We start from the raw sequence: 71,161 nt of genomic DNA, 5'->3' as shown, positions 1-71,161 counted from the left end.
ATATTTACTAGCTGTAGTACCCGGTGTTGCCCGGGATAGTAACTGAGTGTCTCTCTGTCTCTCTCCAACTCTGGTTGTCTGTCTGACTCTTTCTCTGTCAATCTCTCTCTCTCCCTGTCTGCCTGTCTCTCTCCATCACTATATGTCCCTCTCTATGCGTCTCTGTCTGTCTCTCTCTGTTTGTCTCGGTTTGTCTGTCTCTATCTCTCGCTACCAAAATCATATTACCTCCCACATAACCTGTCTTATGCTAAGAATGTCCTTCGTTGCACCTGTTTGCTCTATAATCTATATATGGTCACTAAACCCTTATAAGTTTATTTCAATTTTTTTATTTTTTTCCTGATTTTTTGGAAAAAACATTTTTCCTGAGTATTTTTTTTTTTTTTTAAATCTATGAAATGACCATGCCCTGCTGCATGTTCTTTGTTTATCCTGACTTTCCCTGCACCTTTCTGTATGTTTTAATAACTTTTCTTTAGCAAAATATGATTATTTTATAAAATTAGTTATTCTTGTTTGGTTATCTCTTTGATTTGGAGACTGAATAAATTGCATGTATTTTTTAGTTTGTTGCAGATTTTTATGCTGCAAAAAAATCATCCAACAAATAAAAATGGGATTTCCTCAAAATCACAAGTTATCACCTACCCTAAAGCGGGCTTTACACGCAACGACATCACTAACGAGATGTCGTTGGGGTCACGGAATTCGTGACGCACATCTGGCCTCGTTAGCGACGTCATTGCATGTGAAACGCAGGAACGACCGTTAACGATCAAAATTACTTACCTAATCATTGATCGTTGACACGTCGTTCTAATCCCGATTATCGTTGCTGCTGCAGGACGCAGGTTGTTCGTCGTTCCTGCGGCAGCACACATCGCTACGTGTGACACCGCAAGAACGAGGAACAGCACCGTACCTGAGGCCGCCGGCAATGAGGAAGGAAGGAGGTGGGCGGGATGTTCCGCCCGCTCGTCTCCGCCCCTCCGCTTCTATTGGGCGGCGGCTTAGTGACGCCACTGTGACGCCGCACGAACCGCCCCCTTAGAAAGGAGGCAGTTCGCCGGCCACAGCAACGTCGCTAGGAAGGTAACTATGTGTGACGGGTGTAAGCGATGTTGTGCGTCACGGGCAGCGATTTGCCCATGACGCACAACCGACGGGGGTGGGTGCTTTCACCAGCGACATCGCTAGTGATGTCGCTGTGTGTAAAGCCCACTTAAGGCTATGTTCACACGCGGCATCTTTTTTGTCAGTGCATCTTGAGTGCATCTTAAAATGCACCAAAAACGCAATGCGTTTTTACCCCATTTTGCCCAATGCGTTTTTTAAAGGAGTTGTCCGACATAAACTCAAATATTTTTGGTAAGCTAATCTGTGCTGTATTGTCATATAAATCACCCCTACATTGTTATTTTTTGCTTTCTAACTTTTGTTCCTCTTGAATTATCCCTTTATTCTCTGCAGCCCTTTGTTTACATTCAGCTTCAGCAAACTGACCTCTTCCTGTGCTAAACCTCACAGTCAGAGCTGGCACCGCCCGCCCTCAGTCTCCAGCCCCGCCCCCTGTCCGCCCTTTGCACACTCATTCCTTGTCAGTATTCTGCCCCAGCACTGACCTGTTATCACTCTAGCATTGGAAATAACAGCCCCAAATCGGGCTCTGACCCCCCCACCACATCGGGCTCTGCACCCCCCACCACATCGGGCTCTGCACCCCACACCACATCGGGCTCTGCACCTCACACCACATCGGGCTCTGCACCTCACACCACATCGGGGTCTGCACCTCACACCACATCGGGCTCTGCACCTCACACCACATCGGGCTCTGCACCCCACACCACATCGGGCTCTGCACTGTGCCACCCCCGTGGAAGCAGCCGAGCTGCTCGGATCCGGGTTCGCTGTGGCTCAAGGGTCTCCAGACCCAGGGGTCGTGCGGCGACTCAAATGAAAGGGGGCATTTGCAGGGGAGTTGATGTATAGTTCGTGACGTCACCCGTGGTGTACGGTAATTTGGGAGTACCGCCGCTGCCATTGGGAGTATCCCGGGTGATGAAGTGGGGCAGCCAGGTGTCGTAGCCCTCCACGGGTAGGGGGAATGCCCCGGGACTCGGTGAGGGGTGCCGTGGGGTGCAGGAGTCTCTCTCGTACTCACTCAGTTCATAAGCAGACTCTGACCACCGGGTAAACTAAATCTCTGGGCACCGCTGCCACTGAGGGGAGTCCCGTCCCCTATAGTGTTGCCTGGTGATCCGTGACCTGCCTTCTGGCACTAACTTTAACTTCAACGTGGTGGTCCCGTTAGTATGGAACTTGCCGGGCCCCGCTCCCCACTGTGGCTAAGTGTGGAAGCTTGCTCTTAGGGCACACGCTTGGGATTTTCTGGACCATTTTGGATTGGAAAGTCCTATCCCCCTTGTTGCGCTAATACCCTGATTCTGGAGCGGGTGGGAATGGCTCATAAAAGCTCCATTCTCCTCAGGTGAATTGTCGGGTTGCCTGAAGCTACTCCCCGACCTAGGGTCCGTGTACCCCATTGTGCCTTCGGTCCCAGACCGGTGACAGTGCTAGGCTGCCGGCTGTCCTCCTCGACAGGTCTAGACACCTTGCCACAACTCCCTGCGATCGGGGATCCGAATCCTCTAGGCCCAGACCACCGTCTGCAACCTAGACAGCTTCTCTAGGAGCCACCGCTCCCGACCTTCTCTGAGCTCCTCACAGCTCGAGGGTTACTTCCTTACTCTCTCACGACCGACTGACTACACTCCTCAGCTTCCCTCCCTGACCCCCCAGGTGGGCGACTCTATTCCACTCAAGCCACCCACTGGTGTGCCTGGTGGGTGTGGTGCAGGGCATATCTAGTATTTGATTTGCTGTTGGAGGCAACACTATTAGTTAGGGACCCAGAACCAAGAGGGAGGTGGAATACTACATGGAAGGGCAGCTTGTGCAGTATCCTGTGACGACCTGATAGTCCAGGGGCGTCACACCCACACCACATCGGGCTCTGCGCCCCCCACCACATCGGGCTCTGCGCCCCCCACCACATTGGGCTCTGCGCCCCATACCACATCGGGCTCTGCGCCCCACACACACATAGGGCTCTGCGCCCCACACACACATAGGGCTCTGCACCCCACACACACATACACACACACACACACACAGCGCTCTGTACCGACCCCCCACCATCGTTCTGCACCGACCCCCACCCCCATAGGGAACACATGCAGGAATACATACTAACCCCTCCTCGGTCCCCGACGCTGCTCCACGTTCGTCCGCTATCTGGTTTGGACATATCAGCACAGTAGTGACGTCACCGCTGTCCTGAACTGTCAGACACAGACAGCAGGACAGTGATGAGAAGCAGCGTAGCGCTGCCTCTCATCAGTGCTTTCAAATGTATTGGCATCTGTGATTTGAATGTGCGATCCTGAGCAGGGGGCCCGGTGCTGGCGGTGACACCCTGGGCAGCCTCCGCCAGGCCCCTTCCCTCAGCTCACGTGTCCCACAGCAGTGTCGGGGGTGGTTGCGGGGAGAGTACGGGGTGCAGGGGAATGTGTGGAAGGGTGCAGGGAAGGGGGGACGGGGACTCCACGCACTGTACAGCCCAGCAGGGTGGCATCATGCTGTTCACAGATTTGCAAGTCAACATGGTCCTGTCCATGTTGACATGAAATGACTGGAAGCAGCAAAATCGCGGCAGGAGCGGTCACATGACCGGGAGAGAGGGGCTGACAGCAGGACAGATAAGTGGTCACTATCTACTTACCTGCCCCATTGTAGCCCACTAGGGAAATAATAAAAAAAGGTCAAAATAAACCGGATAACCGCTTTAAGTCAAATCTTTTGACTGGAAGGGCTCAAAAACGCGGTAAAAACGCAAAAAGAATTGACATGCTGCATCTTGGAAAACACAGCCAAGATGCAGCCAACAAAAGATGCACAGTGTGGACAGCAAAATAGAAATCTCATAGACTTAGCTGGGACAAGGAAATGCATGCATTTAGGGTGCATCTTTGTGACCTCAAAAACACACCAAAAGATGTGCTGTGTGAACTTAGCCTTAGGGTATGTGCCCACGATCAAGACCTGCTGCGCCCTAGACTTGGTGGGTCTCCTCCATAGGATACTGCAGCTGCTCGTGCCCACGATGGGGTTTCGGGGGACTGCGGTCTCTCGCTTGTGCTCTCCCTACGAAGGATGCTTGCGAATCCTCAGCAAAGAATTGACAGCTTTCGCTGCAGGCCTGCAGGCAATAACCGCAAAGTGGGCATGGTATTTCTAGAAATCTCATCCACTATGCTTGTACTGTACAACACAGCGTTTTGAACACAGCTGAAGCATGCTGCATCCAAAACACTGCTAATACTGCGGATAACTTGCTGTTGGGTTAGGGTCTGACCTTTTGGACCCCCAGTGGGGCTCAGCAAAGCCAGGTGAGTTTTACCATATAATCTACATGGTAATAAATGTAAAAAAATAATTGTGGAATTACACTGTGTTCTTTTTGCATTTTTTCTGCACTTGGAATTTTTTTCCCTATAAGGCTGGTTTCCCACATCCGTTTTTGCCATCAGGCACGATTCGGCGAAAAAACAGATTTGTCGCATCAGTTTTTTCCAAGGGCTACTTCCGTCTTTTGACGGATCCGTTGTGATACTGAGCATGCGCAGTTCAAAAAGCGTATCCGGCGGCCTGATCCGTTTTTTGCCGCATTATATCGGATCCGGCGTCCAAAGCCTTTCATTGCAAATCATGCCGCATGGTGCCGAATCCGGCGCAATATGACTCGCCCACCTCAGGGCTATGGGACACCCGGTGCCGGGCCGGACTAGTCCGGGGGTCGCAAGTGGTGGCTGGGCCCGACTCCGTACCCTGGTGGGGTCAATTAATATGGCTGGTGACTTGGGGGTTGGGGGGTGATTAAAGTTTGTATTTGTGACGCCACCTGTGGTTTGCGGCTATTAAGCCGCCGTTGCTGTATGGGACCTCCGGGGCTGATGGAATGGCAGCTTGGATGGTCCTGCTCCCCACAGGTGGAGCGGTGCCCCGGGTACACTGTTGGTGCTTGTGAGTGTCGATGTAGTGCCGGCGGAATAACTGAGGCAACTTCAGAAGGTGCAATTTCAAGGTGTTTACTGACAGTTCCTGGTAGGTGCACACTGGTGCCTCTGGACTGCTGAGACCCACTGTCAGGGACCTCCGCCGATCCTGGGTAGATCTGGGGGTAAAAGCCGATACACCCCTCTGTGTTCCTTTCTTCAGCTGTCTCCTTAAGCCTAGCCCTTGTTGGCTGAACCTGGCTCGGCCTCCACTACAGCCTCCGGGCCAGGGGTTTGCCTGTTGGTAATTTACCCCCTTTCTAGAGGTTCTGCTGTGGGCTGTGGCCCGGGGAGCTTGCAGCTTTCCCTGGACCTCGGTTTTTACTTTTGGAGATGACTTTTCCTCCTCCAGTTTCTAGGGACCGTCCGCTGTGTGCAGCTTGATCCCTCCACCGAATCTTCTTATTGTGGAACAGGCCACGAGCCTGAAAGCTATCTGTGGCCCTGGAATCCCTTCTTTTCTCTACTTGGTGTCACCTGGACCCTCTGAGTCCCAGGGTCTTCACCAGGAAGCGTCACTTTCTTCTCTTGCTCCTGACTGACTAGAGCACTATTCTTCTCTCTCTTCTGCCTCCCGCAGAACTCCTTCCTTCTCCTTCACTTCCACTTCGTCTCTCTCTCTAACTTCAACTCCTTCTCACTACTCCTCCTCCTGACAGACTGACTAAACTTGACCTTCCTTGTCTACTCTACACTCGGCTGGCTCCTCCCACCCACCCAGTTGCTAAGCTACCGCCCTATGGGAGCAGGGATGGGTCTTACGGCCCCTCCCAGCATGCAGCATGGGAGGGTTGCTGCCACTGTCCCTGGTCCCTGTGTGTACCTAACAATGGGTGTAGTGTGAATTTGCCTGTGGACCGGCGTTCACCCCTTTCCTTACCCAGGATGGGACATCACACCTCTGGCTGGGGTGCAATGTCTCTGTGGCGACGGAAGCCTCAGGGGCGCCACAAATACGGTTTTTCGTTGGAGACAAAAACCTCTACAAGAGGCATTCCATCCGGCAACCGGATCAGCTATTTATGGCAGATCTGGCAAAAGCCGGATGGAACGCAAGGCCATGCAGCACAATCCGGTACTAATACAAGTCTATGGGGAACAGAACGGATCCGGCGGCAACACACGCCGGATCCGTTCTTTTTGGTTTTTACTGGATTGTGCCTGACGGCATAAAACGGATGTGTGAAACAAGCCTTACTTGTCTAGCAAAAAAAACAGTCCTGATTATAGTTATATTAACAGAAAATAAAAAAGTTATTGCTCTTGGAAGAAAAACTAAAATGTAAAGTGGCACAAAGGGATTAAAGCACCACTCCAGAAGTGAAATAAAAAAAAAATGCTGGAGTGGTGTTTTTAAAAAAAAAAAAAAACACAAACAAAAACTCCTTAAAACTTTTACAGTCTAAAAACGCCGCACAAACGTGTGCACGTCTAAGGCTGCCTTCACACTTGCGTTGAACGGCATCCGTTGCATTGCGTTGTGTGACGGATGCAACGGATGCTACGGATTGTACAAAATAACGCAATCTGTTAGTTTTTTTTCTTGACTTTACACATCTGGGCATGTGCAGTTTTGTAAAGACAGATGCGTTAACGGAATCCGCCACCATAGGCGTCCATTATACAATCAACAGACGCCGATGGAATCCTGCAGGTTGTGGTTTTTTGACAGTCCGCCAATCAAAGAAAAACGCTAGATGCAGCGTTCCATCCGCCAGGCAGATGCAACACAGCGTCGGCTGACGGATGCAACGCAAGGCCATCCGTTGCTATCCGTAGCTAATAGAAGTCTATGAGGAATAAAACGGTTTCCTACAATGGTTACCGTAATTCCTCAAGGTATCAGATAGCAAAGGATGCCGTTCAACGCAAGTGTGAAAGCAGCCTTAGGGGGTGGAACAGAGAAAGTTGTCAGAACGGAAGCAAACAAAAGAATTCCAGGGTCAGGAGAGCGATCAGGAGAGAGACGTCAGGAGAGCGGCCAGGAGAGAGAGGTCAGGAGAGCGGCCAGGAGAGAGAGGTCAGGAGAGCGGTCAGGAGAGAGAGGTCAGGAGAGTGGCCAGGAGAGAGAGGTCAGGAGAGCGGTCAGGAGAGTGGTCAGGAGAGAGAGGTCAGGAGAGCGGCCAGGAGAGAGAGGTCAGGAGAGCGGCCAGGAGAGAGAGGTCAGGAGAGCGGTCAGGAGAGAGAGGTCAGGAGAGCGGCCAGGAGAGAGGTCAGGAGAGCGGTCAGGAGAGAGAGGTCAGGAGAGAGAGGTCAGGAGAGCGGTCAGGAGAGAGAGGTCAGGAGAGCGGTCAGGAGAGAGCAGTCAGGAGAGAGAGGTCAGGAGAGAGAGGTCAGGAGATCGGTCAGGAGAGAGAGGTCAGGAGAGAGGTCAGGAGAGAGCGGTCAGGAGAGAGAGGTCAGGAGAGAGAGGTCAGGAGAGCGGTCAGGAGAGAGTGGTCAGAAGAGAGCGGTCAGGAGAGAGAGGTCAGGTAAGCGGCCAGGAGAGCGGTCAGGAGAGAGAAGTCAGGAGAGTGGTCAGGAGAGCGGCCAGGAGAGAGAAGTCAGGAGAGCGGTCAGGAGAGCGGTCAGGAGAGAGGTCAGGAGAGCGGTCAAGAGAGCGGTCAGGAGAGAGCGGTCAGGGGAAAGAGGTCAGGAGAGCGGCCAGGAGAGTGGTCAGGAGAGCGGTGACATGAAATATCTGTAGATAATAATAGAATGAACACATATGGCATAAAACCAGGTGTATATTATGTTACCTGAGCATTATAGGTGTGGCATGATCATGAAATATCTGTAGATAATATGAAAATGAACGCATATGGCATATAACCAGGTGTATATAGACCTGTCAGGAGAGAGAGGTCAGGAGAGCGGTCAGGAGAGTGGTCAGGAGAGAGAGGTCAGGAGAGCGGTCAGGAGAGAGCGGTCAGGAGAGAGAGGTCAGGAGAGAAAGGTCAGGAGATCGGTCAGGAGAGAGAGGTCAGGAGAGCGGTCAGGAGAGAGAGGTCAGGAGAGCGGCCAGGAGAGAGAGGTCAGGAGAGCGGTCAGGAGAGAGAGGTCAGGAGAGCGGTCAGGAGAGAGAAGTCAGGAGAGTGGTCAGGAGAGAGAGGTCAGGAGAGAGAGGTCAGGAGAGCGGTCAGGAGAGAGTGGTCAGAAGAGAGCGGTCAGGAGAGAGAGGTCAGGTAAGCGGCCAGGAGAGCGGTCAGGAGAGAGAAGTCAGGAGAGTGGTCAGGAGAGCGGCCAGGAGAGAGAAGTCAGGAGAGCGGTCAGGAGAGCGGTCAGGAGAGAGGTCAGGAGAGCGGTCAAGAGAGCGGTCAGGAGAGAGCGGTCAGGGGAGAGAGGTCAGGAGAGCGGCCAGGAGAGTGGTCAGGAGAGCGGTGACATGAAATATCTTTAGATAATAATAGAATGAACACATATGGCATATAACCAGGTGTATATTATGTTACCTGAGCATTATAGGTGTGGCATGATCATGAAATATCTGTAGATAATATGAAAATGAACGCATATGGCATATAACCAGGTGTATATAGACCTGTCAGGAGAGAGAGGTCAGGAGAGCGGTCAGGAGAGTGGTCAGGAGAGAGAGGTCAGGAGAGCGGTCAGGAGAGAGCGGTCAGGAGAGAGAGGTCAGGAGAGAAAGGTCAGGAGATCGGTCAGGAGAGAGAGGTCAGGAGAGCGGTCAGGAGAGAGAGGTCAGGAGAGCGGCCAGGAGAGAGAGGTCAGGAGAGCGGTCAGGAGAGAGAAGTCAGGAGAGTGGTCAGGAGAGCGGCCAGGAGAGAGAAGTCAGGAGAGCGGTCAGGAGAGCGGTCAGGAGAGAGGTCAGGAGAGCGGTCAAGAGAGCGGTCAAGAGAGAGAGGTCAGGAGAGCGGCCAGGAGAGTGGTCAGGAGAGCGGTGACATGAAATATCTGTAGATAATAATAGAATGAACACATATGGCATATAACCAGGTGTATATTATGTTACCTGAGCATTATAGGTGTGGCATGATCATGAAATATCTGTAGATAATATGAAAATGAACGCATATGGCATATAACCAGGTGTATATAGACCTGTCAGGAGAGAGAGGTCAGGAGAGCGGTCAGGAGAGTGGTCAGGAGAGAGAGGTCAGGAGAGCGGTCAGGAGAGAGCGGTCAGGAGAGAGCGGTCAGGAGAGAGAGGTCAGGAGATCGGTCAGGAGAGAGAGGTCAGGAGAGCGGTCAGGAGAGAGAGGTCAGGAGAGCGGCCAGGAGAGAGAGGTAAGGAGAGCGGTCAGGAGAGAGAGGTCAGGAGAGCGGTCAGGAGAGAGAAGTCAGGAGAGTGGTCAGGAGAGCGGCCAGGAGAGAGAAGTCAGGAGAGCGGTCAGGAGAGCGGTCAGGAGAGAGCGGTCAGGAGAGAGTGGTCAGGAGAGAGAAGTCAGGAGAGAGCGGTCAGGAGAGAGAGGTCAGGAGAGCGCTCAGGAGAGTGATCAGGAGAGCGGTCAGGAGAGAGAGGTCAGGAGAGAGAGGTCAGGAAAGCGGTCAGGAGAGTGGTCAGGAGAGAGAGGTCAGGAGAGCGGCCAGGAGAGAGAGGTCAGGAGAGCGGCCAGGAGAGAGAGGTCAGGAGAGCGGTCAGGAGAAAGAGGTCAGGAGAGCGGCCAGGAGAGAGAGGTCAGGAGAGCGGTCAGGAGAGAGAGGTCAGGAGAGAGAGGTCAGGAGAGCGGTCAGGAGAGAGAGGTCAGGAGAGCGGTCAGGAGAGAGCAGTCAGGAGAGAGAGGTCAGGAGAGAGCGGTCAGGAGATCGGTCAGGAGAGAGAGGTCAGGAGAGCGGCCAGGAGAGAGAGGTCAGGAGATCGGTCAGGAGAGAGAGGTCAGGAGAGCGGCCAGGAGACAGAGGTCAGGAGAGCGGTCAGGAGAGAGAGGTCAGGAGAGAGAGGTCAGGAGAGCGGTCAGGAGAGAGAGGTCAGGAGAGCGGTCAGGAGAGAGCAGTCAGGAGAGAGCGGTCAGGAGAGAGCGGTCAGGAGAGAGAGGTCAGGAGATCGGTCAGGAGAGAGAGGTCAGGAGAGCGGTCAGGAGAGAGAGGTCAGGAGAGCGGCCAGGAGAGAGAGGTCAGGAGAGCGGTCAGGAGAGAGAGGTCAGGAGAGCGGTCAGGAGAGAGAAGTCAGGAGAGTGGTCAGGAGAGCGGCCAGGAGAGAGAAGTCAGGAGAGCGGTCAGGAGAGCGGTCAGGAGAGAGCGGTCAGGAGAGAGTGGTCAGGAGAGAGAAGTCAGGAGAGAGCGGTCAGGAGAGAGAGGTCAGGAGAGCGGTCAGGAGAGTGATCAGGAGAGCGGTCAGGAGAGAGAGGTCAGGAGAGTGGCCAGGAGAGAGAGGTCAGGAGAGCGGTCAGGAGAGTGGTCAGGAGAGAGAGGTCAGGAGAGCGGCCAGGAGAGAGAGGTCAGGAGAGCGGCCAGGAGAGAGAGGTCAGGAGAGCGGTCAGGAGAGAGAGGTCAGGAGAGCGGCCAGGAGAGAGAGGTCAGGAGAGCGGTCAGGAGAGAGAGGTCAGGAGAGAGAGGTCAGGAGAGCGGTCAGGAGAGAGAGGTCAGGAGAGCGGTCAGGAGAGAGCAGTCAGGAGAGAGAGGTCAGGAGAGAGAGGTCAGGAGATCGGTCAGGAGAGAGAGGTCAGGAGAGCGGTCAGGAGAGAGAGGTCAGGAGAGAGGTCAGGAGAGAGCGGTCAGGAGAGAGAGGTCAGGAGAGAGAGGTCAGGAGAGAGAGGTCAGGAGAGCGGTCAGGAGAGAGTGGTCAGAAGAGAGCGGTCAGGAGAGAGAGGTCAGGAGAGCGGCCAGGAGAGTGGTCAGGAGAGCGGTGACATGAAATATCTGTAGATAATAACAGAATGAACACATATGGCATATAACCAGGTGTATATTATGTTACCTGAGCATTATAGGTGTGGCATGATCATGAAATATCTGTAGATAATATGAAAATGAACGCATATGGCATATAACCAGGTGTATATAGACCTGTCAGGAGAGAGAGGTCAGGAGAGCGGTCAGGAGAGTGGTCAGGAGAGAGCGGTCAGGAGAGCGGTCAGGAGAGAGCGGTCAGGAGAGAGCGGTCAGGAGAGAGAGGTCAGGAGATCGGTCAGGAGAGAGAGGTCAGGAGAGCGGTCAGGAGAGAGAGGTCAGGAGAGCGGCCAGGAGAGAGAGGTCAGGAGAGCGGCCAGGAGAGAGAGGTCAGGAGAGCGGTCAGGAGAGAGAGGTCAGGAGAGCGGCCAGGAGAGAGAGGTCAGGAGAGCGGTCAGGAGAGAGAGGTCAGGAGAGAGAGGTCAGGAGAGCGGTCAGGAGAGAGAGGTCAGGAGAGCGGTCAGGAGAGAGCAGTCAGGAGAGAGAGGTCAGGAGAGAGAGGTCAGGAGATCGGTCAGGAGAGAGAGGTCAGGAGAGCGGTCAGGAGAGAGAGGTCAGGAGAGAGGTCAGGAGAGAGCGATCAGGAGAGAGAGGTCAGGAGAGAGAGGTCAGGAGAGCGGTCAGGAGAGAGTGGTCAGAAGAGAGCGGTCAGGAGAGAGAGGTCAGGTAAGCGGCCAGGAGAGCGGTCAGGAGAGAGAAGTCAGGAGAGTGGTCAGGAGAGCGGCCAGGAGAGAGAAGTCAGGAGAGCGGCCAGGAGAGCGGTCAGGAGAGAGGTCAGGAGAGCGGTCAAGAGAGCGGTCAGGAGAGAGCGGTCAGGGGAGAGAGGTCAGGAGAGCGGCCAGGAGAGTGGTCAGGAGAGCGGTGACATGAAATATCTGTAGATAATAATAGAATGAACACATATGGCATATAACCAGGTGTATATTATGTTACCTGAGCATTATAGGTGTGGCATGATCATGAAATATCTGTAGATAATATGAAAATGAACGCATATGGCATATAACCAGGTGTATATAGACCTGTCAGGAGAGAGAGGTCAGGAGAGCGGTCAGGAGAGTGGTCAGGAGAGAGAGGTCAGGAGAGCGGTCAGGAGAGAGCGGTCAGGAGAGAGCGGTCAGGAGAGAGAGGTCAGGAGATCGGTCAGGAGAGAGAGGTCAGGAGAGCGGTCAGGAGAGAGAGGTCAGGAGAGCGGCCAGGAGAGAGAGGTCAGGAGAGCGGTCAGGAGAGAGAGGTCAGGAGAGCGGTCAGGAGAGAGAAGTCAGGAGAGTGGTCAGGAGAGCGGCCAGGAGAGAGAAGTCAGGAGAGCGGTCAGGAGAGCGGTCAGGAGAGAGAAGTCAGGAGAGTGGTCAGGAGAGCGGTCAGGAGAGAGAAGTCAGGAGAGCGGTTAGGAGAGCGGTCAGGAGAGAGGTCAGGAGAGCGGTCAAGAGAGCGGTCAGGAGAGAGAAGTCAGGAGAGCGGTCAGGAGAGTGATCAGGAGAGCGGTCAGGAGAGAGAGGTCAGGAGAGTGGCCAGGAGAGAGAGGTCAGGAGAGCGGTCAGGAGAGTGGTCAGGAGAGAGAGGTCAGGAGAGCGGCCAGGTGAGAGAGGTCAGGAGAGCGGCCAGGAGAGAGAGGTCAGGAGAGCGGTCAGGAGAGAGAGGTCAGGAGAGCGGCCAGGAGAGAGAGGTCAGGAGAGCGGTCAGGAGAGAGGTCAGGAGAGAGAAGTCAGGAGAGCGGTCAGGAGAGAGAGGTCAGGAGAGCGGTCAGGAGAGAGCAGTCAGGAGAGAGAGGTCAGGAGAGAGAGGTCAGGAGATCGGTCAGGAGAGAGAGGTCAGGAGAGCGGTCAGGAGAGAGAGGTCAGGAGAGAGGTCAGGAGAGAGCGGTCAGGAGAGAGAGGTCAGGAGAGAGAGGTCAGGAGAGAGAGGTCAGGAGAGCGGTCAGGAGAGAGTGGTCAGAAGAGAGCGGTCAGGAGAGAGAGGTCAGGAGAGCGGCCAGGAGAGTAGTCAGGAGAGCGGTGACATGAAATATCTGTAGATAATAATAGAATGAACACATATGGCATATAACCAGGTGTATATTATGTTACCTGAGCATTATAGGTGTGGCATGATCATGAAATATCTGTAGATAATATGAAAATGAACGCATATGGCATATAACCAGGTGTATATAGACCTGTCAGGAGAGAGAGGTCAGGAGAGCGGTCAGGAGAGTGGTCAGGAGAGAGAGGTCAGGAGAGCGGTCAGGAGAGAGCGGTCAGGAGAGAGCGGTCAGGAGAGAGAGGTCAGGAGATCGGTCAGGAGAGAGAGGTCAGGAGAGCGGTCAGGAGAGAGAGGTCAGGAGAGCGGCCAGGAGAGAGAGGTCAGGAGAGCGGCCAGGAGAGAGAGGTCAGGAGAGCGGCCAGGAGAGAGAGGTCAGGAGAGCGGTCAGGAGAGAGAGGTCAGGAGAGCGGCCAGGAGAGAGAGGTCAGGAGAGCGGTCAGGAGAGAGAGGTCAGGAGAGAGAGGTCAGGAGAGCGGCCAGGAGAGAGAGGTCAGGAGAGCGGCCAGGAGAGAGAAGTCAGGAGAGCGGTCAGGAGAGAGAGGTCAGGAGAGCGGCCAGAAGAGAGAGGTCAGGAGAGCGGTCAGGAGAGAGAGGTCAGGAGAGAGAGGTCAGGAGAGCGGTCAGGAGAGAGAGGTCAGGAGAGCGGTCAGGAGAGAGCAGTCAGGAGAGAGAGGTCAGGAGAGAGAGGTCAGGAGATCGGTCAGGAGAGAGAGGTCAGGAGAGCGGTCAGGAGAGAGAGGTCAGGAGAGCGGCCAGGAGAGAGAGGTCAGGAGAGCGGTCAGGAGAGAGAGGTCAGGAGAGAGGTCAGGAGAGAGCGGTCAGGAGAGAGAGGTCAGGAGAGAGAGGTCAGGAGAGAGAGGTCAGGAGAGCGGTCAGGAGAGAGTGGTCAGAAGAGAGCGGTCAGGAGAGAGAGGTCAGGAGAGAGAGGTCAGGAGAGAGAGGTCAGGAGAGCGGTCAGGAGAGAGAGGTCAGGAGAGAAAGGTCAGGAGAGCGGTCAGGAGAGAGAGGTCAGGAGAGCGGCCAGGAGAGAGAGGTCAGGAGAGCGGTCAGGAGAGAGGTCAGGAGAGAGAGGTCAGGAGAGCGGTCAGGAGAGAGAGGTCAGGAGAGCGGTCAGGAGAGAGCAGTCAGGAGAGAGAGGTCAGGAGAGAGAGGTCAGGAGATCGGTCAGGAGAGAGAGGTCAGGAGAGCGGTCAGGAGAGAGAGGTCAGGAGAGAGGTCAGGAGAGAGCGGTCAGGAGAGAGAGGTCAGGAGAGAGAGGTCAGGAGAGAGAGGTCAGGAGAGCGGTCAGGAGAGAGTGGTCAGAAGAGAGCGGTCAGGAGAGAGAGGTCAGGAGAGCGGCCAGGAGAGTGGTCAGGAGAGCGGTGACATGAAATATCTGTAGATAATAATAGAATGAACACATATGGCATATAACCAGGTGTATATTATGTTACCTGAGCATTATAGGTGTGGCATGATCATGAAATATCTGTAGATAATATGAAAATGAACGCATATGGCATATAACCAGGTGTATATAGACCTGTCAGGAGAGAGAGGTCAGGAGAGCGGTCAGGAGAGTGGTCAGGAGAGAGAGGTCAGGAGAGCGGTCAGGAGAGAGCGGTCAGGAGAGAGCGGTCAGGAGAGAGAGGTCAGGAGATCGGTCAGGAGAGAGAGGTCAGGAGAGCGGTCAGGAGAGAGAGGTCAGGAGAGCGGCCAGGAGAGAGAGGTCAGGAGAGCGGCCAGGAGAGAGAGGTCAGGAGAGCGGCCAGGAGAGAGATGTCAGGAGAGCGGTCAGGAGAGAGAGGTCAGGAGAGCGGCCAGGAGAGAGAGGTCAGGAGAGCGGTCAGGAGAGAGAGGTCAGGAGAGAGAGGTCAGGAGAGCGGCCAGGAGAGAGAGGTCAGGAGAGCGGTCAGGAGAGAGAGGTCAGGAGAGCGGCCAGGAGAGAGAGGTCAGGAGAGCGGTCAGGAGAGAGAGGTCAGGAGAGAGAGGTCAGGAGAGCGGTCAGGAGAGAGAGGTCAGGAGAGCGGTCAGGAGAGAGAGGTCAGAGAGCGTCAGGAGAGAGCAGGTCAGGAGAGATGAGGTCAGGAGAGAGAGGTCAGGAGATCGGTCAGGAGAGAGAGGTCAGGAGAGCGGTCAGGAGAGAGAGGTCAGGAGAGAGGTCAGGAGAGAGCGGTCAGGAGAGAGAGGTCAGGAGAGAGAGGTCAGGAGAGCGGTCAGGAGAGAGTGGTCAGAAGAGAGCGGTCAGGAGAGAGAGGTCAGGTAAGCGGCCAGGAGAGCGGTCAGGAGAGAGAAGTCAGGAGAGTGGTCAGGAGAGCAGCCAGGAGAGAGAAGTCATGAGAGCGGTCAGGAGAGCGGTCAGGAGAGAGGTCAGGAGAGCGGTCAAGAGAGCGGTCAGGAGAGAGCGGTCAGGGGAGAGAGGTCAGGAGAGCGGCCAGGAGAGTGGTCAGGAGAGCGGTGACATGAAATATCTGTAGATAATAATAGAATGAACACATATGGCATATAACCAGGTGTATATTATGTTACCTGAGCATTATAGGTGTGGCATGATCATGAAATATCTGTAGATAATATGAAAATGAACGCATATGGCATATAACCAGGTGTATATAGACCTGTCAGGAGAGAGAGGTCAGGAGAGCGGTCAGGAGAGTGGTCAGGAGAGAGAGGTCAGGAGAGCGGTCAGGAGAGAGCGGTCAGGAGAGAGAGGTCAGGAGAGAGAGGTCAGGAGAGCGGTCAGGAGAGAGAGGTCAGGAGAGCGGCCAGGAGAGAGAGGTCAGGAGAGCGGTCAGGAGAGAGAGGTCAGGAGAGCGGTCAGGAGAGAGAAGTCAGGAGAGTGGTCAGGAGAGCGGTCAGGAGAGAGAAGTCAGGAGAGTGGTCAGGAGAGCGGCCAGGAGAGAGATGTCAGGAGAGCGGTCAGGAGAGCGGTCAGGAGAGAGGTCAGGAGAGCGGTCAAGAGAGCGGTCAGGAGAGAGAGGTCAGGAGAGAGAGGTCAGGAGAGCGGCCAGGAGAGTGGTCAGGAGAGCGGTGACATGAAATATCTGTAGATAATAATAGAATGAACACATATGGCATATAACCAGGTGTATATTATGTTACCTGAGCATTATAGGTGTGGCATGATCATGAAATATCTGTAGATAATATGAAAATGAACGCATATGGCATATAACCAGGTGTATATAGACCTGTCAGGAGAGAGAGGTCAGGAGAGCGGTCAGGAGAGTGGTCAGGAGAGAGAGGTCAGGAGAGCGGTCAGGAGAGAGCGGTCAGGAGAGAGCGGTCAGGAGAGAGAGGTCAGGAGATCGGTCAGGAGAGAGAGGTCAGGAGAGCGGTCAGGAGAGAGAGGTCAGGAGAGCGGCCAGGAGAGAGAGGTCAGGAGAGCGGTCAGGAGAGAGAGGTCAGGAGAGCGGCCAGGAGAGAGAGGTCAGGAGAGCGGTCAGGAGAGAGAGGTCAGGAGAGCGGTCAGGAGAGAGAAGTCAGGAGAGTGGTCAGGAAAGCGGCCAGGAGAGAGAAGTCAGGAGAGCGGTCAGGAGAGCGGTCAGGAGAGAGCGGTCAGGAGAGAGTGGTCAGGAGAGAGAAGTCAGGAGAGAGCAGTCAGGAGAGAGAGGTCAGGAGAGAGAGGTCAGGAGAGAGAAGTCAGGAGAGAGCAGTCAGGAGAGAGAGGTCAGGAGAGAGAGGTCAGGAGAGCGGCCAGGAGAGAGAGGTCAGGAGAGCGGTCAGGAGAGAGAGGTCAGGAGAGCGGTCAGGAGAGAGAAGTCAGGAGAGTGGTCAGGAGAGCGGCCAGGAGAGAGAAGTCAGGAGAGCGGTCAGGAGAGAGCGGTCAGGAGAGAGTGGTCAGGAGAGAGAAGTCAGGAGAGAGCGGTCAGGAGAGAGAGGTCAGGAGAGCGGTCAGGAGAGTGATCAGGAGAGCGGTCAGGAGAGAGAGGTCAGGAGAGTGATCAGGAAAGAGAAGTCAGGAGAGCGGCCAGGAGAGAGAAGTCAGGAGAGCGGTCAGGAGAGCGGTCAGGAGAGCGGTCAGGAGAGAGCGGTCAGGAGAGAGGTCAGGAGAGCGGTCAGGAGAGAGCGGTCAGGAGAGTGGTCAGGAGAGCGGTCAGGAGAGCGGTCAGGAGAGCGGTCAGGAGAGAGGTCAGGAGAGCGGTCAGGAGAGAGCGGTCAGGAGAGTGGTCAGGAGAGAGCGGTCAGGAGAGAGCGGTCAGGAGAGTGGTCAGGAGAGAGCGGTCAGGAGAGAGCGGTCAGGAGAGTGGTCAGGAGAGCGGTCAGGAGAGTGCAGGCGCCTCCTCAGGACGCAGCTTCCCGCCTAATCACTGACAGGAAACAATGGGACATACTAAAAAGAATGATGAAAACGAATAAATAAAAAGAATGAAGATAACTTAAAGCTAGACATGGAATGAACATGAAATATCTGTAGATAATAATAAAATGAACGCATATGGCATATAACCAGGTGTATATTATGTTACCTGAGCATTATAGGTGTGGCATGATCATAAAATATCTGTAGATAATATGAAAATGAACGCATATGGCATATAACCATATATATATAGACCTGGTTATATGCCATATGCCTTCATTCTATTATTATCTACATATATTTCATGATCATTCCGCACCTATAATGCTCAGGTAACATAATATACACCTGGTTATATGGAATATGCATTCATTCTCCTATTATCTACAGATATTTCCTGATCATTGCACACCTATAATGCTCATATATAATGTTCATTCCATGTCTAACTTGCCCAAGAAAGCTTTTATACATCTACCTAATATACACCTAATAAGTTATTATCTTCATTCTTTTTATTTATTCCTTTTCATCATTCTTTTTAGTATGTCCCGGAAACAATGGCTGCACCGCAGAGCACAGCACTGACTCCGCCTACAGCACGGACAGACACTGACAGGCCACGCCCTGACCCCGCCCCTCATCAAAGCTGTACATTAGCGTCCCGTGCGCGCAGGCCCGGAGTGACGGCGCCTCCCTCCACGTGTATCCGCCAGTGCAGCAGCGAGCAGACATGGCAGAGCTGGGTAAGCTACTCCGAGCCATGTGCGGCCGCTGTGTCCTCCTTTGTGCTCCCTTAGGAAGCTGCTCGTACCCGGACAGAAGCCCCTGACTGCTCCGCTGCCTGAGCTTATACCAGCATTTATACCACACGCTTTTTTTCCCCCCTCGTTCCCTTCCCGCGCTCCCGGATGCTGTGCGGTTTTGTGGCTGCTCCCTGTGTGCACAGTCGCCTCCGCTTTTGTGCTCTCGCTTAGGTTATCAGAGGCGATGTGTGACCCTGCTGTGTGCAGAGACCTCTGCCCTCCACGTGGGGAGTTTCCTCTGACTTCTGGATCCCATTCCTGCAGGTTTGGTGCTGAGTGCTGCACTCACAGGAGCAGAGTGCACAGGAGTCTCCCAGTCCTGATCTCAGTAATCTCCCCTGATACAATGTATTGTAGTATTTTCCTACTAGACTTGTGTGTGCTCCTCTGGCCTCATGATCGCCTTAATTATCCCCATCCCATCCACGCCGATCCTCGTGATCTCCGGCTGTAATCGGTTCTCCTCGCTCCATGTGACTGCAGAGAGGGTCTGGGGGTCATTGTAAGACATGGCTTACAGGGGGCACTTTAGGAAACAAATTGTCTTGTATATCTAATTTACCATCAGAGGATGAGTGGATTCCTCCACCATGTCCTACTGTAGGGGTGTGCTGTCATTTTAAAGTTTGATTTATTTAGTGTTAAACACGTGAACCACTAAGGCTGGTTTCACACTACGTTTATTTAACATCCGTACTTAACGTTATTTTAGCGGAAGTACGGATCCTGCTTTTACAGCAAATAACGTATGCAAACGCATCTGTTATTTTGCAGGATCCTGCACTGGATGTTTAGGGGCGGGCACTGGAGTCATGTGATCGGGAGTGAGGGGAACTAGACTGGGAGGAGGCTTCTGACAGCTGCAGACGCTGGTAACCAAGGTAAACATCGGGCTTGGATACCCGATATTTATCTTGGTTACGAGTGTCTGCAGCTGCTAGGAGCAGGGCTGCCTGCACGCGTAACCAACGTAAACATCGGGTAACTAAGAGAAGTGGTTACGCGATATTTACCTTGGTTACGAGTGTCCGCAGCTCTCAGGTGGGGGAGGGAGGAAGGGGGAAAGATAGAGAGGGAGGAGAGAGAGACAGATCACTCGAGACTGGTTCTGGGCATGCTCAGTACTTTCTGGGCATGCTCAGTACAAAAGCAGGATCCTGTCTATCAGCGCGCCAGCGTTCACCTGCGTTCGCGTGCGTTATAGTGCGGATCCGGTGACTTGCAGTATTTTGACGCAGCTCAAAAACGCTACAAGTAGCGTTTTTGAAACATGTTAAAAAACTGCAAGTCACCGGATCCGCACTATAACGCACGCGAACGCAGGTGAACGCAGGTGGACGCGAGTCCATTGCAAATGCATTGAAATGAAAACGCATTTGCACTGGATCCGTACTTCCGCTAAAATAACGTTTTCAACGGATGTTAAAAAGACGTAGTGTGAAACCAGCCTAAGGCTGTGTTTTTTTTTTTTTATTTTATTAAACAAATGTGAGTCTGTTATATCTATAACTCAGCTTAAAGGGAAACTGTAGGTAGATTTTTACCACCTCTGAGCGTAGTATAATGTAGGCAAAGAAATGCTGAATCCAACAATGCCTCACTTAAATTACCAAGTGCAGCTGTTCTGACAAAATCAAAGGATTTTCCCATATAAAGTACAGGTAGTGCCATACTGGCGCTAGGACGCTGAAGACAATCATCGTCACTTTCCAGATTGGATGTTTCATTGCAGTAAAACATTTGATCAAATGCATAAATCAGTGCAGTAGTGATGGGTGTGTGCAGCAGGACTAAGTGGGTTGGGTTTTTCTTTATTATTCCTGCCTCTATGTAAATATAAATAGAAAATGGAGCAGGTGGAGTTGGCAAATATGCACAAAATTACTGGGGGGTATGGCTTGGACACAAAACGTATAAAATGCTTGTGGTGTAAGGTCCTTCAGTATAGTAAATATGGCCATTTGTGTAAAGCTGCAGGAACCAGTCACCAGCCTGTATGTCCAGATATGAAGTGCTAATCAGTGCATGGAGATTGGGGAAACTGATAAAATAAGGGACTGACAGGAAAAAAAAAAATATTAAAAAGAGGGGGGACATGATAAACCATCCAGCCCTGCTTATGACCCAGGGACACTATGATTTGGTTATAGATATTCCAGCACAGCTGATCCTATTTTCCTGTCAGACAATATTGGACATTATAAAGTTGGTGTATGGTCAGATTTGGGTGCGATAATATTGGCTGGAATTGGTGCATATGAAGAAGGAATGGTTCCAGCATTACTATGCGCAGCTCCTGATCAGTGCATCTCACATGTACAGATGTGAGGACTTTTCTGTCTTAACATTATTGGTATATGTAAGTTGATGTACTTTGTTTTTCCTGCTTCCAGCTCTCTTCAGTGTGTCTGATAAGACTGGTCTCGTGGACTGTGCCCAACGGTTCAGCGCTCTTGGTCTTTCCTTGGTGGCTTCGGGTGGAACTGCAAAGTGTCTGCGTGATGCTGGTCTTGCTGTCAGGTAACTATATAATCAGATTAATGCATAGTTATATAAAAGTGGAGACTGCAATATCCTCTGATATAATAAAGGTGTTTGCTTTCAGATTAGTAAGGTTTCATATACCGGTGTAACAGGCTGACTAACCCCCACCCCCCCCCGCCCAGAATATACCTGGGGTTAAAGTGGCCTAGGCCAGACTATACCTGTCTGTATTATACCCTGGCTGCTGTTGTCCGTATTATACCCCGATCTACAGCAGCTGGGGTATACAAGGCCTATGCCACTTTAAGCCCGGGTATATTCTGGGTGGGGGCTATTCTGGCTTGTTACACCGGTATTGTCACAAGGTAGTTGTGAACTGGTATTGTGGGGCAATCACTGCAAATTATATAGGTGCCCCTAAGTTGCCCATTGCTGACTAGTTTACAGAAGTATTTCTAGTAGGATTGTCTCACAGTATGGTTTTTAGACTATATATATATATATATATATATATATATATATATATATATATATATATATATATATATATATATATATATATATATATATATATATATATATATATATATATATATATATATATATATATATATATATATATATATATATATATTGCCTTATTCTGTCTGTCATGCTCCAAAATTGTGTCCTTACGGTGACACAAAGCTGATTGGCCGCTGGGCTCGCCATGGCCCCGCCCCCCCACACCGATTGGCCGCTCGCCCAGGCTGCGCCCCCACACGGATTGGCCAGCCGCTCGCCCAGGCTCCGCCCCCACGACAGATTGGCCTCTCGCCCCGGCACCCTGCAGGCATTGGCAATTCGGCCCCGCCCCGCCCCCCTCACGCAATGCACGGTAGCTCTGGCCCCGCCCCCTCCCTCCCCCCGCGCATTCCCCGAACTGTCACGGAGGTGAGTACTGTACTCTCACCCCCCCCCCCCCCCCCCCCCCCCGCATTCCCGAACTGACACGGCTGTCACGGAGGTGAGTGCTGTACTCCCTCTCCCCCCTCCCCCCCCCCCCGGCCCCCGCTCGCACGGGAGTGGTGTGGATACGTTGGTAACCATGCAACAGCACAAACACAAACATACACACACATCAGATCACACTCACTCTCACACACACACACCTCACACACACCTCACATCGCATCCACACACTCACAGCATCCGCCGATATCGCTTGCTTCTCGGCCTCGATACTGTGCTGTTGTGATCTTCCAGGACCTGACGGAGGATCACATGGCCAGAGGCATGTGATATCTCCGGATGTTGTGAGTATCAGCGCGTATGTGCGATATCGTCAGTGTCTGTGTGTGTGTGAGTGTATGCGATCGGGTGTGTGTGAGTGGATGCGATCGGGTGTGTGAGTGTCGGCAGAGGAGCACGGCGTGCTGGAGGAGGCTGGGAGCAGAGAGGCTGATCATGGGGAAGGCTGGGAGGAGAGAGGCTGATGCTGGGGGAGGCTGATGCTGGGGGAGGCTGATGCTGGGGGAGGCTGATGCTGGGGGAGGCTGATGCTGGGGGAGGCTGATGCTGGGGGAGGCTGAGAGGGGGAGGCTGATGCTTGGGGAGGCTGATGCTTGGGGAGGCTGATGCTTGGGGAGGCTGATGCTTGGGGAGGCTGATGCTTGGGGAGGCTGATGCTTGGGGAGGCTGATGCTTGGGGAGGCTGGAAGGAGAGAGGCTAATGCTGGTGGAGGCTGGAAGGAGAGAGGCTAATGCTGGTGGAGGCTGATGCTTAGGGAGGCTGATGCTGGGGGAGACTGGGAGGGGAAGGCTGATGCTGAGGGAGGCTGATGCTGAGGGAGGCTGATGCTGAGGGAGGCTGGGAGGAAGGAGGCTGGGAGGAGAGTGGCTGATCTGGGGAAGGCTGGGAACGGGAGGCTGCTGAGGGAGGCTGGAAGGAGAGGCTAATGCTGGTGGAGGCTGATGCTTGGGGAGGCTGATGCTGGGGGAGACTGGGAGCGGAAGGCTGATGCTGAGGGAGGCTGGGAGGGGGAGGCTGGGAGGAAGGAGGCTGGGAGGAGAGAGGCTGATGCTGGGGAAGGCTGGGAGGACGGAGGCTGGGAGGAGAGAGGCTGATGCTGGGGAAGGCTGGGAGGACGGAGGCTGGGAGGAGAGAGGCTGATGCTGGGGAAGGCTGGGAGGACGGAGGCTGGGAGGAGAGAGGCTGATGCTGGGGAAGGCTGGGAGGACGGAGGCTGGGAGGAGAGAGGCTGATGCTGGGGAAGGCTGGGAGGACGGAGGCTGGGAGGAGAGAGGCTGATGCTGGGGAAGGCTGGGAGGACGGAGGCTGGGAGGAGAGAGGCTGATGCTGGGGAAGGCTGGGAGGACGGAGGCTGGGAGGAGAGAGGCTGATGCTGGGGAAGGCTGGGAGGACGGAGGCTGGGAGGAGAGAGGCTGATGCTGGGGAAGGCTGGGAGGACGGAGGCTGGGAGGAGAGAGGCTGATGCTGGGGAAGGCTGGGAGGACGGAGGCTGGGAGGAGAGAGGCTGATGCTGGGGAAGGCTGGGAGGACGGAGGCTGGGAGGAGAGAGGCTGATGCTGGGGAAGGCTGGGAGGACGGAGGCTGGGAGGAGAGAGGCTGATGCTGGGGAAGGCTGGGAGGACGGAGGCTGGGAGGAGAGAGGCTGATGCTGGGGAAGGCTGGGAGGACGGAGGCTGGGAGGAGAGAGGCTGATGCTGGGAGGACGGAGGCTGGGAGGAGAGAGGCTGATGCTGGGGAAGGCTGGGAGGACGGAGGCTGGGAGGAGAGAGGCTGATGCTGGGGAAGGCTGGGAGGAGAGAGGCTGATGCTGGGGAAGGCTGGGAGGACGGAGGCTGGGAGGAGAGAGGCTGATGCTGGGGAAGGCTGGGAGGACGGAGGCTGGGAGGAGAGAGGCTGATGCTGGGGAAGGCTGGGAGGACGGAGGCTGGGAGGAGAGAGGCTGATGCTGGGGAAGGCTGGGAGGACGGAGGCTGGGAGGAGAGAGGCTGATGCTGGGGAAGGCTGGGAGGACGGAGGCTGGGAGGAGAGAGGCTGATCCTGGGGAAGGCTGGGAGAGGGAGGCTGATGCTGGAGGAGGCTGGAAGGAGAGAGGCTGATGCTGGCGGAGGCTGGAAGGAGAGAGGCTGATGCTGGTGGAGGCTGATGCTGGTGGAGGCTGATGCTGGTGGAGGCTGATGCTGGTGGAGGCTGATGCTGGTGGAGGCTGATGCTGGTGGAGGCTGATGCTGGTGGAGGCTGATGCTGGTGGAGGCTGATGCTGAGGGAGGCTGATGCTGAGGGAGGCTGATGCTGAGGGAGGCTGATGCTGAGGGAGGCTGGGAGGAGGGAGGCTGGGAGAGGTAGGCTGAGAGAGAGGCTGATGCACACACGCACGCACTGCACAACACACCACACACACCACACACACACACACCACACACACACACACCACACACACACACACACACACTGGGAACCACAAACAACTGCCCTACACAGACACCCACACACACAGACAACGCTGGACACACACAACACCCAACACACAAACACCGCGGCACACACAAATATACGCACATACCGCACAACACACACATTGCACAAAACATACCTCCCCCCAAAACACACCACACACACAACGCTACAGACACACAGCGCTCCACAAACAACGCAACACACATACAACACCGCTCTCACCCCCCGTCACACCCAGACAACACCCAGAACATGTACAGCGCCTACACAAACACTTGGTAACTACACACAACAATATATATATATATATATATATATATATATATATATATATATATATATATATATATATATATATATATATATATATATATATAATATTCCAGATGGTATACATATTAATTTATAACTTGGGGCACAATTCTCAGTTGTAAGATTCTGTTCCATGTGCCGTATAGCTGCAGTTCAGATGTCTGCTCAAGGTAACGAGTGCTGTAATTCCTGTATCTTCAGTTTTTGGTTGTCTTTCCTTTGTCAGGGATGTATCTGAACTTACTGACTTTCCAGAGATGCTGGGCGGTCGTGTGAAAACCCTTCACCCTGCAGTACATGGAGGTGAGCGTTAAATGCAGAAAACCTGCCCCTTAATACATGTCCTACATAACTTTATTGATGGCACTGAATAAATGGCGCATGGATATTGTCTGTGCATGAAAAATTGCAGCACGCACTAACCTAATATATATAACTTTCTCTCCTTTGCCCTTCATCCTTATGGTTTGTGTCTTATGGATCCATTACAACTCTTAATGTAAAACACTGACTCATTAATTATGGCTTACTGCACTGATCTATAACCAAAGAATAAACTCTCCTATTGAAAGTAGCCGTCCAGTCTATCTTTTGAGATGGCTATACCAATCTGTGCAGATTTAGGGCCTAATCACACAAGCAATATTAAAGTGTGGGTGTTGTGCACATGGAGGTTGGCGAGACCTCTGACTCCTTAACCCCAATGAGCCAGTTTGCCTGTGCACTTGCTGCAAACACTACTGTGGTCTGATTGTCAGACGAATTTCCAGGTTAGTGTTCCTGTAAAATAAGAATCACACAAGGGCATAAAACTGACTGCACTTGGATGTAAAGTTGGGTATTATTCACTGGTTAAAGGAAACCGGTCACCAGATTTGGGCCCTATAAGCTGCGGCCAACACCACTGCTTATATACAGCCTTCTAACATGCTGTATATAAGAGCCCAGGCCGCTGTGTAGAACACAAACTCTTTATAATACCTAGCAGGTCGCTCCAGTGCTCAACAGTCGGATGGGTGTCTCCGTTCTCCGAGACCAGTGCCATCTTTGTCTTCCTTCTTCTGAAGCCTGTGTGCATGACGCATCCAATGTCGTCCACCCTCGTCGGCACTGAGGTCCTGCCCATGCGTACTTTGATCTTCCCCGCTCAGGACAGATCAAAGTATTTTAGTGCACCTGCACAGGACCTCAATACCGGCCTGTGTGTATGACGTGTCATGCACACCAGTTTCAGAAGGGCGAAAATGTCCGAAAGAGGAGGCAACGGAGACACCCATCCGACTGTTGTGCACAGGAGCGACACCCTAGGTGAGGATTATAAAGTGTTTATGTTCTGCACATCAGCCTTGGCTCTTTTATATATAGCATGTTGGAATGCTGTATATAGGAGCCCACTGGTGGTGGCTGCAGTTTATAAGCCCCAAAACTGGTGACAGGTTCCCTTTAAACATAGGCAAGTTTTGCATGGTTTGCCTGAATACAGCCCTAGGCCATATGCCTGCTTGCATACCAGCATTGCATTTAAAGACCCTTCAGGCATTGCCAGCAGGCGTTTTCCCTGGAGTGCCATTTTCTGGATGATTTTTGTTAAATTTCATGTAAAAAGATGGTGACAACTTCCAGCCAAAAGCCACCATAAAAATGGAGCAGTCACTTCACAGCTTTCAAAGTCTAAGGCAGCAAACCAAATGCAAAATAAGCCAAGTATGAAAACTAAAATGAAAAGCTATGGCAGGAGACCTAGGAGGACCCCACTGCTGACATATATATTTATATAATATATTATAATGCAGTTTGCCAAAATCCTTCTGGACAGATGAGACAAAGATAGTTTCTGGTAAAGCACATCATCCTACTGTTTCCCAAAAACAGTGAGGCCAACAAAGAACACAGTACCTAGTCACATATGGTGGAGGTTCAAAAAGGTTTTTTCGTTGTTTTGCATCCTCTGGCACTGGGTGCCTTGACTGCAAGTTACCATGAAATCTGAAGATTACCAAAGGATTTTGGTTTGCAATGTTGTGCCCAGTGTCAAAGTGGGGTTTGCATCCTAGATCGTGGCAGCATGACCCCAAACATACTTCAAGAAACCCCCAGAAATGGATGTAAACAAAGCACTGGAGAGTTCGGAAGCTGCAGCAATGAGTCCAGATCTAAATCCCATTGAACACCAGTGGAGAGATCTTAAATTTGCTGTTGCGAGAAAGCGCCTTCAAATGAGACCTGGAGCAGTTTGCCAAAGACTGGTCCAAAATTCCATTTAAAGGGATCTGTCACCAGGTTTCTGCCACCTATTCTGAGCAGCATAACATGGATGAATAGATCCTATTCCAGCGATATGTCACTTAGTGGGCTGTTTAGTGTAGTTTTGATAAAATCACTGTTTAATAATCAGCAGTAGATTATCATTACAGGACTACTTGGCGTGCTGCATATAGTCTGGCATATTAGAAATCTCTGTATAACTGCTAGATCTGTAGCAGAGAAAACATTGATTTTATCAAAATGACTGCAAACAGCTCAGTGACACATCGCTGGAATCAGGGTCTCTGTCTCTACATTTATGCAGCTCTCAGGGTAGCCAATACCTGGTGACAAGTTCCTTTAAGAGATGAAAGGAGCTTGTTGATGATACTTGACTTATGATGCACTGGGATATATGACCATGTAAATTTGTTAACCCTGCCGTAGCCAGCATGAATGTGCATAAACATCCTTGGGCCCATTGTCATTAGATCGCCCGTATCGGGCCCCACACAACATTTTGGGGGTATCCCTTAGGGAATTATAATATCTTGTGCATCTGGCATGTCTTTGTGCCCTGTTTTTTAGTATTCTCATTTATGAATTTCCCCACTTCAGTATTTATATGCAACTAGCTGCACTACCCAGCTTTGCCTGGGTTAATAACTGCTGTTAACAAAATTGAATGTGGTTTTTTTTTTTTTTTTTTTTGCACCAAATGGCATTTGGAAGCAGGAGTTGTACTTCGTAATGTTGTCCAAGAAATTCTTTGATATTGTACTGGTACCTGTCATCAGTCTCTCTTAAGGGATCTAGTGGTGACAGGAGAGGTGGAAGTTTTTTATCTTGTCATTTGCACAGCATAAACCTGGCGGTTCATCTTTCCATTTCAGGGCACTGCAGTACATGCAGACCACATCCATTTTTCCGATCTGAACTTAAGTATAATCCTGAGTTTGTCTGACTGGTAACAAAAGGCAGCATGTTTCAAATCTCCAACCGTTTCCTGTGCCCTGGTGGAAGAAATAGCAATTCTCTTAGGGGTACTTCTCACATAGCGAGATCGCTGCCGAGTCACGGTTTTTGTGACGCACCAGTGTTGTTCTTGTAGTTTGGCTGCTTATTAATCAGATTTTTATTTTTGAAGGATAATCCCAGACTTGTGTGTTTAGGGCGATTATGTGGTGAGGTTGGTGTATGTGTGGTGAGATGTGTGCTGAGGGTGGTTCTCGCTCCCGCAAAATTGTACATGTAAATGGTGTCACACAATTACATTGGGCATTTATTTATTTATTTATTTATTTTTTTCCCTTTCAGGTATTCTGGCAAGAAGCACTCCTGAAGACCAGGGAGACCTTACCAGATTAGGTTTTAGCTATGTCAGGTTTGTAAATTTCAATAGAGATTTATAAAATAAAAAACCCCTTTGTAGTTTATGGCCATTGACTATTTTAGAACTAGGGCTGCATTTCCAGTGAGTTTTTGGTTTTTAACCTCATAACGACGGCCGTACGACTTAAAGCGGCAGCAAAACAGGGTACTTATACTGTTCCGCCGCTTTAAAGCGGCGGCCCGAAAAAAACCCTGTAGCGCCCCCCCCAGCGACCGAAAATCTCGGGTTTCAGCTACCGGGGGTATATATGTTTGAGTAAATTGACTTATCAATACAGGGGATGATACTTGATGGTTAGAATAAATCACATTATGTTATGAATGAAGATTATAATCATCATAGATGTCTTTTGATAGACCCTTCATTTTACACCTTTTCATTTTTTAATCATGTCCTTTTTGTCTCTTGTGTGTGGGGTTTTTTTTTTTTTTTTTTTTTTTTTTTTAATCATGTTAATAAAGATTGAATTTTCTTTGTCGCTCCATTGGGAGACCCAGACAATTGGGTGTATAGCTTCTGCCTCTGGAGGCCACACAAAGTATTACACTTTAAAAAAGTGTAACCCCTCCCCTCTGCCTATACACCCTCCCGTGGACCACGGGCTCCTCAGTTTTATGCTTTTGTGTGGAAGGAGGCACACATCCACTCAAGCATTCTCATACATAGTTATGTCGGATGGAAGAAAAGAGGACCCCGATGGGGCCCCCGGCATGTTCCCTTCTCACCCCACGATGTCGGTGGTGCTGTTAAGGTTGAGGTACCCATTGCGGGTACGGAGGCTGGAGCCACATGCCGTCTCCTTCACCATCCCTTATGCAGCTCTGAGAGAAGTGGGATCCTGAGCGGTCATCCATTTGCTGGGACCGTGCTCCATCCGCAGCCCCTAATGGAACCTGCCGGACCGGAGCCTCTTCACCCCCAGGGACCGGGTCCTGCAACTTGAAGGTACTCTGTGTCCCCATGGGGGGACTGTACAGGGAGGGTCGCACATTCTCCCCGGAAGCCGCGGTAGTTCAGTCCGGTGTCTTTTCGGCGGACTTCCGCGCCGGCCGTGCCTGCTTGTCGGGCTCGGCCTCAAATTTAGTCCCCGGCTTCGCCGCGGCCTAGTCGCGAAAAATGCCGAGCCTGCCTGTCAGGGGTAAGGGCGGGATTACCGACATGACGTCGGCTGTGAGGGCTGGAGCATCTTGCATGCCTTCCTCCCCCCTCATTGACCACGGTGGGGACTCCAGATTTCCGCTTTTTGCTGGCACCGCCCTCGGCCCCACTCCTCCCCTGAGAGCTCCGGCGGCCATTTTTGGCATTCTGCCGGTGGATGCTTCTCAGTGACAAAGCTCTGCAGCTCCAGGGGATCCACGACAGGGAATCTGGAGGACACACTCCGGTCGGTAAGCCACACCGGTCACCCGGTGCTGGTCCCCCTAGGGTTCCGGAATGTGTGTGTGTGTGTGTGTGTGTGTGTGTGTATAATAGATATATATATCTGTTCGGACAGGCTGTATACCCTTTTCCCATATAAGAAAAGCAAACCTGCCAAACGGCAAAGTGATATAGCCTAAATCCTGAATATAATATTGGTAAAGCAAGGATTTAAAATATAACTTTTAATAAATATAATATAAAATCATAGTAGATCAATGTGCAATGTGAAATATAAAAAGGAAGGATCTCACCCAGTTCTTCTCCTGAGAGATCCACACCACTGTACAATCCAAGGCGGGCGGGCACCAGACAAATGACGTAATGTGGGGGGTGATGAGAGATACAATTACATTACCCCTGTCGTGCCCATGCAATAGCTTCCGCCCTTACAAGGGCAGCACCCAAGTCAGGATAACTACCCCACAATATACACAATACCCCTCCCAACGCGTTTCCCTCTCCGTGTAACCGGAGAGTTCTTCAGGGGAGAAATGAAAAGTAGAGCCTGCAGTGGCAGGTCAATACAACACACTGCTTGCTTTCTGTCAGTGTATTCACATACTACTTAGTTTTCAGAATATGTGCTAATGGCCAGTGGGACCACTGGCCATTAGCACATATTCTGAAAACTAAGTAGTATGTGAATACACTGACAGAAAGCAAGCAGTGTGTTGTATTGACCTGCCACTGCAGGCTCTACTTTTCATTTCTCCCCTGAAGAACTCTCCGGTTACACGGAGAGGGAAACGCGTTGGGAGGGGTATTGTGTATATTGTGGGGTAGTTATCCTGACTTGGGTGCTGCCCTTGTAAGGGCGGAAGCTATTGCATGGGCACGACAGGGGTAATGTAATTGTATCTCTCATCACCCCCCACATTACGTCATTTGTCTGGTGCCCGCCCGCCTTGGATTGTACAGTGGTGTGGATCTCTCAGGAGAAGAACTGGGTGAGATCCTTCCTTTTTATATTTCACATTGCACATTGCACATTGCACATTGATCTACTATGATTTTATATTATATTTATTAAAAGTTATATTTTAAATCCTTGCTTTACCAATACCAACCTTTTCCCATATACCCTCAGTGGTCACTCTCCTAAGACAACAGCATGTCGTCCACAAGGAGCAAAGCTACTAAGGCACAGATTTTTTTTTTTTTTTTTTTTTTCGCGGCCTGTACCTCTTGTGGGGCTATGTTGCCTGCGGGATCCACCTACCCTCACTGTGATCAATGCTCGACTCCTGCCACGCTTGCTCAGCCGGAGCCTAGGGCACTTGTGGGCCCCTCGGCTCATGTAGATCCCCCTGAGCAGGCTGCAGGGACAGAGTCACCGGCGTTGGCCTCTTTCGCTGAGACACTCTCCCAGTCACTTTCTCAATCCATTGCAGTCTATGGACAAATGGTCATCTAAGCTCCTTGAGGCATTGCAGTCCAGACCGGGCCCTTCACAGGCCCCTTTTAGTTTGTCTCCTCCAGGCCCTTCTCTGTCCGCGCCGCAGCGCGCTCCCAGGATAGCCCCTAGGTCCCAGGTGGAGGACTCCTGCCCGGACCGCAGTCCCAGACCGACTAAGCGGCCTCGCTGGGACTCTTCCCCGACCTCCTCACGCTGCTCTGGATCCCAGCTTGAGGACTCTCAGGAAGACGAGGCGGACGTGGGAGCTCAGGGCTCTGACCCTGACTTCGCCCTTAACCTTGATACCCCTGAGGGGGACGCCTTAGTAAATGATCTTATCTCATCCATCAACCAGGTGTTGGATCTCTCACCCCCGCCTCCTCCTGTAGAGGAGTCGGCTTCTCAGCAGGAGAAACACCAATTTCGTTTCCCCAAACGTACGCGCAATACGTTTTTTGATCACTCTAACTTCAGGGACGCTGTCCAGAAGCCCAGAGCGGTCCCGGACAAGCGCTTTGCTAAACGGCTCACTGACACGCGTTATCCCTTTCCACCTGAAGTCGTTAAGGGCTGGGCACACTCTCCCAAGGTGGATCCTCCAGTCTCTAGATTGGCTGCTAGGTCCGTTGTGTCGCCGATGGCTCATCCCTGAAGGATGCCACTGACAGACAGAGCTCTTGGTGAAGTCTATTTATGAGGCTACGGGCGCGTCTTTTGCCCCGGCCTTTGCGGCTGTGTGGGCTCTCCAAGCAATCTCGGCTTGTCTGACTGAGATTAATGCTGTCACACGGAATTCTGCTCCGCATGTTTCTTCCTTGACCTCTCAGGCATCAGCTTTTTCGTCCTACGCCATGAACGCCGTCCTGGACTCCACTAGCCGTACGGCTGTAGCATCCGCTAACTCCGTGGCAGTCCGCAGGGCCATGTGGCTGCGCGAATGGAAAGCAGCAAACTGCTTCCAAAAGGTTCTTAACTGGTTTGCCTTTTTTTCTGGCGACCGTTTGTTTGGCGAACGGTTGGATGAGATTATTAAGGAATCCTCGGGAAAGGACTCCTCCTTACCCCAGTCCAAACCTAAGAGACCTCGGCAGAGAAAAATCCAATTGAGGTTTCGGTCCTTTCGTCCCTCCGCCAAGCCCCAATCATCTTCGTCCAACCAGCCGGAGAAAGGCCAGAGGAACTCCTATGCGTGGCGGTCCAAGTCACGCCCCCAAAAGGCCGCAGGAGGCACTGCCTCCAAGACGGCCTCCTCATAACTCTCGGCCTCATCTAACCACATCCTCGGTCGGTGGCAGGCTCTCCCGCTTTGGCGACGCCTGGTGGCCACACGTTCAAGACCGATGGGTGAGAGACATTCTGTCTCATGTTTCAGGATAGAGTTCAGCTCTCGACCTACGGCTCGTTTCTTCAGAACCTCCCCACCCCCCGCACAGGCCGACGCACTTTTTCAGGCAGTGGACGCTCTAAAGATAGTTGGAGTTGTGATTCCCGTTCCCCTTCAGGAACGTGGTCGCGGATTTTACTCCAACTTGTTCATGGTGCCAAAAAAGGACGGGTCATTCCGTCCCGTTCTGGACCTCAAGCTGCTCAAAAGACATGTGAGAACCAGACTGTTTCGGATGGAATCTCTCCGCTCGGTCATCGCCTCGATGTCACAAGGAGACTTCCTAGCATCGATCGACATAAAGGATGCTTATCTCCATGAGCCGATCGCACCCGAACATCAACGTTTCCTGCGTTTCGCCATCGGGGACGAACACCTCCAGTTTGTGGCATTGCCTTTCAGCCTGGCGACATCCCCACGCGTTTTCACCAAAGTCATGGCATCCGTCGTGGCGGTCCTGCACTCTCAGGGCCACTCGGTGATCCCCTACTTAGACGATCTCCTAGTCAGGGCCCCTTCTCGGGTGGCGTGTCAACAAAGTCTTACTGTCACTCTGGCGACTCTCCAGCAGTTCGGGTGGATCATCAACTTCCCGAAATCCAAGTTGACGCCGACCCAATCACTGACTTACCTCGGGATGGAGTTTCATACCCAGCCAGCGTTAGTCATGCTACCGCGGGACAAACAGCTTTCTCTGCAGGCAGGGGTGCAATCTCTTCTTCGGAGTCAGTCACACCCCTTAAGGCGCCTCATGCACTTCCTGGGGAAGATGGTGGCAGCTATGGAGGCAGTGCCGTTCGCACAATTCAATCTACGGCCACTCCAATGGGACATTTTTCGCAAATGGGACAAGAGTGCTGCTTCCCTCGACAAGAACATCTCTTTCCCTCGCAACCAAAACATCACTTCAGTGATGGCTCCTACCCACATCTGTCCCAGGGAAAATCCTTTCTACCCCCAACCTGGGCCGTGGTCACCACGGACGCGAGCCTGTCAGGTTGAGGAGCGGTTTTTCTCCACCACAGGGCTCAAGGAACCTGGAATCCAATAGAATCGTCCCTTCAGATCAATATCCTGGAGATAAGGGCAGTATATCTAGCCCTATTGGCTTTCCAACGGTGGCTGGAGGGCAGGCAGATCCGAATCCAGTCGGACAACGCCACTGCTGTCGCCTACATCAACCACCAAGGCGGCACTCTCAGTCGTCAAGCCTTCCAGGAAGTCCGGCGGATTCTGCAGTGGGTGGAAGACACAGGCTCCACCATCTCCGCAGTTCACATCCTGGGCGTAGAAAACTGGGAAGCAGATTTTCTCCGTCATCAGGGCATGGATGCGGGGGAATGGTCTCTGCACCCAGACGTGTTTCGAGAGATCTGTCACCGCTGGGGAACGCCGGACGTCGATCTCATGGCGTCACGACACAACAACAAGGTCCCGGCCTTCATGGCACGGTCTCAGGATCACAGAGCTCTGGCAGCGGACGCTTTGGTCCAGGATTGGTCGCAGTTTTGACTGCATACGTGTTTCCCCCTCTGGCGATGCTGCCCAGGGTACTACGCAAGATCCGGTCCGAATGCCGTCGTGCCATTCTCGTCGCTCCAGACTGGCCGAGGCGGTCGTGGTATCCGGATCTGTGGCATCTCACGGTGGGTCAACCGTGGGCACTTCCAGACCGCCCAGACTTGCTATCTCAAGGGCCGTTTTTCCATCTGAATTCTGTGGCCCTCAACCTGACTGTGTGGCCATTGAGTCCTGGCTCCTAGCGTCTTCAGGGTTATCTCAGGATGTCATTGCCACCATGAGACAAGCCAGGAAGCCAACGTCCGCCAAGATCTATTACAGGTCTTGGCAAATCTTCTTATCCTGGTGCTCTGATAACGGTTTTCCTCCATGGCCGTTTAAATCACATTTCTTTCATTCCTACAATCTGGAATGGACAAGGGTTTGTCCCTCGGCTCTCTCAAGGGCCAAGTGTCGGCGCTCTCCGTGTTTTTTTTTTTTTTTTTTTTTTTTTTTTTTCAAAAGTCTAGCCAGGCTTCCGCAGGTCCGCACGTTCCTGCAGGGGGGTTGCCACATGGTCCCACCTTACAAACGTCCGTTGGAACCTTGGGATCTTAACAGGGTCCTGACGGCTCTTCAAAAGCCGCCTTTTGAGCCGCTGCGGGATGTCTCTCTCTCCCGTCTTTCTCAGAAGGTAGCCTTTCTGGTGGCAGTCACATCACTTCGCAGAGTGTCTGAGCTTGCAGCGCTATCATGCAAAGCCCCCTTCCTGTTTTTTCACCAGGATAAGGTGGTTCTGCGTCCTGTCCCGGAATTTCTCCCTAAGGTGGTATCCCATTTTCATCTCAATCAGGATATCTCCTTGCCTTCCTTTTTGCCCTAATCCAATTCACCAGTGTGAAAAGGATTTGCACTCTTTGGATCTAGTGAGAGCACTCCAGCTTTACGTGTCTCGCACGGCGCCCCTGCGCCGTTCAGACGCGCTCTTTGTCCTTGTCACTGGCCAGCGTAAGGGATCTCAGGCCTCCAAGTCAACCTTGGCTCAGTGGATCAAGGAACCGATTCTCGAAGCCTACCGTACTTCTGGGCTTCCGCTCCCTTCAGGGCTGAAAGCCCATTCTACCAGAGCCGTGGGTGCGTCCTGGGCATTGCGGCACCAGGCGACGGCTCAGCAGGTGTCAGGCAGCTACGTGGTCTAGTCTGCACACTTTCACGAAACACTATAAAGTGCATACCTATGCTTCGGCAGACTCCAGTCTAGGTAGGCGAGTCCTCCAGACGGCGGTTGCCCACCTGTAAGAGGGGGCCGTTTTCGGCTCTTTCTATTGAGGTATTGCTTTACCCACCCAGGGACTGCTTTTGGACGTCCCAATTGTCTGGGTCTCCCAATGGAGCGACAAAGAAGGGAATTTTGTTTACTTACCGTAAATTCCTTTTCTTCTAGCTCCTATTGGGAGACCCAGAACCCGCCCCTGTGCCCTTCGGGCTGGTTGTTCTTTTGTGTACACATGTTGTTCATGTTGAATTGTTCTTTTGGTTCATGGTTTTCAGTTCTCCGAACATCCTTCGGATTGAATTTACCCTAGACCAATTTATAAGTTTTCTCCTTCCTGCTTTTGCACCAAAACTGAGGAGCCCGTGGTCCACGGGAGGGTGTATACGCAGAGGGGAGGGGTTACACTTTTTAAAGTGTAATACTTTGTGTGGCCTCCAGAGGCAGAAGCTATACATCCAATTGTCTGGGTCTCCCAATAGGAGCTAGAAGAAAAGGAATTTACAGTAAGTAAACAAAATTCCCTTTTTTTTCGGACTATAAGACTCACCGGACCATGAGATGCACCCTGGTTTTAGAGGAGGAAAATAAAATTTTAAGCAAAAAATTTGGCCATGTCCACTTATGGGGTGAGGATCTGCTGCTTGCACTGTTATGGGGGTAATGTCGCTAAATTCTCTACTAAGGTACCCAATTTTAGTAATGATCCTCCTGCTCCTTCCTTGTATATGATTCCCCCATGCTGCCTATACACCCCCATCCTGGTATATGGCCTGCATCCTATGGCACAGAAAATAAAACTTTTATACGCTCCTTACCTCACTCCCTGCAGCATTGGATCATCTTCCTCTGTCTCGGCAGCAGCACCGCTGACCTATGTGGAGCAATTCCCTGCAGCATCGCTGTGCAATGACCCGCTCCACTGCAGCACCCTCATTCCTCGCAGTCATGCCTCACATTCAGACTATAAGACGCACCTCTCACTTTCTCCCAACATTTGGGGGAAAAAGTCTTATAGACCGAAAATACGGTACATCTTTATCAGCGGAACAGGCGCCCCCCCACCACCTCTTATGTAGGTCAAGAAATGTTAATTAACCTTTCTTTGTCGCTCCATTGGGAGACCCAGACAATTGGGTGTATAGTTTCTGCCTCCGGAGGCAACACAAAGTGTTACACTTTAAAAAGTGTAACCCCTCCCGTGGATCACGGGCTCCTCAGTTTTATGCTTTGTGTGGAAGGAGGCACACATCCACTCATGCATTCTCATATTAGTTATGTCGGTTGGAAGAAAAGAGGGCCCCCACGGGGCCCCCGGCATGTTCCCTTCTCACCCCACTATGTCGGTGGTGCTGTTAAGGTTGAGGTACCCATTGCGGGTACGGAGGCTGGAGCCACATGCCGTCTCCTTCACCATCCCTTATGTGGCTCTGGGAGAAGTGGGATCCTGAGCGGTCATCAATTTACTGGGACCGTGCTCCATCCGCAGCCCCTGTGGGAACCTGCCGGACCCGGAGCCTCTTCAACCTCAGGGACCGGGCCCTGCAACTCAAAGGTACTCTGTGTCCCCATAGGGGACTGTACAGGAGCGCACCTTCTTCCCGGAAACCGCGGCAGCTGCTGAATTGAGGAGGCCGGTGGACATCCGCGCCGACCGTGCCTGCTTGTCGGGCGCGGTCTCAAATTTAGTCCCGGCTTCATCGCGGCCTAGTCACAAAAATCCCGCCCCCGGGCCTGCCTGTCAGGGGTAAGGGCGGAATTACCGGCCTGACGTCAGATGTGAGGGCTGGAGCATCCTGCATGTTTTCCTCCCCCCTCACTGATCACTGTGGGGACCCCAGATTCCCGCACTTTACTGGCACCGCCCACGGCTCCACTCCTCCCCTGAGAGCTCCGGCAGCCATTTTTTGGCATTCTGCCGGTGGAGGATTCTCAGTTAACAGCTCTGCAGCTCCGGGGGATCCAAGGCAGGGAATCTGGAGGACACACTCCGCTCGTTAGCGGTCGGTAAGCCACACTGGTCACCCGGTGCTGGTCCCCCTAGGGTGCCGGAATAGATACACACACACACACACACACACACACACACACACACACACACACACACACACACACACACACACACACACACACACACACACACACACACACACACACACACACACACACACACACACGTGTATGTGTGTATATATCTGTTCGGTCGGGCTGTGAACCCCTTGCCCATATACCCTCGGTGATCTCTCTCCTAGGAGACAACAGCATGTCGTCCACAAGGAGCAAAGCTGTTAAGGCACAGGGTTTTTTTGCGGCCTGTACCTCTTGTGGGGCTATGTTACCTGCGGGTTCCACCTACCCTCACTGTGAGCAATGCTCGACCCCTGTTTCGCTTGCTCAGCCGGAGCCTCGGTCACTAGTGGGCCCCTCGGTTCATGTAGTCCCCCCTGCTCCCCCTGACCAGGCTGCAGGGACAGAGTTCGCCTCTTTTGCTGAGAAACTCTGACTCACTTTCTCAATCCATTGCACAGTCTATGGACAAATGGTCTTCTAAGCTGCTAGAGGCTTTGCAGTCCAGACCGGACCTTTCACAGGCCCTGGCCCCTGTTAGCTCGTCGCCTCCAGGCCCCTCTCGGTCCGCGCCGCAGCGCGCTCCCAGGTTGGCCCCTCTGTCTCAGGCGGAGGACTCCTGCCCGGACCGCAGTCCTAGACCGGCTAAGCAGGCTCGCTGGGACTCTTCCCCCGACTTCCTCTCGCTGCTCGGGATCCCAGCTTGAGGACTCTCTGGAGGACGAGGCGGACATCGCAGCTCAGGGCTCTGACCCTGACGTCGCCCTTAACCTTGATACACCTGAGGGGGACGCCTTAGTAAATGATCTTATCTCGTCCATCAACCAGGTGTTGGATCTCTCTCCTGCTGAGACGCCGACTCCTCTACAGGAGGGGGCGGGGGAGAAACACCAGTTTCGGTTCCCCAAACGTACACGCAATACGTTTTTTGATCACTCGAACTTCAGGGATGCTGTCCAGAAGCCCAGAGCGGTCCCGGACAAGCGCTTTGCTAAACGCCTCACTGACACGCGTTACCCCTTCCCATCTGAAGTCGTTAAGGGTTGGGCTCACTGTCCCAAGGTGGATCCTCCAGTCTCCAGATTGGCAGCTAGATCCGTGGTGTCTGTTGCAGATGGCTCATCCCTAAAGGATGCCACTGACAGACAGACAGAGCTCCTGGTGAAGTCCATCTATGAGGCCACGGGCGCGTCTTTTGCCCCGGCCTTTGCAGCCGTGTGGGCACTCCAAGCTATCTCGGCTTGTCTGACTGAGATTAATGCTGTCACACGTAATTCTGCTCCGCAAGTTGTATCTTTGACCTCTCAGGCGTCAGCCTTTTCGTCCTATGCCATGAACGCCGTCCTGGACTCGGCTAGCCGTACGGCTGTAGCATCCGCTAACTCTGTGGCAGTCCGCAGGGCCATGTGGCTGCGCGAATGGAAGGCAGACTCGGCTTCCAAGAGGTTCTTAACCGGTTTGCCGTTTTCTGGCGACCGTTTGTTTGGCGAACGATTGGATGAGATTAAGGAATCCAAAGGAAAGGATTCCTCCTTACCCCAGGCCAAACCTAAGAGACCTCAACAGAGGAAAATTCAACCGAGATTTCGGTCCTTTCGTCCCTCCGCCAAGTCCCAATCCTCTTCGTCCAACAGGCCGGAGAAAGGCCAGAGGAACTCCTATGCGTGGCGATCCAAGTCTCGCCCCCAAAAAGGCCGCAGGAGGCACTGCCTCCAAGACGGCCTCCTCATGACTCTCGGCCTCATCTAACCACATCCTCGGTCGGTGGCAGGCTCTCCCGCTTTGGCGACGCCTGGTGGCCACATGTTCAAGACCGATGGGTGAGAGACATTCTGTCTCATGGTTACAGGATAGAGTTCAGCTCTCGTCCTGCGGCTCGTTTCTTCAGAACCTCTCCACCCCCCGCTCAGGCCGACGCGCTTTTTCAGGCAGTGGCCGCTCTAAAGATGGAAGGAGTTGTGATCCCCGTTCCCCTTCAGGAACGTGGTCGCGGTTTTTACTCCAACTTGTTCGTGGTGCCAAAAAAGGACGGGTCATTCCGTCCCGTTCTGGACCTCAAGCTACTCAAAAGACATGTGAGAACCAGACGGTTCCGGATGGAATCTCTCCGCTCGGTCATCGCCTCGATGTCACAAGGAGACTTCCTAGCATCGATCGACATCAAGGATGCTTATCTCCATGTACCGATCGTGCCCGAGCATCGTTTCCTCCGTTTCGCCATCGGGGACGAACACCTCCAGTTCGTGGCATTGCCTTTCGGCTTGGCGACAGCCCCACGGGTTTTCACCAAGGTCATGGCATCCGTTGTGGCGGTCCTGCATTCTCAGGGCCACTCGGTGATTCCCTACTTGGACGATCTCCTAGTCAGGGCCCCGTCTCTGGTGGCGTGTCAACAAAGCCTATCTGTCGCTCTGGCGATTCTCCAGCGGTTCGGGTGGATCATCAACTTCCCGAAATCCAAGTTAACACCGACCCAATCACTGACTTACCTTGGGATGGAGTTTCATACCCAGCAAGCGTTAGTCAAGCTTCCGAGCGACAAACAGCTTTCTCTGCAGGCAGGGGTACAATCCCTTCTTCGAAGTCCGTCGCACCCCTTAAGGCGCCTCATGCACTTCCTGGGGAAGATGGAGGCAGTCCCGTTCGCGCAATTCCATCTTCGGCCACTCCAATGGGACATTCTCCGCAAATGGGACAGGAGTACGGCTTCCCTCGACAGGAATGTCTCTTTCCCTTGCAACCAAGACGTCACTTCAGTGGTGGCTCCTTCCCAATTCTCTGGCGCAGGGAAAATCCTTCCTACCCCCAACCTGGGCTGTGGTCACCACGGACGCGAGCCTGTCAGGTTGGGGAGCGGTTTTTCTCCACCACAGGGCTCAGGGAACCTGGACTCCGATAGTCATCCCTTCAGATCAATATTCTGGAGATAAGAGCAGTGTATCTAGCCCTATTGGCTTTTCATCGGTGGCTGGAGGGCAGGCAGATCCGTATCCAGTCGGACAACGCCACTGCCGTCGCTTACATCAACCACCAAGGCGGCACTCGCAGTCGTCAAGCCTTCCAGGAAGTCCGACGGATTCTGCAGTGGGTGGAGGCCACAGCCTCCACCATCTCCGCAGTTCACATCCCGAGCGTAGAAAACTGGGAAGCAGATTTTCTCAGTCGTCAGGGCATGGACGCGGGGGAATGGTCTCTGCACCCAGACGTGTTTTCGAGAGATCTGTCGCCGCTGGGGAACGCTGGACGTCTATCTCATGGCGTCACGGCACAACAACAAAGTCCCGGCATTCATGGCACGGTCTCAGGATCACAGAGCTCTGGCGGCGGACGCGTTAGTTCAGGATTGGTCGCAGTTTCGACTGCCTTATGTGTTTCCTCCTCTGGCGATGCTGCCCAGAGTGCTACGCAAGATCAGGTCGGACTGCCGTCGCGCCATTCTCGTCGCTCCAGACTGGCCGAGGTGGTCGTGGTACCCGGATCTGTGGCATCTCACAGTGGGTCAACCGTGGGCGCTTCCAGACCGCCCAGACTTGCTGTCACAAGGCCCGTTTTTCCATCTGAATTCTGTGGCCCTCAACCTGACTGTGTGGCCATTGAGTCCTGGCTCCTAGCGTCTTCAGGGTTATCTCAGGATGTCATTGCCACGATGAGACAGGCCAGGAAGCCTACGTCCGCCAAGATCTATTATAGGTCTTGTCAAATCTTCCTATCCTGGTGTGCTAATAACGGTTTTCCTCCATGGCAGTTTGCCTTACCCACATTTCTTTCATTCCTTCAATCCGGAATGAACAAGGGTTTGTCACTCGGCTCTCTCAAGGGCCAAGTATCGGCGCTCTCCGTGTTTTTTTTTTTTTTTTTTTTCTTCAAAAGCGTCTAGCCAGGCTTCCGCAGGTCCGCACGTTCCTGCAGGGAGTTTGCCACATAGTCCCACCTTACAAGCGTCCGCTGGAACCCTGGGATCTTAACAGGGTGCTAATGGCTCTTCAGAAACCACCTTTCGAGCCGCTGCGGGATGTCTCTCTATCACGTCTTTCGCAGAAGGTGGCCTTCCTAGTGGCAGTCACATCACTTCGGAGAGTGTCTGAGCTAGCAGCGCTATCATGCAAAGCCCCCTTCCTGGTGTTTCACCAGGATAAGGTGGTTCTGCGTCCGGTCCCGGAATTTCTCCCTAAGGTGGTATCCCCTTTTCATCTAAATCAGGATATCTCCTTACCTTCATTTTGCCCTAATCCAATTCACCAGTGTGAAAAGGATTTGCACTCTTTGGATCTAGTGAGAGCACTCCGACTCTACGTGTCTCGCACGGCGCCCCTGCGTCGTTCAGATGCGCTCTTTGTCCTTGTCGCTGGCCAGCGTAAGGGCTCGCAGGCTTCCAAGTCAACCTTGGCTCGGATCAAGGAACCGATTCTCGAAGCCTACCGTTCTTCTGGGCTTCCGCTTCCTTCAGGGCTGAAAGCCCATTCTACCAGAGCCGTGGGTGCGTCCTGGGCATTGCGGCACCGGGCTACGGCTCAGCAGGTGTGTCAGGCAGCTACGTGGTCTAGTCTGCACACGTTCACGAAACACTATAAAGTGCATACCTATGCTTCGGCAGACGCCAGTCTAGGTAGGAGAGTCCTTCAGGCGGCGGTTGCCCACCTGTAAGAGGGGGTCGTTTTCGGCTCTTTTTATCAAGGTATTCTTTTACCCACCCAGGGACTGCTTTTGGACGTCCCAATTGTCTGGGTCTCCCAATGGAGCGACAAAGGGGGGAATTTTGTTTACTTACCGTAAATTCCGTTTCTTCTAGCTCCTATTGGGAGACCCAGCACCCGCCCCTGTACCCTTCGGGCTGGTTGTTCTTTTGTGTACACATGTTGTTCATGTTGAATTGTTCTTTTGGTTCATGGTTTTCAGTTCTCCGAACATCCTTTCGGATTGCATTTACCCTAGACCAATTTATAAGTTTCTCCTTCCTGCTTTTGCACCAAAACTGAGGAGCCCGTGGTCTATGGGAGGGTGTATAGGCAGAGGGGAGGGGTTACACTTTTTAAAGTGTAATACTTTGTGTGGCCTCCAGAGGCAGAAGCTATACACCCAATTGTCTGGGTCTCCCAATAGGAGCTAGAAGAAAAGGATTTTACGGTAAGTAAACAAAATTCCCTTTTTTAGTTTTGACCAACTTTTATTTTGTTTTCTCAGTAACATGTAAATTCCCCCCCCCCCCCCCCCCCCCCCCTTGTCTTGCAGAGTGGTAGTCTGCAACTTGTATCCCTTTGTGAAGACTGTGTCTGCACCTGGTGTGACGATGGAGGAAGCTGTTGAGCAGATTGATATTGGTACGTGTTTCTCCATCTTAGCGTTATGGGAGCTCTTCACTTCTGGGCTTCCCATGAACAGTTTTATGTACTTGAAGCGGTTTTGTTTTTTTTTTTTTACTGCTTTGCGTCTTTGGCTCCTGTACTGTCCATGTGTGAGAACAGTGTTTTTTTAAGACTTTTCAACCACATTCAAATTGACCTGGTTTCTTTCGGAGATTGTGTGGATCGTCAATGCTTTTTGTATGTGCCTTTTTACGATTAAACAGACGCATCCTGCTGCAATAGTAGCTCTGGAAATCTGAGCTGGACCCTGCAGAAGCCTCATTTCATAAGGAAACAAGAATAAAGGGTTCTTTCCACCTGCGACATTGCTAGCAGTCTCGTTAGCGATGTGACACGCCAGATCGCAGATGTGATCTGCCGAGATCGCACATGTGACCGTCGCTATAAACTACCTATGTGCGATCTTGGCAGATCGCATCTGCGATCTGGCGTGTCATATTGCTAACGAGATCGCTAGCAATGTCGCAGCGCGTAAAGCACCCTTAAGGGTATGTGCGCACGCTGCAGTTTTGTTTCTCCAGCAAAAAATGCACCCTTTGACAGAAAAACGCATAAAAAAATGCATGAGTTTTCGGTGTTTTTTGCCCCTTTTTTTATGTTTAACATTGTCAATGGAAAAACAAGTGACAGGCTATTTATTTAGTTTTTTTTCACAACCAAACATGCAGGCAAAGAAGCAACGTGCACCCAGCGTTTCAGATTTCTCATACTTTGCTGGGGAAGGTCATACTTGTAGTTTAGGACCACAAGCTGCACCCAAAAAAGCAGAGTGTGCACATGGCCTAAATCTTTTTGTTGGCTGATTTTCCTTAATCACTTCAGGCAGCACATAGGGCGTGTAAAGGAGTGTAAAAGCTTAGAACATGTCGTTTTATTGCATCTACATAACCTCTCATTGTTTGGGTACACTGTTCCAAATAAGTCATGCTCTTGAGTTGGTGTAAATCTATGGAGATGCTGTAAATGTCTAAGGCCCTGTGCGCACTAGATGGAATTTCCTGCGGATTTGCTGCATGTTTCGCTGTTGAAAATGTTCATAACCTTTCTGCAGTGATTCACCAGCAAATCCTATGGGGGAAAAAAATGCTCTGCGTACTATGCGGATTTTGACAGCTGCATGTTTTGCTGTGGGATTCCCACAGCAAAAACAATTGCATGTCACTTCTTCTTTTCCGCTGGTCCCTGCGGTTTCGAGAGCTGGTAGATCAATCACCCGCTGACTTTGGGTCAGCGGAGGATTGATCCCCCGGTATCTGGCCAGATGCTGCTACCCATATAAAGTTTATGGGGAACAGAATCTGGCCCAAAGGGGTAGGAGCAAGCGCTTCATACTCACCGATGACCAGGCGGCTGTCGCACTGCTCCCACGGTGGCTCTTTCTTTCATCTTCCAGAGCCAGCTCATTATTCCATCTCGTATTCACTCCTTTCCTGCCTGCTCACCAGTGGCTGTGATTGGTTGCATGCAGACACAACCCGCCCCCGCAGAGTAACTGCTGTCTCAGTGCAACCAATCACAGCTGCCGGTGGTCGGGTCTATAGCGTACAGTAAAATAAATAAGAAAAAAAAAACTGCGTGCGGAGCCCCCCCCCCCAATTTTGATAACCAGCCAGGATAAAGCCTCACAGCTGGGGGCTGGTATTCTCAGGCTAGGGAACCCCATGTTATAGGGAGCCCCCCAGCCTAAAAATATCAGCCAGCAGCTCCCCGGAATTGCCGCATCCATTACATGCGACAGTCCCGGACTTTTCCCGGCTCTTCCCGTTGCCGTGATGCGGTGGCAATCGGGGTAATGAAGGAGTTAATGGCAGCAGCCCATAGCTGCCACTAAGTCCTAGTTTAGTGATTGCAGGCGTCTGACACCCTCCCCCCCCCCCCCCCCCACCAATCTCCTCCTCACTAAACTGTAAGTGAAAGTAAATGAGCACAACCACCTCAAAAAATCCTTTATTTAAAATAAGACAAATAAGCCCCCTCTTTCACCACTTTATTAACCCCTAATAACAGCCCTCCAGGTCCCATGTAATTCACAAGATGTCCCACGACGCTTCCAGCTCTGCTACACCTGGCACTCAGTGAGCGCCATAGACCATGACTGCTCACTGTGAGGGTCAGGACGCAAGTGGAGTGAGCCGCCGGGATCAGCGGTGACTTCACTGATGTGCTTTGCAGTGACAGGTGGAGGACTCCAGCGGTCACTGCACATCAGCTGACTGAAGTCACCGCTGATCTTATACTCGCCTTATCCTGCGAGGCTGCCTCCGGATACTGCTTCCAGGCCAGCTCATGCATATGCAGTGCACAGCTAACCCACAAACAGCAGAGAGCCGGAGGCAGCCGCGCGGGACAAAAGCACGGGCCGGAGACGTCAGCACCACGGACAGCAGGAGCAGGGAGAACTGTGAAATCCCGCAGGCAACAACCTGCAGCATTTCCGCACCATACCGCTTGCGGATTTCAGTGTGGATTTTTTTTTTTGGCCCTCCCCACCCCCGCAAGATCTTTGCAGATTGTTTAGAATAAGCGACTGGTTCACTTTAAGTAAACAATTGAGTTAAATACCTGTAAAAATTCTTTTTTTATATATAGTGTATAAAAATTTTTTTTTTTTTTTTAAAAAACCCCTTAGGCTAGGTTCACATTTCCGTCAATTTGTATCAGTCACAATCCGCCGCTCTGGTTAACAATCTGTTTGGCGGATTCCGTTGTTCCCACATACTTGTATGAGCGTCAGATTGTGACTGATGCTGCATTGCATCCTCCGCCCGACTGATCAGTCGTGGAACGACTGACCGTCGGGCGGCAGGAACAAAGAATGTAGCATATTTTTTGAGCAGCGGAATCCTTTTGATTCCACTGCGCATGCTCTCTCGGCCAAACTATCAGCTGATCGCTCTCTCACATTTTACAATGGAATCAGACAATGAATTCTATTGTCATCCGTTGTACAACTCATCAGTCACAAGCGTCAAGCGATACATGTGACTGATAAACGGAGATGTGAACCTAGCCTTAGATAAAAGTAAACCTATACATGTTTGGTATTTACAAACTAGTACCAACCTGAGACCTCACACAAACATCAGTTTTACCATATAGTGAACACTGTGAATAAAATATCCCATAAACAATTGTGCCATTACACTTTTTTTTTTTTTTTTTGCAAATTTTCTGCTCTTGGAATTTTTTTTTTTTTTTTTTTGCTGTTTTTCAGTACACTATATGGTAAAAACCCATGGCTTCATTTTAAAAATACAACATGTCCTGCAAAAAAATAAGCCCTCATATGGCAAGATTGACAGAAAAATAAAACTTACAGCTCTTGAAAAAAGGGGAGCAAAAAAAAAAAAATTGCCCTGGGATGAAGGGGTTGAAAATAAATAAAGGGGTAAAGCAGTCAAGTATTACTTTTGATATCATTACTACTTTGTCATGGCAAGTACTACAGTTAACATCCTTTTAACAGCAGCAATTGCCATTCCAGCTGATTACTGCTATCGATCACGTATTGTGGCACTTGGCTGCCACGATCTGTCCCGGGTGTCTGGACCTCTAACACCTCCGTGATTTATAGGAGGAGTTCCGGGGAACTGAACCCGGCCAGATCCAGCCCAGCTGCGTGGTGCTTACAAGCGGTGTAGTGAGCATGTAATCCTGGTCTCTGAAACTGGTCATCTCAGAAGTGGCCATCAACTTTGTCACCAAAGTGTGCTGTAAGAACTTAAAAGGGAACCTGTCACCTAGGTCAGAACGCATATTCATATCCTATCTGCAGAACCATGTGTACCCTAATTACACCTCCCGACCCATCCTTGTGTTGTATAATATGAAAGTAGTAATTAAAAACATTACCTTCATATTTCCTATGTAAATTAGAGAGCTTCTGGTCAGAGGGGCGGCACCTTGCCCTATGGATGTCTGCATACTTCCGTGGTATCATGCCCCTGTGGGCGTGATACATGGAGTCGCATGAGTGACGTCACCGTCGCTCATTCTATCCTGCGCGCATTGTGCCAGGCTTCTTTTCTGGGTGTTCACGCGCCGGCTTCAGACGCGCATTGTGCATGCGCAGTGCACGTCTGAAACCGACAAGGAGAACCTGGAAGAGAAGCCTGCCGCAGTAGTAAGTGTAAACGCATGCAGGATAGAATGAGCGACGCTGACGTCGCTCATGTGACTCCATGGTATCACGCCCACAGGGGCATGATACCACGGAAAGTATGCAGGGGGCAAGGCGCCGCCCCTGTGACCAGAAGATCTCTAATTTACATAAAAAATGATTTCCTTCATATTTCCTATTACTTTCATATTATACAATTTTATAACACAGGGATGGGTAGGGAGGTGTAATTAGGGCACACATGGTGTCTGCTGATGGGTCAGAACGCATATTCTAGGTGACAGGTTCCCTTTAAAAATCTCCGTTCTCAAGATTACAAGATTAAATAAATTTTTTTATGTATATTGCATATTTCTTTGTCTCTCCATTGGGAGACCCAGACAATTGGGTGTATAGCTTCTGCCTCCGGAGGCCACACAAAGTATTACACTTTAAAAAGTGTAACCCCTCCCCTCTGCCTATACACCCTCCCGTGCATCACGGGCTCCTCAGTTTTTATGCTTTGTGTGGAAGGAGGCACACATCCACTCAGCTTCTCATTTTAGTTATATCGGTTGGAAGAAAAGTTGGGCTCCCACGGGGCCCCTGGCATGTTCCCTTCTCACCCCACTAAGTCGGCGGTGCTGTTAAGGTTGAGGTACCCATTGCGGGTACAAAGGCAGGAGCCTCATGCCGTCTCCTTCACCATCCCTTAGCGGCTCTGGGAGAAGTGGGATCCTGAGCGGTCATCCAGTCACTGGGGCCGTGCTCCCTCCGCAGCCCCTGGGGGAATCTGTCGGACAGGAGCTTGTTAGTCCTCAGGGACCGGGCCCTGCATCACTAAGGTACTCTGTATCCCCATGGGGGATGTGCATGGAGCGCCTACATCCCGGACGTTGCAGCAGCTGCTTATTTGTGACGGCCGGCGGACTTCCGCGCCGTCCGGCAGGGATAAGGGCGGGACTGCCGACCTGACGTCGGCTGTGAGGGCCAGGGCATCCTGTATGTTCCTCCCCCCCCCCCCCCCCCCCTCACTGATCACTGTGGGGACTCCAGATTCCCGCACTTTTCTAACGCCGCCCACAGCTTCTCTCCTCCCCTGAGAGCTCCGGCAGCCATTTCTTTGGCACTCTGCCTGTGGAAGATTTCCTGGAAAGAGCTCTGCAACGCTGGGAGACCTAAGGCAGGGAATCTGGAGGACACACACTCCGCTTTTTAGCGGTCGGTAAGCCACACCGGTCACCCGGTGCTGGTCCCCTTAGGGTGCCGGAATAGATACTATATATATTTATATATTTCTGTTCGGTCGGGCTGTATACCCTTCCCATATACCCTCAGTGATCACTCTCCTAGGAGACCACGGCATGTCGTCCACAAGGAGCAAGGGGGCCAAGACACAGGGTTATTTTGCGACCTGTACCTCTTGTGCGGCTAAGTTACCTGCGGGTTCCACCTACCCTCACTGTGAGCAATGCTCAACCCCTGTTTTGCTTCCACAACCAGAGCCTCGGTCACTAGTGGGCCCCTCGGCTCAGGTAGAATCCGTTGCGCCACCTGTCCAGGCGGCAGGGACAGAGTTTGCAGTCTTTGCTGAAAAACTCTGAGTCACTCTCACAATCCATGGCTCAGTCCATGGACAAATGGTCTGCCAAGCTGCTGGAAGCTTTGCAGTCCAGACCGGTCCCTACACAGGCCCCGGGCCCTGTTGGATCTTCACCCCCAGGCCCCTCTCTGCCTGCGCCGCAGCACGCTCCCAGGGGGGGCCCTAGGTCTCATGGGGAGGACTCCGGACCAGACCACAGTCCCAGACCGGCTAAGCGGGCACGCTGGGAATCTTCCCCGACTTCTTCACGCTGCTTGGGTTCCCAGCATGAGGACTCTCTGGAGGACGAGGCGGACGTCGCAGCTCAGGGCTCTGACACTGACGTTGCCCTCAATCTTGATACACCTGACGGGGACGCCATAGTAAATGATCTTATCTCGTCAATCAACCAGGTGTTAGATATCTCTCCTCCTCCGCCACCTGTAGAGGAGTCGACTTCTCAGCAGGAGAAACACCAGTTTCGGTTCCCTAAACGTACACGGAGTGCGTTTTTCGATCACTCTAACTTCAGAGATGCTGTCCAGAAGCCCAGAGCGGTTCCGGACAAGCGCTTTACTAAGCGCCTTACTGACACACGTTACCCCTTCCCTTCTGACGTTGTCAAGGGTTGGGCTCAATGTCCCAAGGTGGATCCCCCAGTCTCTAGATTGGCGGCTAGATCTGTAGTATCTGTTGCAGATGGATCATCGCTAAAGGATGCCACTGACAGGCAGAGCTCCTGATGAAATCCATCTATGAAGCCACGGGCGCGTCTTTTGCCCCGGCCTTTGCAGCCGTGTGGGCGCTACAAGCTATCTCAGCTTGTCTGGCTGAGATTAATGCCGTTACACGTAATTCTGCTCCGCAGGTTACGTCTTTGACTTCCCAGGCGTCAGTTTTTTCTTCCTATGCCATGAACGCAGTTTTAGACTCTGCTAGCCGTACAGCGGTGGCATCCGCTAACTCTGTGGCAGTCCGCAGGGCCATGTGGCTGCGCGAATGGAAGGCAGACTCGGCTTCCAAGAGGTTCTTAACCGGTTTGCCGTTTTCTGGCGACCGATTGTTTGGCGAACGATTGGATGAGATTATTAAGGAATCTAAGGGAAAGGACTCCTCCTTGCCCCAGTCCAAGCCAAAGAGACCTCAGCAACGACAGATACAATCGAGGTTTCGGTCCTTTCGTCCCTCCGCCAAGCCCCAATCCTCTTCGTCCAGCAGGCCGGAGAAAGGCCAGAGGAACTCCTATGCGTGGCGGGCTAAGTCACTCCCCCAAAAGGCCGCAGGAGGCACTGCTTCCAAGGCGGCCTCCTCATGACTCTCGGCATCCACGAACCGCATCCTCGGTCGGTGGCAGGCTCTCCTGCTTTTGCAACGCCTGGTGGCCACATGTTCAAGACCGATGGGTGAGAGACATTGTCTCACGGTTACAGGATAGAGTTCAGCTCTCGTCCTCCGACTCGTTTCTTCAGAACATCCCCGCCCCCCGAGCGAGCCGATGCACTTTTTCAGGCGGTGAACGCTCTGAAAACAGAAGAAGTTGTGATCCCTGTTCCCCCCCCCCCCCCCTCCCAGGAACATGGTCGCGGCTTTTACTGCAACTTGTTTGTGGTGCCAAAGAAGGACGGCTCATTCCGTCCCGTTCTGGACCTCAAACTTCTCAACAGACATGTGAGCACCAGACGGTTTCGGATGGAATCTCTCCGCTCTGTCATCGCTTCAATGTCACAAGGAGACTTCCTAGCATCGATCGACATCAAGGATGCTTATCTCCATGTGCCGATCGCACCCGAACATCAACGTTTTTTGCGCTTCGCCATCAGGGACGAACACCTTCAGTTCGTGGCATTGCCTTTCGGCCTGGCGACAGCCCCACGGGTGTTCACCAAGGTCATGGCATCTGTTGTGGCGGTCCTACACTCTCAGGGCCACTCGGTGATTCCCTACTTAGACGATCTCCTAGTCAGGGCACCCTCTCAGTTGGCGTGTCAAAACAGCCTTTCCGTCGCTCTGGCGACTCTCCAGCAGTTCGGGTGGATAATCAACTTCCCAAAATCCAAGTTGACACCGACCCAATCACTGACGTACCTTGGGATGGAGTTTCATACTCAGTCAGCGGTAGTCATGCTACCGCGGGACAAACAGCTTTCTCTGCAGGCAGGGGTGCAATCTCTTCTTCGGGGTCAGTCACACCCCTTGAGGCGCCTCATGCACTTCCTGGGGAAGATGGTGGCAGCGATGGAGGCAGTGCCCTTCGCGCAATTCCATCTGCGGCCACTCCAGTGGGACATTCTCCGAAAATGGGACAGGAGGTCGACTTCACTCGACAGGAACGTCTCTCTGTCCCTTGCAACCAAGACGTCACTTCAGTGGTGGCTCCTTCCCAACTCTCTGTCGCAGGGGAAATCCTTCCTACCACCCACCTGGGCTGTGGTCACGACGGACGCGAGCCTGTCAGGGTGGGGGGCGGTTTTTCTCCGCCACAGGGCTCAGGGAACCTGGACTCCGATAGTCTTCCCTTCAGATCAATGTTCTGGAAATAAGGGCAGTGTATCTAGCACTATTGGCCTTTTCATCGGTGGCTGAAGGGCAGGCAGATCCGAATCCAGTCGGACAACGCCACAGCCGTCGCTTACATCAACCACCAAGGCAGCACTCGCAGTCGCCAAGCCTTCCAGGAAGTCCGGCGAATTCTGCAGTGGGTGGAAGCCACAGCCTCCACCATCTCCGCAGTTCACATCCCGGGCGTAGAAAACTGGGAAGCAGATTTTCTCAGTCGACAGGGCATGGACGCGGGGGAATGGTCTCTGCACCCAGACGTGTTTCGAGAGATCTGTCGCCGCTGGGGAACGCCGGACGTCGATCTCATGGCGTCACGGCACAACAACAAAGTCCCTGCATTCATGGCCCGATCTCAAGATCAGAGCTCTGGCGGCGGACGCATTAGTTCAGGATTGGTCGCAGTTTCGACTGCCCTATGTATTTCCTCCTCTGGCGATGCTGCCCAGAGTGCTGCGCAAAATCAGGTCCGACTGTCGTCGCGCCATTCTCATCGCTCCAGATTGGCCGAGGCGGTCGTGGTACCCGGATCTGTGGCATCTCACGGTGGGTCAACCGTGGGCGCTCCCAGACCGCCCAGACTTGCTATCTCAAGGGCCGTTTTTCCATCTGAATTCTGTGGCCCTCAACCTGACTGTGTGGCCATTGAGTCCTGGCTCCTAGCGTCTTCAGGGTTATCTCAGGATGTCATTGCCACTATGAGACAGGCCAGGAAACCAACGTCCGCCAAGATCTATCACAGGTCTTGGAGGATCTTCTTATCCTGGTGCTCTGATAAGGGTTTTACTCCCTGGCCCTTTGCCTTACCCACTTTTCTTTCATTCCTTCAATCCGGAATGGACAAGGGTTTGTCTCTCGGCTCTCTCAAGGGACAGGTATCGGCGCTTTCCGTATTTTTTTCAAAAGCGTCTAGCCAGGCTTCCGCAGGTCCGCACGTTCTTGCAGGGAGTTTGCCACATAGTCCCACCTTACAAGCGTCCGCTGGAACCCTGGGACCTCAATAGGGTGCTAACGGCTCTTCAGAAACCACCTTTCAAGCCGCTGCGGGAGGTCTCTTTATCACGTCTTTCGCAAAAGGTGGCATTTCTAGTGGCAGTTACGTCGCTCCGTAGAGTGTCGGAACTGGCAGCGCTGTCATGCAAAGCCCCCTTCCTGGTTTTTCACCAGGATAAGGTGGTTCTACGTCCGGTCCCGGAATTTCTCCCTAAAGTGGTATCCCCTTTTCATCTCAATCAGGATATCTCCTTACCTTCATTTTACCCTCATCCAGTTCACCAATGTGAAAAGGATTTGCACTCATTAGATTTAGTGAGAGCACTCCGACTCTACGTGTCTCGCACGGCGCCCCTGCGCCGTTCAGATGCCCTCTTTGTCCTTGTTGCTGGCCAGCGTAAGGGTTCGCAGGCTTCCAAGTCAACCTTGGCTCGATGGATCAAGGAACCAATTCTTGAATCCTACCGTTCTTCTGGGATTCCACTTCCTTCAGGGTTGAAAGCCCATTCTACCAGAGCCGTGGGTGCGTCCTGGGCACTGCGGCACCGAGCTACGGCTCAGCAGGTGTCAGGCAGCTACCTGGTCTAGTCTGCACACTTTCACGAAACACTATCAGGTGCATACCTATGCTTCGGCAGACGCCAGTCTAGGTAGGCGAGTCCTTCAGGCGGCGGTTGCCCACCTGTAAGAGGGGGTCGTTTTCGGCTCTTTTTATCAAGGTATTCTTTTACCCACCCAGGGACTGCTTTTGGACGTCCCAATTGTCTGGGTCTCCCAATGGAGCGACAAAGAGAATTTTGTTTACTTACCGTAAATTCCTTTTCTTCTAGCTCCTATTGGGAGACCCAGCACCCGCCCCTGTTCCCTTCGGGCTTTTGTTCTTGTGTACACATGTTGTTGCATGTTGAATTGTTCTTTTGGTTCATGGTTTTCAGTTCTCCGAACATCCTTCGGATTGAATTTACCTTAGACCAATTTATAAGTTTCCTCCTTCCTGCTTTTGCACCAAAACTGAGGAGCCGGTGATGCACGGGAGGGTGTATAGGCACAGGGGAGGGGTTACACTTTTTAAAGTGTAATACTTTGTGTGGCCTCCGGAGGCAGAAGCTATACACCCAATTGTCTGGGTCTCCCAATAGGAGCTAGAAGAAAAGGAATTTACGGTAAGTAAACAAACTCCCTTCTTTTAAATTCTTTGCAAATTTACCATGCCTCTAAAACAAAAAATATTTTTTTAGGTGGTGTAACATTACTACGGGCAGCTGCCAAAAATCATGCACGTGTCACTGTCCTTTGTGACCCCAGCGATTACAACAGTATTGCAGATGAAATGGAAAAATCTGAACAAAAGGACACGACCCTAGAGAGGCGCTGCCAACTGGCTCTGAAGGTGAAGCGGTGATGGGGCTAGAAAAGCTGTCTATTGTTGAATAGCTTTTATTATAGCTTCTGCTTCTCATCACAGGCTTTTACACACACTGCGCGGTATGATGATGCCATCTCTGATTATTTCCGGAAGCAGTATAGTAAGGGTGTGTCTCAGCTTCCTCTGCGATATGGAATCAATCCTCACCAGGTGCCCGCTCAGATCTTTACTCATGGACCACAACTTCCATTGACTGGTAAGCGACAACAAAAAAGTAACAAACATTAGTTAATCTACAAATAACTTTCTGTAATCTTCATTCCATGGTTCATAATGTTCTGGTAGACTGGTCCCATGTTGCTATGTAACCTTATAGTTGTCCGTTTTATCCCAATCCATAGTGTAACTATATATACATGTTCAGTTGTATCATATATACAGCAAAAGTGTTTCCCAACTTGTGCCGCTGTTAGGTTACATGCGCACGCTGCTTTTTTTTTTTTTTTTTTTTTTTTTTTGGTGCAGTTGATTTTGCTGTGAGCACGTTGCAGTTTGTCAGCACTTTTTTTTTTTTTTTTTTGTTTAAAAGTCTTTGAACAAAAAAAAAAAACAGCATGTTCATTCGTGTTTGTCACCCACTGAAATCGATGAAGGGACGAGAAACGCATGGTCACAAACTGTTTGCTTATGTTCTACCTGCTGTTTCTTAACAAAACCGCAGCTCACCAACTTGGTTCCAGAATGACACAATCAATGCTGGAGTGGCCTGTGGCCTCCCGACCCACTCGTTTGCATCATACATATTTACTTTACACCCCCCCAAAAACTGTGATTGGTTGCAGTCAGATGTGCCCCCATGCTGAGTGGTTGCAGTCAGACAGCTGTCAGGCACCTGGCGGGAGTGTCTACATCGTACAATAGATAATTAAAAAAGTGAGGCCCACGTTATTGGGAGCACCCTAGCCTAAAAATATCAGCCAGCAGCCACACAGAATTGCCGCTGCCACAAAGTCCTACATTAGTCATGGCAGGCGTCTGAGCCCCCCCGTAATACTAATCTGTATGTGAAAGTAAACTAATAGCCAAGAAAATGCTTTATTTGAAATAATAGTGGTGAGAGGGTTATTTTTTTGTCTAACACCCCAAGCAACCCTCCAGGCCCAACGTAATCCACACAATCTCCCACGATGCTTCCAGCACTGCTAAATCTGACACAGCAAGTGCCATAGAACAAGACTGCTAGCTGTGAGCTCCACAGTGAGTTGCTTTATTAGTGGTGCTGTCACTCACAATTTGCTGTCACAGCTGGAGTCCTCCACCTGTGAGCATAAATCGGGCCACGACTGAAGTGAGCTGCAACTGGAGGATTCGCATGAGTGACAGTACCACCGATCGCATGGCTCATCTCAGTAACGGGCCTGAACCTCACATCAGTGAATCCGTGACGTCACTGCTGCAACACGCCGTTCTGCGGAACCCGTAGCTGACGTCTGGTTCACACCATTTCATTCTGATTGCTGCAGCTCTGTCTGCACTCACAGATGGAAGTCATACTGTGTGGCCTCTCGCTGTGACAGGACAGGGATGTAGTAGAGCTGAATCGCTGTGGGACCTTGTGTGGATTACTTAGGACCTGGAGGGGTCTTTGGGGGGTTAATATACTGGTGAAAGAGGGGGCTTTTTATTTCAAATAAAGGAGGTTTTTTTTTTTTTTTTTTTTTGTCTGATATCACTGACCCACGGACCACACTATGGTGGGATCCATGAAACACGCACCAGAAAAACAGACATATCAAACATTTTCAACTCCTCTTTCCAGCGACGCGCTGTGCAGCCTCCGCTCTCTGCAGCTCCTGCCAGGCTCATGAATATTCATGAGAGCAGGAATAGCCGACCAGGAAGTAGCTGCTGAGAGCGGTGGGCGGATGCTGCAGAGCCGAGGAGTTCAGCACCATGAACAGCAGGAGCGAAGGCAGGTGAGTAATGTCCATATGCAATCACGGATTGCACATGGACAACCCACGTGTGCCGTGTATCACAGAAACACGGAGGGACGTGTGTGTTTTACACGTCAGTGAAGAACGTCAGTGTTCTTCACTGACGTGTGAAACGGGCCTAATGGATGCTGTTTTTTTTTTTATTTTTTTTTTTTGTAGAAAGCCGATTTCATGCGCCCTGGCTGCTGCCCCCACCATAGTGGGAGCTGCATCCAGAACGCACAAATAATTGACATGCTGCTTTTATCAACACACGGATTTGGGTCAAAATTTTAGCATCCTAATTGCTGCGTTCATAAAAGCAATGTGTGCACGTATCGAGCACAATCTACATTGTGCAGGGGACGCAGGACGCATGCATTTACGCTGCAGTGCAATATACAGCATAAATGCATGGAATTACGCAACGTGCGCACAAGCTTAATACAAATGTGGCTAAAAGTTGAGGTTTTTTTTTGTTTTTTTTTTTTTTTTTTATTGACAAATTCATCAAGTGAATGCAAAGTCTCAATATTTAAATTGCTGATCCCATGGATGAGAAGCCCCCACAGTCTCTGGGTGCTTTGTAGGGATGACAAGGGCGTCTATGGATCAGACAGATTATACGCACAGTATTTGTGTGGGGTTTGCTTTGGTTTTAACCGTAGTTACTTGTCTCTCTTCCCTCTTGCAGTGCTGAATGGCTCTCCTGGTTTTATTAATCTGTGTGATGCCCTCAATGGCTGGCAGCTGGTGAGAGAGCTGAAAAATGCATTAGGCCTCCCTGCGGCCACCTCCTTCAAACACGTAAGCCCTGCAGGTAACAATCCAATGGATTCCATATCATAATAAAACTTGCGCACTTCTTTACCAATGAAAATCCTGTAATATTTTCTAGGAATATATATATATTGGGGTTTTTTTGTTTTTTATATATATTTTCTTATATATTTTTATTTACGACTAATGGTGTTAAACACAGCTTGTTTGAGGCTTGTAACGTTCCAGGCTGTTATTTCTGACTTCATCCAGTAAGTTGGTCCCTATCTTGTAATATCGCTTTCTACCACCAGGTGCTGCTGTTGGCGTTCCTTTGACAGAAGAAGAGGCCCAGGTGTGCATGGTACACGACCTCTTTGCTGCACTCACTCCCTTGGCATCTGCCTATGCAAGAGCCCGAGGTAAGTGAAGGTTTGTTTGATACAATGTTCCTTGTTACTGCAAGGTTCTGACTTGTAATTATTATTGGATTATATGAAAATAATTGCTCCTGCTGGCTTTTTATTTCCTAGGCTCTGACAGGATGTCCTCTTTTGGTGACTTTATTGCCATTTCTGATGTGTGTGACGTCCCCACTGCAAAGATAATCTCCAGAGAGGTATGAAGATCTCAGTAGGTGGAATATTGGCTGTTAACTATCAATTAAAAATTCCCCGGAAATGAGTTCATATTGTATAGAGGATGTGTCAAAAGTGGTCCATTTTTGCTCTTTATTCCCTCTGCTCCCAACGTTGGCACTTAAGAACCTCCACTTAAAGGGGACCTGTCAGGTGCAATATGCACTGAGAACCACGAGCAGTTCTGGGTACATATTGCTAATCCCTGCCTAACTGTCCCTGTATACACTAGCATAGATATTTTTAGAAAGTGTTTGTAAAGATTATATGCTGAGTGCAGGGACTAAGGTGTTTGTTCCCTTGGCTAGTCAGCCCACACTTGTGGGCGTAATAACATACTAATGAATGCGCAGCGATAAGCACATACTTCATTGTTCATGGTGGCTTGCGGAGGATGCATGTGCTCTGCGCATGATCCGGTGTATACGGGACTTCTGATCATGTGCATTGTAAGCTTCCCGGCTTCAGTGAGGTACAGTGCTCATGATCAGAAGTGCTGAGGACTCTGGATCATGCAGCGTGCTCATCCATCTTCCGCCGGCTGCCATCAGGAGTGAGGTATATGTGGCGTGGCTGTCCATTCATTAGCATGTTAGTACACCCACAGGGGTGTGCTACCATGCTATGTGGGCCAACTAGCTAAGGTAACAAATGCCCTTGGGACCAGGGAAGAGCAATATGCACCCAGAACTACTCATGGTTCTGGGTGCATATGGAACCTGACAAGTTCCCTTTAATACTTGTAGGATTTATCGTTTTAAACGGTGAGCTCTAAATACAGTGGTATCTATTTTTTTTTTAAAAAAAAAATATTAACTTTTCTTTACTATATGGCGCTAATGTTAAATGGCCTTGTCCAAAAACAGATTGTAATACAAAATGCATCCACTTATGTGCAGATATCTTGTCCCAGGACTGCAATATATTGAGCAGCTGGCAATAGGTGGCTTAAGTAGGAACAGTTCTCTGCTACAAAGTGGAGTGTGTGGGACACAATGGCCTAATTCGGATAAGACTGCTCTCCAAATGGATGGTGCAATAGTGTGGGTTTTTTTTTTTTTTTTTTTTTTCCTCCCCCTGAACCCCATCCTTTCGGCTCTAGAATGGGGGCCACAGCATAGCAATTGGTGTCAAGTCTCCCCCTTAGTGGACAACATATAGACAGGTCTTAGTGTCATGTGGCTATCCAGTCACAATGTGGCAGTTGTTTGGTTACAAATCAATACAGGACGTGCTAAATTGGGTATGGATTGGGGCATTTCACAAACTGTTGTCGATCTCATGTTCAAGTCTACAAAGTATAGTTCTCAGCAGCGGCCACGAAACCGCCGAATACCTGGTGCATCAGTGATCCAGGTCTTCATCAGTTAAGTCCTGGACCACCCCATTACTGAATAGGTGACCACTGAGCACAGCTATTCTCATTAACGTCTGAGAAGCCAAGTGGGCATGATAGACCATTTTATGTCTGTAAAGGAGTTGGGAGCACTCTACCAAGCACATGTCTGACCTATACCGTGCCTAGGCCAGAACGGTTCTATATGGACAGACCACTTTAATTCCAATGCAGATGGAAATATTTTGAATAGATGCATGTCCAAATGATGACTCATCCGGTAATCTCTTTAATCTGTAGTCCTCTTCAGTCAGTAGTGGTCTTTTCTTAATCTTGTATTGTGATAGGTTTCTGATGGCATTATAGCTCCAGGGTACGATGAAGAGGCTCTGAAAATCCTCTCCAAAAAAAAGAATGGGAATTATTGTGTCTTGCAGGTAAAGTATTATCGTGTGTCCTGGTTTTCATTAAACAATGCACATTTTCATAGATCTCTGGTAAAGGGGCTGAAACCTGGAGAATGCTGTAAATGTCTCGGTATTTAGATCCATATAAGTTAAGCAGTCTATATTAGGATATGATATGTTTGTTTTTCTTTTTCGCTCCTAATTGGGAGACCCAGACAGTGGGTGTATAGCTACTGCCTCTGGAGGCCGCACAAAGAACTACACTTAAAAGTGTAAGGCCCCTCCCCTTCTGGCTATACACCCTCCCGTAGGAGTACAGATTCCTCAGTTTTAGCTTTGTGCGCAAGGAGGTCAGACACGCACGCATAGCTCCATTGTTTTTAGTCAGCAGCAGCTGCTGACTGTCGGATGGAAGAAAAGAGGGTCTATACAGACTCCCAGCATGCTCCCTTCTCACCCCACTTATGTCGGAGGTGTTTGTAAGGTTGAGGTACCCATTGCGGGTACGGCGGCAGGAGCCCACATGCTGATTCCTTCCCCATCCCTTTTTACAGGGCTCTGGGTGAAGTGGGATTTACCGGTCTCCAGGCACAGAGACCGTGCTCCATCTACAGCCCCTGGAGAAGATGCTGGATGGAGCGGAGTACATCAGGGACATGGCCCTGCTTCCTCAAGGTACTCTGTGTCCCCGTGTATCTGGCGCTCACACCGCAGCATGCTGGGTGTTGTAGTGCGCCGGGGGACATCAGCGCTGCGGCGCCTGTGCCATGGCCTCATTCAGCTTGCTGAAGCAGGCACATTTATGGGAATAGGCCGCGCCGGCCGCTGGGACTGCGGCGCGGCTGGCACTTGTAGTGCGCCGGGGACTTCAGCGCGGCCTGCGCTTTTACGGCGGCCGCGCTGATAACTACAGTCCCCGGCTTTTGCGGCCTGCTTCCTTTCGTTCCCGCCCCCAGACCTGCCAGTCAGGAGAGGGGCGGGACGCTGCCCACGTCTAGAACTCGGTCGCGCCGGCCGCTCGAACAGCGGCGCGGCTGGCACTTGCGGTGCGCCGGGGACTTCAGCGCGGCCCGCGCTTTTACGGCGGCCGCGCTGATAACTCGAGTCCCCGGCTTTTGCGGCCTGCTTTCGTTCGTTCCCGCCCACAGACCTGCCAGTCAGGAGAGGGGCGGGACGCCGGCCAGTGCATCAGCGCTGAGGGCTGGAGTCGTTTTTACATACTCCAGCCCTCACAGTCAGCACAGAGGGGACACTGTTCCCGCACTTTTGTTTGGGAACTCCCACGGACCGCCCCTCTCCACAGAAGCCAGCAGCCATTCTTGCTGACACGCTGAGCTGCAGAGGGGAGCCGGGGAGACCCAGACAAGGCATTCTGCAGCCTCTTACCCGCTGTTCAGCGGGCGGTAAGCAGCCCTCAGGGCTCACCCCCTCTTGTGCTCGTAGTATTCTTAGTATTTTGTTGCTACAAATACTTGGTATTACATAGCGCTGGTCGCCCTTTGGCTATAGACTCTCTCACATGCAGAGAGCCAGCAGCATGTCGCCCGTAAAACGCAAGGGTGCCAAGGCACAGACATTGTATGCTTCCTGCACCGCATGTGGGACTTTTCTACCGGCAGGCTCCACGGACCCCCATTGTGTGCAGTGCTCGGCCCCTGCGGCGCTTGCACAGTCGGGACCTCTGCTGGACGTGTCCCAGGGTGTACCACCTGTGAATGCTGTCCAGGTGACAGGAACTGAGTTTGCAGCTTTTGCTGACAGAATGTCTCTCACTATGTCACAAATTCTTGACACATTGCGAGCTAGGCCTGTACTTCAGACCACGGACACTGTGCATGTATTGCCCCCTGGTCCCCCTCAGCTCCTAGCTCCGGGACGGGCATCTACACCTCAGGGTGAAGACTCTGACTCGGACGATGGCCCCGGGCAGCCTAAGCGGGCTCGTTATGACGGGCCTTCACATTCATCTCAATGGTCTGGATCCCAGCGGGATGAATCTATGGGTGATGAGGCGGACTTAACTGATCAGGATTCTGATCCTGGGACCGCTCTCAATCTAGATACACCAGATGGTGACGCAATAGTTAATGATCTTATATTTAACATCAATAAGATGTTGAATATTTCCCCACCAGCTCCTCCTGTAGAGGAGTCAGCTTCGCAGCACGAGAGAATCCATTTCAGATACCCTAAGCGTACATTAAGCACTTTTCTGGACCACGCTGACTTCAGAGACGCAATCCAGAAACCCCACGCTTATCCTGAAAGGCGTTTTCCTAAACGACTTAAAGATACACGCTACCCTTTTCCCTCTGAAGTGGTCAAGGGTTGGACCCAGTGTCCAAAAGTGGATCCTCCAATTTCCAGGCTTGCAGCCAGATCCTTGGTTGCTGTTGAAGATGGAGCGGCACTTAAAGATGCCACTGACAGGCAGATGGAGCTCTGGCTGAAATCCATCTATGAAGCGATTGGAGCGTCATTAGCGCCTTCTTTTGCGGCCGTATGGGCACTCCAAGCTATCACGGCCGGGCTTGCGCGAGTCGACTCAGTCACACGTGCATTTGCCCCGCAGGTAGCACCATTGACCTCGCAAATGGCGGCATTCGCGTCGTACGCGATTAATGCTGTTCTTGACGCTACAAGCCGCACGGCAGTGGCGTCAGCCAACTCAGTTGTTTTGCGTAGGGCTCTGTGGTTGAGACATTGGAAAGCAGATTCTCATTCCAAGAAGTGCTTAACCAATTTGCCTTTTTCTCGTGACCGATTGTTTGGAGAGCGTTTGGATGAAATCATCAAACACTCCAAGGGTAAGGACTCTTCCTTACCGCAACACAGACAAAACAAGCCCCAACAGAGGAGGGGTCAGTCTGGTTATCGGTCCTTTCGAGGACAGGGCAGGTCCCAATTCGCCTCGTCAAAAAAGACTCAAAAGGACCAGAGACGTTCAAATTCTTGGAGGTCTCAGTCACGCCCAAAAAGACCAGCCGGAGGAACCGTTGCCAAAACGACGTCCTCCTGACTTGCGGTCTCCGATGCCCACACCCGCGGTCGGTGGGAGGCTGTCCCACTTTGGCGACATTTGGCTAGCAAATGTCAAAGACCGTTGGGTGAGAGATATTCTATCTCACGGGTACAGGATAGAGTTCGGTTCTCGTCCGCCAACTCGTTTCTTCAGAACTTCTCCACCACCAGACCGAGCCGATGCTCTGTTGCAGGCGGTGGCCGCTCTAAAGGCGGAAGGAGTGGTGACCTCCGTCCCTCTTCAGGAACAGGGTCACGGTTTTTACTCCAATCTGTTTGTGGTCCCAAAAAAGGACGGATCGTATCGTCCCGTCCTGGATCTGAAGTTGCTCAACAGACACGTAAAAGTCAGGAGGTTCCGGATGGAATCCCTACGCTCCGTCATAGCCTCAATGTCTCAGGGAGATTTTCTAGCATCAATAGACATCAAAGATGCGTATCTCCACGTGCCGATTGCACCAGAGCATCAGCGTTTCCTACGTTTCGTCATACACGACGAGCACCTACAGTTCGTAGCGTTACCCTTCGGTCTGGCAACAGCCCCCCGGGTCTTCACCAAAGTCATGGCAGCAGTAGTAGCTGTTCTGCACTCGCAGGGTCACTCGGTCATCCCGTACCTAGACGACCTGCTTATAAAGGCATCCTCTCAAGAAGCATGCCAACACAGTCTGAAGGTGGCACTAGACACTCTCCAGACTTTCGGGTGGATTATCAACTTTCCAAAGTCTCATCTAACCCCGACCCAATCTCTGACTTATCTTGGCATGGAGTTTCATACTCTATCAGCGATAGTGAGGCTTCCACTGGACAAGCAGTGCTCGCTACGGACTGGAGTGCAATCTCTCCTTCAGAGCCAGTCGCACTCACTGAGGCGCCTCATGCATTTCCTAGGAAAGATGGTAGCAGCAATGGAGGCAGTCCCGTTCGCGCAGTTTCATCTGCGCCCTCTCCAATGGGACATTCTGCGCCAATGGGATGGGAAATCGACGTCCCTCGACAGGACTGTCTCCCTCTCTCAGACTGCCAAGGACTCTCTACGTTGGTGGCTTCTCCCCAACTCATTGTCACAGGGAAAGTCGTTCCTTCCCCCGTCCTGGGCAGTGGTCACGACAGATGCGAGCCTATCAGGGTGGGGAGCGGTGTTTCTCCACCACAGGGCTCAGGGGACGTGGACTCAGGAAGAGTCCACCTTGCAGATCAATGTTCTGGAAATCAGAGCAATCTATCTTGCCCTGCGAGCCTTCCAACAATGGCTGGAAGGCAAGCAGATTCGGATTCAGTCGGACAATTCCACGGCGGTGGCGTACATCAACCACCAAGGGGGAACACGCAGTCGCCAAGCTTTTCAAGAAGTCCAGCGGATTTTGACGTGGGTGGAAAGCAGAGCGTCCACCATATCTGCAGTTCACATCCCAGGCGTGGAAAACTGGGAAGCAGACTTTCTCAGTCGCCAGGGCATGGACGCAGGAGAATGGTCCCTTCACCCGGACGTGTTTCAACAGATCTGTTGCCGCTGGGGGTCGCCGGACGTCGATCTGATGGCGTCACGGCACAACAAGGTCCCAGTTTTCATGGCACGGTCTCACGATCACCGAGCGCTGGCGGCAGACGCCTTGGTTCAGGATTGGTCGCAATTCCGACTCCCCTATGTGTTCCCACCTCTAGCATTGTTACCCAGAGTTCTCCGGAAAATCAAGTCCGACTGCCAGCGAGCCATACTCGTCGCTCCAAATTGGCCAAGAAGGTCGTGGTACCCGGATCTGTGGCATCTCACGGTAGGCCAACCGTGGGCACTACCAGACCGTCCAGATCTGCTGTCTCAAGGGCCGTTTTTCCATCTGAATTCTGCGGCCCTGAACCTGACTGTGTGGCCATTGAGTCCTGGATCCTAGCGGCCTCAGGTTTATCTCAGGGAGTTGTTGCCACAATGAGACAGGCTAGAAAACCATCCTCAGCTAAGATCTATCACAGGACGTGGAAGATATTCTTAGCGTGGTGCTTGGCTCAAGGGTTTTCTCCCTGGCCATTTGCATTGCCAATTTTTCTTTCCTTCCTGCAGTCTGGGTTGGAAAAAGGTTTGTCCCTTAGCTCGCTTAAGGGTCAAGTCTCCGCGTTATCCGTATTCTTTCAGAAGCGCTTGGCACAGCTTTCTAAAGTACGCACGTTTCTCCAAGGAGTTTGTCATATCGTTCCTCCTTACAGACGGCCATTGGAACCCTGGGATCTGAACAAGGTTCTCCTTGCTCTTCAAAAGCCGCCTTTCGAGCCTTTGAAAGAGGTTCCCCTTTCTCGGCTTTCACAAAAGGTAGTTTTTCTTGTAGCGGTCACGTCTCTTCGAAGAGTGTCCGAGCTGGCGGCGTTATCTTGCAAATCTCCCTTCCTGGTATTTCACCAAGACAAGGTAGTACTGCGTCCAATTCCAGAGTTTTCTCCCAAGGTGGTTTCTTCCTTTCATCTCAATCAGGATATCACTTTGCCATCTTTGTGTCCGCATCCAGTTCACCAATTTGAAAAGGGTTTACATCTGTTGGACCTGGTGAGAGCACTCAGGATTTACATTTCTCGCACGGCGCCTCTACGCCGTTCGGATGCGCTCTTTGTCCTAGTCGCTGGTCAGCATAAGGGATCGCAAGCTTCCAAATCCACCCTGGCGCGGTGGATCAAGGAACCAATTCTTCACACATACCGTTCTGCTGGGCTTCAGATTCCATCTGGACTGAAGGCCCATTCTACAGAGCCGTTGGTGCGTCCTGGGCGTTGAGGCATCAGGCTACGGCTCAGCAAGTGTGCCAGGCGGCTACCTGGTCGAGTCTGCACACGTTTACCAAACACTATCAAGTGCATACCTACGCTTCGGCAGACGCCAGCCTAGGTAGACAGGTCCTTCAGGCGGCGGTGGCCCACCTGTAGGAAGAGGCTGTATGACAGCCCGTTCATGTGGTATCTTTTTACCCACCCAGGGACTGCTTTTGGACGTCCCACTGTCTGGGTCTCCCAATTAGGAGCGAAAAAGAAGGGAATTTTGTTTACTTACCGTAAATTCCTTTTCTTCTAGCTCCAATTGGGAGACCCAGCACCCGCCCTATCTGTTTTTAGGGTTTCGTTTTTTCGGGTGCACATGTTGTTCACGTTGTTTCTTAAGTTCTCCGATCTAGTTATCGGATTGAATTTGTTTTTGAAACTGTTATTGGCTTTCCTCCTTCTTGCTTTGGTACTAAAACTGAGGAATCTGTACTCCTACGGGAGGGTGTATAGCCAGAAGGGGAGGGGCCTTACACTTTTAAGTGTAGTTCTTTGTGCGGCCTCCAGAGGGCAGTAGCTATACACCCACTGTCTGGGTCTCCCAATTGGAGCTAGAAGAAAAGGAATTTACGGTAAGTAAACAAAATTCCCTTCTTTTTGTTTTTTTTTTTTCTTCTCCTCCTCCCCATCTGGATTTGATCAAAATTGCATGAAATATTTTTATTTTTCCCCATTCCCCAGGGTACATACATTAGTACTAGTTGGCGGTGAACGGCTTGATCCTATAATTTGGTAATAAGCACCTCACATAGTTGGAAGCACATGTTGTGGTGAACATGATTATCTCCATGTGCTGCGAATAAAGTCTAAAAGTGGGCACATTTCAAATTATGATATTCCCCCACCCCCCACAGGTTTCTTCCCTTTTTTGGTAAGCAAAAGCTTTACACCTATGTGAAACCGAAGCTTAAAGGGAACCTGTCAGCAGAAATTTCACCCAAAACCTAAAAGATTCCCCCTCTGCAGCTCCTGGGCTGCATTCTAGAAAGGTCCCTGTTATTATTGTGCCCCATGTGAGACCAAAATAAAGACTTTATAAAGTGGTACCTTTTTGTATGCAGATTCTGTAAATGTGACACGGGGGCGGGCTTTCTGGCGTCCGTTATTCTGCCTCCTGGTCCTGTATGCCGCCCCCATCGCTCCTTTCCATAGCTGATGCACCGCCCACTGCTCCAGCCATCCCCGCGCATGCCCAGTGCCAGTCTCACGGGACTGAGCAGTGTGACCGCTGGTGATGTGTGCGCAGGCAAGTGATTATGGGCGGGGCTGTGATTGTTATCAGCAAGTACCCGCCCATAATCTCGTGAGCGCGCAAACCTCACCAGCGGTCACACTGTGCTCAGGGTAGTGCTAGACTGTATGGGCTGCTTCCAGGGATGACGTCCCTTTTGTCACATGATAGGGGCGTGTTCAAAATACTATCACGTGACAAAAGGGACGTCATCCCTGGAAGCAGCCCATACAGTCTAGCACTACCCTGAGCACAGTGTGACCGCTGGTGAGGTTTGCGCGCTCACGAGATTATGGGCGGGTACTTGCTGATAACAATCACAGCCCCGCCCATAATCACTTGCCTGCGCACACATCACCAGCGGTCACACTGCTCAGTCCCGTGAGACTGGCACTGGGCATGCGCGGGGATGGCTGGAGCAGTGGGCGGTGCATCAGCTATGGAAAGGAGCGATGGGGGCGGCATACAGGACCAGGAGGCAGAATAACGGACGCCAGAGAGCCCGCCCCCGTGTCACATTTACAGAATCTGCATACAAAAAGGTACCACTTTATAAAGTCTTTATTTTGGTCTCACATGGGGCACAATAATAACAGGGACCTTTCTAGAATGCAGCCCAGGAGCTGCAGAGGGGGGAACCTTTTAGGTTTTGGGTGAAATTTCTCCTGACAGGTTCCCTTTAAAGGAAAGTCATTAAAGATCTGCAGCTTCAACTTAATTTTATTATGGTTTCACCCTTTTCCTAAAATTCCTGTCTCCAGCACTAGCATCAGGCACAGATCTTTTTTTATACACAATTAACGCCTTCATTCTGTCAATTTTTCTTTTTTTTTTTTTTTTTTTTTTTTTTTTTTTTTTTTTTTTTTTTTTTTTTTTAGGTGGATTCAACTTATGAGCCGGATAATGCTGAGATTCGAACCATTTTTGGCTTGCAGCTGGAACAGAAGAGAAATGATGCAGTCGTAGATGGCTCCCTATTCGCCAATCTGGTTACACCAAAGAAAGAGGTACAGACGTCACGTCCGTTTTCTTAGGGATTGTTCATTAAGTAAACACATTACAATGGCTGTATGTGCCAGGAAAATGCACCGGACTTATTTATAGGAATCCATACACCTGGGTGGCCTGTGCTGGCATTCCCACTATGTGGAGTGGTGTAGACTGTTTCACATAGTACGAGCACTTTGCTGTGATTCTGTGTCATTTGGCTTAGTCTATATATTGACCTACCTTGCATCATTCTGAAGGGAATCTGTCACCAGGATTTTGATACATCTGAAGGCAGCATAATACAGGGGCAGAGATCTGGATTCCAGCAATGTATCACATACTGGGCTGCTTGCTGCAGTTCTGATAAAATCCTGTCTAATCTGTTACTGATGTAGTTCTCTGAATGCTGAGCTCTGTATAACACTGCCCATACCACTGGGCAGAAGCAGAAATCACTGTTTATCAGCGGAAGATTACAACTACAGAAAGCAGCACAGTAAGTAGCTTATCATTTGAATCTACCTGACTTTTTTTTTTTTTTTTTTTTTTTTATTTTGCTCTGAAATTAGATGGCAGAGCCTGGTGAGATTCCCTTTATGGATCTACTTTAAGAATTTCTCAATAAAACTGTAAGGGTATGTGTGCACTGGGAAATTTTTATTTTAAGAAAATCTGCACCCTCTGACAGAATTCCGCACCCAAATTTTTGCAGTGGTTTGTTGCATTCTTGCTGTGGATTTGCCACGGGTTGGTCCCTTCAATTTTTTACCATTATCTATGACATGCTACTTTTTTTGCTGCAGAAATTCTGCAGCAAAACCGAAAGGGAAAACCCGCAGTGTGTGCACAGCATTTTTTATTTCCCTTAGATTTTGCTGGGGGAAGAACTGCACAAAGGGTAAGAGGGGGGAAAAAACGTACCTTTTCTGCAGCAAAAAACAGTGCGCACAGGGCCGAAAACTAATTTTAAAATTGCTAAAACTGCTTAATGGAGCTTGAAAAATAAGATATTTTTACAATTTGTTTCAGTTACCAGAGTCGGCCATCCGAGACTTGATTGTGGCCACTATTGCACTGAAATATACCCAGTCTAATTCTGTCTGCTATGCAAAGGATGGACAGGTAACAAACTCTTCAGTCCAAGGTTAGGATGGGTGGCGATGGGTAATGGTATGTCCTAGTGAGATGTTGCCTCTTTATATATGAAAAGGTCAAGACCATGTCAAAGACTCACTCTCTGTAGAGCACGTATAATTTTAGAGACTACATTATAATCGGAGAACTTTTTGTGATAGGTGGTGGGTATGGGAGCTGGTCAACAGTCCCGCATACATTGCACCCGTCTGGCTGGGGACAAAGCTGATAACTGGTGGCTGCGGCACCACCCACGTGTCCTGGGAATGAAGTTTAAAGCTGGAGTAAAGAGGGCTGATATTTCAAATGCCATTGACCAATATGTCAGCGGGACCCTAGAAAAGGTATCTATTATGGTGAAACCATGCTTGCTGCATGACTATTTACTTTGGAGCAGTGTGCAACTCAATTACTGAAATCTATGCATTTGGTGTCTGTCCCCAGGAGGAGCTAGAGCAGTGGAAGTCCCTGTATGAGCAGCCGCCAGAGCAGCTAACTCCAGAAGACAAGAGGCAATGGATCTCTACTTTAGCTGGGGTTTCCCTGAGCTCTGATGCCTTTTTTCCATTCAGAGACAATGTGGAGCGAGCGAGGAAGGTGAGATGATGGGGTGTTCACCTTAATTATATTATACAGCGATCTATGAACAAAATAGTTTTATATGCAAACTGAAATACAGTGATCATGCCCAAATTCCAATAATGTGTGAATGTAGCAAAAGTTTTGCAGTTGGCACAAAGTTATGAGGGGGGAGGAGGAGGAGGAGATGCACACTACTTCACTGGGCTCCGGGCCAAGTGAAACAGAAAGTGATTCATGATAGCTACAGGCGTCATCACATGACCCTGTGCTACAATGACGTCACGTGACTTCCGGTATCAAGCAGTAAGTAAAAGTTTATCGCGATTATAATGGCGCTGTCACATATTGACAGCGCCATTTTTAAGGGGTTAAACGGCACAAGCAGATAACTATTCTGCTCGTGCCTAGCAGGCACACATCTCAGCTGTGAAGATCAGCTGAGATGTGCGCTGATCGCGGCATGCTGCCAGCGGCAGACCGTGGGCAGTAACATTATGACCGCTAGGATGTAATATTACTGCCCAGTCGTTAAGGGGTTAAAGTGAACCTGTCGTGTGCAATATGCTTCCAGAACCATGAGCAGTGGGTGCATATTGCTAATCCCTGCCTTACCGTCCTTGTATCTAGTAACATTCTTTTTCTAAAGATCCTTTATAACATGTTAGTGACTAATTGCATGGAAGTTAGTTCCCTTGGCTAGTTGGCCCCTGTGGGCATGCTAACATGCTATTGAATGCGCAGCATCAGAGGCATGGTTGCTCTCACCTTCTGCCACCGCTGTTTTTTGGCTCAGTGCTAATGATCAGAACATCATTTGGACTTCTGGTAATGTGCACTACACCAGTTTGAAGCCGGGATGAGTACACCCGGCTTCCTAGTGCTCATGACTGGAAGTCTGGGATTTTTGATCATGCGCACTGAGCTGAAAACCAGTGTCCAAGCTGGTGGCAGCAGAGAGCGGTGATATTGACTGCCTCTGACACTGCATTCATTAGCATATTAGTACGCCCCTGTGGGGACCAACTAATCAAGGGAAGTAATGCCCTTGTAACTTGTGACTGTCCTCATTAGCATATGAAATAATATTTCTAAAGATCTCAAATGTATGCTACTAGATACAGGGATTAGTTAATATGCACCCAGAACTGCTCATGATTCTTGGAGCATATACGGCACCTGACAAATTCCCTTTTTAAGCGCTAATCCACTAGATACATTGCATTCAACAATGTTTTGGTTAGAAAGATGCCAGTGTGAAGCCACCTTTTAGAACTTCTGGTACAATGTATCTTTTTTAATGATTGGTCTGTGCACTTGTATAGCTTGTGTTGTATCATTCCTATTCTAATGACTATATTTTCCTTGCAGAGTGGAGTCCAGTTCATTGCCGCTCCTTCTGGCTCTGCAGCCGACAAACTGATAATCGAAGCATGTGATGAGTTGGGCATTGTCTTGTCGCACACCAACCTGCGACTGTTCCACCACTGACCTTCCAAGAGCAAAAACCTTTTTGTTTAGAGGATCTTTATACTGTTACAATAAAACATGGTATTGCATTGTTGTTGTGTGATTTGTTCTGTTATAATAGCTTGGTATCTGAATGATTTGCTTAAGTATAGTAGACTGGAAGAATTACTGCTCCAGGCAACTGTTCTATGATTATACTTTAAATATATCCATAGATTTCTGAAGTAGAAATATAAAACCATTGTACACATGAAAATAAGCTAACTTCTAATGCATCTTATCAGACAAATCCGCTTCCTTTTCTGCCAGAATTGATCAGTCATTATCAAAATTCTCAATTTTGAGGTAAAATCTGTATTCAGTGAAGACTTTCCCATTACTGAGAGAAGAGATGGCAGTTGTTACTGAAGAGTCTATGTAAATGAGAGGGAGCAGGGGGTGGAGCTCTGACTCTAGCTCCTCCCTCCTGTCATCATTGAACATGCTCAGTATCAAATGCCATCTCCTATCTCAGTAATACGTAAAACATCTGTATTCAGTGAAGACTTTACTAAAGGGCCATCCAGTACCTGGGCTGTCGTTACGGCCACCACTTACTATACACTGAGCGGTGACAAACTGAGAGCCACCCCATGACTGAGATCTGAATGCTGCCAGGAGGAATATAGTTAATTTCCTCCCAGCAGTGGTGCTCTTGGTACAGGTAGCAGGCATGTTCAGAATGCTAGTAACCTGCATACTAGCCCTGTCCTAGAGAAATTATAACATCCATAAGACTTCTCTGCATAAGAAATCTTCTCTCTCCCTTCCCCCGCCATTAAACATGGGATTAAGAAACTAAATCGAGAGCTGGTGAGCTGACACTTCTATCTTCATTGAAGTGGGACCTACTGGTGTGGACAAATAAGGCCCGTTTCACACAGCCGTCATTTCGCTGGATCCGGCACACATACAGTACATTTACAGTGGAAGCGCACAACCACATTTGTCCGCATGGTCTTGTGCTTCCACTGTAAATTAATGTACTGCATCCGGCAAAGTGCTGGATGTTTGAAATGGGCGTAATTACAGCAGATAATTGGTTGGGGAAGATCTAGAAAGTCTAAGATTTGCTCTTTTATAGAAGAAATCTGCCTTCCCAGGCATGCATTTTATCTAATCCAATCCTAGTTGGTAGATACTGTCTCTGGTGTACATGAATATTGGGGTTTTTCATTAATCTGATATGTATTGGAGCTAGAGTTTTGGCATCATGGCAAAGGGATAACAGAACGCAGTTACATCATAGTAAGGCAGGCAGAACCTCTAACCTAATATTAGCTAAATAGCATCTATTAGTGATTTGAGTGTAATTGTTACTATTACAGTAATGCCACAGCAATCTTGTTTGTGGCATTACTGTGGCTGGAGAGTCTAACTTACCGGAGAGAGGGGGGGAATTACTCACATTTCCCAATGACTTGCATTGTTTGGAACGAATACACGAGTATTAGCTATACTCGTGTAACGAGTACTTTGTATTACGGTACTCTCTCATCTCTAGATGCTATACATGCCATGTATACTGAAGTGCTGAGCATATCCCGCAAACACTCCCCACACCCGCCCATGAACTTATCAAGAGTAAGTAACTTTATACCAAAGTACCAAATCCAATTTCTACTTTCTTCATCGTTCCTTATGGGAGACCCAGACCATGGGGTGTATAGCTTCTGCCTCCGGAGGACACACAAAGTACTACAATCAAACGTGTAGCTCCTCCCTCCTAGCATATACACCCCCCTGGTACCCAGTCCTAGCCAGTTTCAATGCTTTGTGTTCAGGAGGTCACACACACACACATGCATCCTCTGATTTTT

The 71,161-nt window shown here is 50.9% G+C and overlaps 1 protein-coding gene across 1 annotated transcript; it reads left to right on the top strand.

Annotated features, from left to right (window-relative positions):
• Positions 1-17,935: 17,935 nt before the first annotated feature.
• ATIC (5-aminoimidazole-4-carboxamide ribonucleotide formyltransferase/IMP cyclohydrolase) lies at positions 17,936-69,391 on the top strand. The gene is made up of 16 exons (XM_075318945.1): positions 17,936-17,999; positions 20,453-20,579; positions 24,548-24,624; positions 27,883-27,949; positions 42,230-42,318; positions 52,832-52,983; positions 53,059-53,215; positions 55,630-55,755; positions 56,009-56,116; positions 56,228-56,313; positions 58,016-58,105; positions 66,008-66,136; positions 67,149-67,241; positions 67,415-67,597; positions 67,698-67,850; positions 69,204-69,391. The coding sequence occupies exons 1-16, from the start codon at positions 17,987-17,989 to the stop codon at positions 69,321-69,323; spliced, it is 1,770 nt and encodes a 589-aa protein (XP_075175060.1). The 5' UTR covers positions 17,936-17,986; the 3' UTR covers positions 69,324-69,391.
• Positions 69,392-71,161: the final 1,770 nt, after the last annotated feature.

This window comes from Anomaloglossus baeobatrachus, chromosome 7 (genome assembly GCF_048569485.1).
Source record: "Anomaloglossus baeobatrachus isolate aAnoBae1 chromosome 7, aAnoBae1.hap1, whole genome shotgun sequence".
Lineage (NCBI taxonomy): Eukaryota > Metazoa > Chordata > Amphibia > Anura > Aromobatidae > Anomaloglossus > Anomaloglossus baeobatrachus.
This window is presented reverse-complemented; position numbering and strand designations above follow the sequence as displayed.

Excerpts from the sequence above, each read along its gene's own strand:
- ATIC (XM_075318945.1), top strand. Across the intron at positions 55,756-56,008 it reads CAAACACGTAAGCCCTGCAG|GTGCTGCTGTTGGCGTTCCT; the intron begins GTAACAATCCAA and ends TTCTACCACCAG. Across the intron at positions 56,314-58,015 it reads CAAAGATAATCTCCAGAGAG|GTTTCTGATGGCATTATAGC; the intron begins GTATGAAGATCT and ends GTATTGTGATAG.